Source organism: Pseudorca crassidens, chromosome 13 (genome assembly GCF_039906515.1).
Source record: "Pseudorca crassidens isolate mPseCra1 chromosome 13, mPseCra1.hap1, whole genome shotgun sequence".
Lineage (NCBI taxonomy): Eukaryota > Metazoa > Chordata > Mammalia > Artiodactyla > Delphinidae > Pseudorca > Pseudorca crassidens.
The window spans coordinates 67,309,859-67,381,947 of NC_090308.1; positions in this window are offsets into that span (position 1 = coordinate 67,309,859).

Consider the following 72,089-nt stretch of genomic DNA (forward strand, 5'->3'; position numbering starts at 1 on the left):
ACATTAGTCCAAATAAACTAAAGAGGGAGGTTGACCAGAAAGATAATTGTTGGGGAAGGGCTGGCGGCGGGTAGGGGGAAGTTGGGGGAGAGGACATAAAATGACAGAGACACTGTCCTCAATGGAATTTGCCATCTGGTGGAGAAAACGGGCATAGAAAGTGATTAAAGAAGACAGTGAAATAGGGAAGGCGCTGGGAGGGTTCGGTTAGCAAGCAGCCACCCGGTTCCTTATTGGAACTCGTATCATACGTATAGCATCTGCTTCTTCCAATAACATCTCTCAGGGGCAGCCGCTGGGAGGGGCACTTCTGGGTCTGGCAGCAGGAGGATCCTCTTACAGTCCTTCCCTATTTCTACTTTATCGTTTGATCCCTTGAGAAGCAGTCTTAGCCTTTCTCTTATCAGTACTTCTTCAAAGGAAAGCCTATTAGAATCGGTGTGGGTGGAGGGCCCTCTGGGCACACACAGTTGAGAAGCAGCTCCAGGCGTCACCCCCCATTCACTGAGAACAAATGTGAGTAGATGGGGGCAAGGACTTTCTGAGTTGTTGTCTTTGCTACCTCGGGGCATATACACAAGGCATTGGAATGAACCAATGGATAAATAGTATCATGTGATGCCAACTATACAGCAATTGCTGGATGATTCTCCCTTAGCTGCTGTGGCTGGCCAGCTCTGAAACGTGCCACGGGTTCCTGTCTCTCACCTGACATGCCCTTGTGTAACGCCCTCCCCTTGAATGTGAGCTGGGCTCACTGCTGGTCTCTAATGAACAGAAGCTGGCAGAAGCAATGGGGTGTCACTTCTGAGAGCTGGTTACAAAAAGACTGTGGCTGCTATTTCCGGCACATTCTCTCTCTCTTTTTCTGCCTATGCACCCTCATCTCTCTCTCAGAGCTCTCACTCTGGAAAAAGCCAGTGGCCTTGTTGAGTGGCGCTATGGAGAAACCCATGGGGCAAGGGATGGGTGTCTCTGGCCAGCAGACCTGGGGCTGTCAGTCCAGCAATGCTGGAGGAACCGATTTCTGCCGACAGTCACAGGAGTGAGCTTGGAAGTGGATCCTCCCCACGTTGAGCCCTGGGGTGACGGCAGCTCTGGCCAAGAGCTTGACTGAAGCCTGTGAGAGACCCTGAGTCAGAGGCCCCCAGCTGAGCCTGGATTCCTGACCCACAGAAACTGAGAGATAATAGATGTTCTGAAGCTGCTAAGTTTTAGGGTAACTTGTTATGCAGTAACAGGTGATTAACACAGTTGCTCACAATCCATATGCCTCCCATGAGACGCAGAATTCCTGAGCAGGTAGAGAACCCTGGAGGCCATCCAGCTCCTTCCTTGCATAGATGTACAATGTACAGATACAGGCTCAGAGAAGGGGGATTGACCTGACCAGGCTGTACGGCAAAATCGAGGTGTCTGGTCCTGGATCCTAAGGACACCCAGTGCTCTGTGCACTACTTGGTAGCTGCCTCAGCTGAGAAATTGGTCTTGCACCAAATGCACCATGAGAGAACTGTCATCTCAGCGATTCCAGTTCTATACCAGTCGCAGTTCGTCTACATTTTGAGAACACTGCGTCACAGTAATTCTGAAAAAAGGAAAGATATTTAATATATATTCAATATGTATTGTTATAAAATGTAACATAATTATATATCACATAGCATACCAATTATATATTACATAATGTATGATGAAGATATGCATTGTAATGATAATAAGTTATACTTTTATAACCCCTTACATTTAAAAATCTTTCACATATGCCATCTTTGACATAATCACATGGGACGAATAATTATTTATATTTTACAGATGAGAAAACTAAGGCACAGCACGTTAAGTCATTTGCCAGTGTTCACAACCAGGTTCTGAACCCAGGTCTCAGATCCCAGGCTCCGGGGGCCACTGCTCAACTGTCACGACCTTTTAGGACCCTCCTCAAAGGTCTGGTGCGGCCCCCAGGCCAAAGCCCTTGACACATCAGCTGTGCTTTTTGGCCAGGCAGCTCTCCCACCTCCATCCTAGTGTCATCTCCAACATCCCCATAAGATTATGCTTTGTGAAATAAAGAATAGTTTTAAAATTTGTGTGTGTGTGTCCCAGATCTCAATGACAATAACAACAATCAGTAATAATAGCCAAGGGAGTTAAAAAAAAAGGCAAACATTTTTGCAGAATAGCATTCCCACTGTGGCTTCCACCCAGGCTTTTAAAAGTCAGAGTCTGTTTTCTCAGAATCAGCAGGAAGCCTCCCTGTCTCTTGTACTCTTTGCTGAAATCCTTTTAAACAGCGGAAGCACCACGTGGAGGCTTGAAAAGCTGGCATTTGAGACGCATTTGACTTGGTGTCCTTTGCACAACTCAGTCCTAGGGTGTGACAACAGATTTCCGCATGAGGGCTATCCATCCTCCGAACCCCCCCAGGAAACCCTTTCATAGCCACAGACTTCACGAGGCCCTCAGGCTCCTCCAGTCCTCGGTCAGGGCTGCGCTGTGTGTGTGTGGCGTGCTCGGGAAATTGCAGCTCCCAGAAGATACAGCACACCACAGGCCACTTGGCAGAATTAGCAATGACCTCTAACCTTACAACAAACTGAAAAACAAACAAATCACCTCAAGACATCTCCATAAAGGAGCCTGAGATTTATGTCAGCAATAAACCTCTGAATACAGTATCATCTCTTTCTTCTTGCTCTCTCCTCACTTCCCTCTCCTGTGACACACACACACACACACATACACTCATCTGCACATGTGTGCGTGCACATTTACACACCTACATCTCCTGTTATTCCCACTCCCTGTTCACTGCTTTATTTAAAACCTCCTTCACCTGGTTATTTCACTTTTATTTCTAACTTGCACTTGCTGTGCCCCCAACCTGAATTTATTAACTGCTTCCTTTTTTTCCTCATAAAATTTTCTATAAGACATTTCAACATTTCGGCTAGTCCATCAATTCCTTTTTTTTTTTTTTCTTTGAGAACCCCTCCCAGAACCATTGGCGCTCCTGACCCACTCTGGACTTGCTGGTCTTTAGACTTCTTGCACAGCTGGAACACCATCTTGGGAATTTCATTCACCACTCTCCTGTTGAATTCTCATATTTTCTGAATTCTATGTCCTCCACTATCTTGATAGTTTTCCTTATTTCTACGGGGAACATCTTGCGGTTACTTTTTAAGAAAGGGTGCACAGGAAATCAGTTTTTGAGACCCCACCGCTCTGACAATATCCTCCTTTTTTTTTTTAATTTTTAATTTTTTTGCAGTACGCGGGCCTCTCACTGTTGTGGCCTCTCCCGTTGCGGAGCACAGGCTCCGGACGCGCAGGCTCAGCGGCCATGGCTCACGGGCCCAGCCGCTCCGCGGCATGTGGGATCTTCCCGGACCGGGGCACGAACCCGTGTCCCCCGCATCAGCAGACGGACTCTCAACCATTGTGCTACCAGGGAAGCCCCAATATCCTCCTTTTATTCTGACCCTTGATTGACAGTCTGACTGGGTATATACATTTCAAGGTTCTAAATAATTTTCCTTCAGAACTTTTAGGCTATTGCTCTGTTGTTTTCTGGTGTCCAGTGTAGCTATTGGAAAATCCGATGCCATTCTGATCCATGTTCCTTTGTATGTGGCGTTGTTTTTCTCTCTGAAAGCTTTTTAAAAAATTATTATTAATTTTCTTTTTATCTCTGGTATTCTGGAATTTTCCAATAATATGTTATATGAGTTATCTTAATATGCTAACACGAGTTAATATGAGTCTGTTTGCAATTTACTGAGCAGCCCATTCCAAATAGGTATTCATACAATTTTCTTACATTATTGTTTTTATAATTTTTTCTCTCATTTTGTCTGTTTTCTCTTTTCAGAACTCAATGTATTTCCTAGGTTGAAACAATTAGTATATTTTTCTCTTATTTTTTCCACCTCTTTGTTTTTATGTTTAGTTTTCTGGGAGATTGCATTGATTCTATCTAATTTTTAATTTTCAAGAACACTCTCTGATTCTTAACTATTCCTTTTTGAAATCTTTCTATTTTTACTTTATTAATGCAACATATTCACTTATCTCTCTAAGGGTATTTACTTTTTAAGGGGAAAATTTCCTCTGTTTTCTGCACTCTCTTCTCCTTCCTCTGGGTTCCTCTTTACTCTTTGTTTTCATCTGTCCCTAAAATGGCAATAACTCTTGGCTGTCCATTTCTAAGGGGGAAATAAAAAGAAGCAACACAGAGTTTCTTGGAATCTCTGTACGCACAGGTGAGATGTGTCAGTGGGGAGCAGTGAAGTGGTCATTTGAATTTGAAATAACACCTAGAAGTCATTCTCTGGAGTTTTGTTCTCTGAGGGCTTCAGTTTCTGTAAGAAGAGCCCTCCAGTTTCCTGCCTGTGTGCCCTGTGCCCAGCTGTCAAGGTCATGGGAGCGAGCAGAGTAAGGACCACCCACCATTCAGTATTCTCTCCTTCATCTAATTCCTTCATTTCTGTCCTCCACTAAGTCTGGGATCTGGTTCAGTACTTCTTCCTTGAGTTCTCAATAAATTAAAATTCCCTTCTCCTGCTTGGGGCGGAAGTTGGGGTGGAGAGATGTTTCCTAATTTCCCGACAAAATCACGTGGGATAGAGAGCCTTGGAGCGTGGCCGCTCCATACACAATCCAGTTTTTTAACCCTATGCCTCACCTTCGCTGCGCCATATCTCACTGAGAGCCTGAGAATCTCAGAGATTCTCTGGATAAAGTGGATTCTCATCCCTAAGGCTCGTTTAGTTAGGGCTTCCTCTCATAAATCAGTTACTGCAGCTCTATCTGCCTCTGTCCCCCCAGGATGTGTTGAAATTGCTTGTCTCCTGATATTTAATCCTCTAGTCTCTTTATCCTTGTGGATAAATATATATTTTTTTATTCTTTTATCTTCACTTTATCAGGGTCGTGAGTGTGAGAGGAGGCATATGTGTCTGTTCAACCTGCTGAGTTTAACCTGAAGTCTTCAATGGGCTTATTGAATGCTGATAATAAAACCAATAAAGAAACCTAGCATGTTCCCCGGGAAGCTAGGAGTCCGAGCAAGCTAGACATATGGCATCAGATGCCACATCACACTTACAATCTAGTGGGTGAATGGAGTATCGTAGGGTTTAACCCAGTAATACCACTTGGGAGGCCCAGGCTTAAGAAGACAACTCACAAAACTTAAAGAAAAACCCCTTCTGTTTAAAAGTGTTTATAGCTGTATGACCTATATTAGAGCAGCTTAAAAATACTATAGCTTAGAACTGGAGCTATTCAAAATGCCCAGCGATGGGTAAGTAGTGGACTATGGTGTGTTAATGAAAAAGAAGAGGTTTGGGAGGGATTGACTGGAAGGGGTTGCAAGACAGCTTTCTGGAGTGATGGAGCTGTTCTGTATCTTGTTTGCAGAGGTGGTTCCCTGACAATGTCCATAAGCTAAAACTCATCTAACAGTGCATTCAAAATGTGCACAATTGATTGGATATAAAGTGCGCCTCAGTAAAGTTGATTTCATAATTACGCCTGTCATGGATATCCATTACCTTTAAGATGAAGTACAGACTGCTCGTCAAGATGCTGTACAGACTGTCCTCTAATAGCTCACCCGCTTGTTCTCCTGAACTCCTGTTAAATATCCCTCCTGTCGGAGGAACGGTCCATTTTCTCCCAATATTCTATGCTTCCCTCTCCTCTGTGCGTTGACCCATGCCCCTGTTTTAAAATGCTTCTTTTAAAATGATTCAAATCTTCTCTGCTCCAGAAGGAAGCCTTTTCCAACCACTGAGCACAGAAAGGCTATTGTTTCTTTTACTCTCCTCTTCTATTTTTTGTCTTTACCAGTTATTTGGCACTTCAGAATGTACTGCTTTGAAAGGACATATACACACCACCAAATGTAAAATAGATAGCTAGTGGGAAGCAGCCGCGTAGCACAGGGAGATCAGCTCGGTGCTTTGTGACCACCGAGAGGGGTGGGATAGGGAGGGTGGGAGGGAGACGCAAGAGGGAGGGGATATGGGGTTATATGTTTATGTATAGCTGATTCACTTTGTTATAAAGCAGAAACTAACACACCACTGTAAAGCAATTATACTCCAATAAAGATGTTTAAAAAAATGTACTGCTTTGAGATATCTCTTTTATTGTCTTGCACTATTTTAACTTCTGTGTTGATATTTCCCTTTTCATGTGTGCATGTCCTATTGTCCTGAAAAAGATGAATTTTCTAGAGAGCTCCAAGTATGTGGTTTACAACTTTACATCTTTCCTAGTGTCTAGCATAATGCTATACACAGAGTTGACAGTTAATAAATATTTGCTGAATGAAGGATAAGATAATAAATCATGTAGACATTTTAAAGAGAAGAAACTGGGGATTTTGAAGCAGGAGAGAGAAGGATTTGCTTTACCAGTAAGAATTGGTAGGACGGAATCATCCAAAGAATATATTGAATTAACTGGAGGTGCAAGTCATTTATGACCTATGTTTTGTAAAGGCTATATGTTATAATGAGATCAGCACAATTTGTAAAACGAATCCACAGAACCTATGGGACTGCTAAAAACAGTCTATAATTAGGATTGACAATTTCAAACGCCAGTGTTTTCTGAATTTATTCCCGTGGATTTATTGCTAGAAATCCTGACGTGGTCCCAGGAGGCAATATCTTGAGCTATAGATGGCATTCTTCTTGTCATCTTCTCTCCTTGCCTCAGTGTCATCGGGATAACAAGCACTTCTGCAACTCCAGGGAGAATGTATACGCGGCAAACAGTGGGGATGAATTCAGCCGCAACATATGCCACTCATTTATTATGCACAGCTTGTTAGATCCTGATTTCTGATCTGCCATTTCCCCCCAAGGAATATAGACTTCCAGTGTGGCAAAAATAATATGGCTGTTTTAAAGGGCAGCCTATTTATATAAAATGGGTCCCCCTGAACTCATCCATAAGTCACCTATGACTTTTCTTTCACTTACTCACTGGATGAGTGTATTTATGATAAGTAAGTCTTTATGGCATAGGATTTATTTTATCACAGAGAGAGAGAGTACCTGTGCAGAAATTGCATGGCCTCACCACACCCCTGCCACCATTTGCGGTAATGAGGGCTGTCCTCACCGATTTACTTTGCTGCCTGACAGACAAGATGACTGTTTGTTTTATCACTCTTGCCCACGCCTATCAACCTACCCTCCAATTTGATGACTACCACAGCAAGATATATATATATATATGTAAATATACATATAATATATATTTACATATATATGTAGCAGATCTCCTCAGAGACTATAATTATTCATCTTTCAGAAGCCACAAGTTCTATAATGGATGAGTGCTGCAGACAAGAAACCAGTTTATAGGTTTATCTCGTAAACGAGAGAGTAATTTGTCTTTATGGGAGGAATAGGCCACTACCATTTAATGGATGAGTTGTAAGTATCAAGAAAGATTGGGTAAATGTATTTGTGACTCAGGCACATAAACGCTGTTCTGATATTGCTGCGTAGAAAACAAACGCTAATGTATTCAGTCCATCAGACCATACCATGATTTGGAAAATCCAGAGGCCTGTCATGAAGCCTCAGCCTGTTGTCTTGAGTTACGAATGACCCTTAAATTCATATCACTGTGGCTGCTATTGGAAACACCTGATTTCATAATATTTTTAAGCCCAGGAGTCGATCAAGACACTCAAGCTGTTACTGCCATCAGAGATGTGGGCTTAAAATATCCACTGGGGCATGTCTCTTGGTTTCCCACTGAATCTCAGGTTGAACATGCAATCCATTTCGCCCTCTCATGTTTAGGGATCATGGAAGCTAGCAGTGCATTTCTCACCATTTGCTTTGCAGTCTCCTGTTGATTTTCACTAATAGAGCTTGTTTACCCAATGAAGCATTTGAATGTTATTTTTGCCAAGTAATAAAATGGTTCTGCTCAACTGTGTTCTGATTTGTCTTAGTCAAGGCTCTTTAGAATCGAGAGAAAACAAACCGACCCAAGCGAGCTCTTATGGAGAAACGTCAGGTCATTTCATGGCTATGTATGGATTCAGGGGCTGACATGAAGAGCCAATACTCCCCAGTATCTCAGGAACATATAATCTCTCTTATATCTGGCTCTCTCTGCTTTCCTCTCATCTGTCTCCTCTTCTCTTTTGGTGAGCTTCTTCTCTTATTCATCTTGCCCATGACCCAATAAGACCACAGCTCCAAATCTATATCATGACCTCTGCCTCACTACGGTCTCTACTGCGAAGTTCAAACTCTTTTCCTGAGAATCTGGTTGGTCTACCTTCTTCATGGGGCTGCTATCTTTGGGATGCAGTTTCCAAGGCCCATGGATAGAGTGGGTTCTCTAGAAGGGGCCCTAAGAAGCATAGACCACGAAACCCAACAAATCCTACTAAGATTCCCATCGTGCTCTGACTTCACTCTATTGTCTTGTAATTACTTCTTCAAGCTGCTTTGGAAATAGGAGCAATTATATCACATATCTGTAATTTTTTTTTTTTTGCGGTACGCGGGCCTCTCACTGTTGTGGCCTCTCCTGTTGCGGAGCACAGGCTCCGGACGCGCAGGCTCAGCGGCCATGGCTCACGGGCCCAGCCGCTCCACAGCACGTGGGATCTTCCCGGACCGGAGCACGAACCCGTGTCCCCTGCATCGGCAGGCGGACTCTCAACCACTGTGCCACCAGGGAAGCCCCATGTCTGTACTTGAATAAACACGGAACTGCCATTGAGTTATGGCTTTCCAGTTCTGCAGAAACTATACAATTGAAGCAGTTTCTGGAAGTTTCTAGGTCAGGGGCTGTCAATCTGTATGTTCTCTACCTGAGTTCTCTTTCTTGGCCGCATTTGGGGGCCAAATATTTTAACCATTAATGACAGACAGTGCAGTATAGCTAGGAGGGCAGGGCTTGGACCTGGCAAATCTACCACAAACTGGGACCCTAGCTCCCCTAATGCAAATTTTGTTAAGGTCTCTTGTTCAGGAGATAGGTGACTGGGATTGCTTCTACTGCTTTCAGCAAATATATACAAAGTAAAATGAAGTCTGTGGGTCTGGATGGGAGGATATAAGTCAAATGCCAAGACCAGACACCAGTCCCTTGATAGCCTGGTAAGAGATAGGTAAAGAAGGGTCACTGTGCTGTGGCAAACTCAGAAAGGGATTCAGTCCCCAATGAACTTGCTTCTGTCATGCTACACTGTAGCTCATGTAAAAATCTGTCTTCCTGAAAGAGCTTCAGATGTTGAGGGCATAAATGGTAGACCAGTTGTCTGTGGATTCCAGGAGCCATCATAGTACCTGGTACATAGTAGGTACTCAGTGACGTTTGCTCATCAAATGAACGGGTGGACTGTGTAAGCTACCTTCTTTGCTGACATCAGCATGGGCATCCTTAAAAGGCTGCTTTTCTTTTTGTACCTTCCTGTGTGTGTAAGAATATTGAGCTGATTAATCATCCTAATTAAAATTTAAATGTATTTTCTAATCTTAGGCAATTTCAGGAAGTGTTTTTTTCAGTGTCAGCCTTCAAAGGAACTGCTTTCATTTTACATTTTCTAGTGATAGCACTTTATTGTGAGTTAAAGAAATATGTCTTGCTAAGTGTTTAGACCCATAGCATTTAGAAACTGTTCCCTGCCATGTTCACCTACTTAAACCTGTCCTCACCATTTACTCCCATAAGTCATTTTATCATTTTTTTTGCTCCTTATGATCAAAGGCACCTGTCTTCACAGCGGGGTCTATAGTCAAGCACTGACCTTCTGCAGCCCCTGTGTAGGCCCTGCTTCCTAGTCCCCAAATATCTTTGCCTTTAAAAAACTTATTGCCTTTTTTTTTTTTTTTTTTTTTTTTTTCGGTACGCGGGCCTCTCACTGTTGTGGCCTCTCCCGTTGCGGAGCACAGGCTCTGGACGCGCAGGCTCAGCGGCCATGGCTCACGGGCCCAGCCGCTCCGCAGCATGTGGGATCTTCCCAGACCGTGGCACAAACCCGTGTCCCCTGCATCGGCAGGCGGACTCTCCACCACTGCACCACCAGGGAAGCCCTATTGCCATTTTTAAAACAAAATAAAACATGTTTATTATAGATATTTTAGGGGGAAAAAGATAAGCAGAAATAAAATAACTATTGAGCCATAGTTCCCATCAACCCTAAATCACTTTTTTTTCCAGCCTGTTTTCTATGCCCATAGGATTCTTATTTTAAATAAACACAAGATAACGTTTCTTTACATGTATCCCCAAATACCAATAGCTCTATTCCACATCCCCATAGCAGTAAACCTGCTGAGTTTGGTGAGTGGTATTCCCTCTAAGTATGCAAGCCGTCTGTGACCGCTGGATACGTGATTCACCTTAATTTTATGATTTAAGTCACATTTTGTCACATTAAAATATTATGGCACTTTTTGACCTGTTTGGTTTATTTTCTGCATTCAGTTAGCATGAGCTGAGAAGTTAATTGACAGCCTTCTGACTCCCTGAGTATGGGCAATAATAAAAATATTAGAAAAGGAGGAGCATCTTCTGTTTCCAGCAGTGCAGGCAGATTAGATGCACTGAACAGCCCTCTTGATGGAAACAAGTTAAATATTAAATAGTTTTAAAAATCTTATAAATTCATTGTTAAGCTGGCATGAAAGTAAGCGCTTCTCAGAGGTGAGAACTGAAGTAGATGTAAAACCTTGGGTGGATGGAAGCACCCAGGCTGGCTTCTGTACTTGTGTTTTGGCAGAGACATGGATGCAGGGAACAGACTGAAGCTGGGGAAGCCTTCAGAGGTGATGTCAAATAAGCCAGGACTTTGAAAGGCTACTCTCTCAAGACAGTGGAAAATGAGAAATGAAGTCCGCCATGTAGAAGGGGTATGAGGGTGGATTTGCCTGCCTCGAATTTGGTGCTGGGAATAAGAAAAACAATGTTTATTATCTCCCCTGACAATTCATAACCACAAACCAGCCCATGTTTGTTGTTGTTTTTTTTTTTGCTACACCACGTGGCTTGCAGAATCTAAGTTACTTGACCAGGGATCAAACTCGTGCCCCCTGCAGTGGAAGCATGGAGCCCTAACCACTAGACCACCAGGGAATTCCCCCACATTTAGGTTTTGAAGGCAAGAAAGAATTAGGGAGGGAGGAGAACAGAAGATTGAGATACAAATGGAAAAAGAATAAGATTGTGAAAGTGAATTAAAATACAGGTAGACATTGTAGAATTTTCCTCAGCTAACATCTTTCCAATAGAATACCTCTTGGTTTTTAATAACCAAATACCATAGAATTTACATACCTTTGAATATTCTTTATCAGCCGGTGGTTATACAGGAGCAATGTCTAATTACATTCCAAATTAATCTATTTTTAACAAAATGATGTGCTGGGATGGTATCAGGTTACATTCCAAATACAATGGATAAATCATCAGGATCACATGAAGAGTTTTGGAAAAGCATGCAGAGTTCCAACAATGGGGATGCTGGTTCTGAGCGAAACATCACAACCTACACTCAGTGGAAACCACCCTTTGCCCTGGTGTGCTGGTACGGAACACATCTTCAAAGTGCCTGTCAAGTTTAGCTCGCATTTTGGAGTAGTGATGAATGAGTTACTCTCTCTCTCTCTCTCTCTCTCTCTCTCTCTCTCTCTTAGAAAGCATTGAAGAAAAGTGTGGAGGATAGAGAAAACAAATGTAAATAATAGGAGTTTGAACCAAGCTCCGTTTTACAAATTTTTTCATTGTTATACGTTAGTCATCTCCTTTGAAAATTTCTGACAGCTTTCTTGTTCAGGAGGTTCTTCAGCAGTTCCAAATGATAGAGGATTTCTATCAGCTTCTGAGCTGGAAAGTTTGCTTGAAATGACCAGTTTTCAACCCACTCATGCATATCAGCCCTTTCTACAAAGAGGGACCATTCCTCCTGTGGTCCTGCACCCTTCTCAGTTTTCTTCAAAGTATCAAGTTTTCTCCTCACTCAGTGAATTACAGTTTATTGCAGGTAATTACCTTGTTTTTATAGGAAAATTTTCACTGCATTTTTTTCTAATAAATTTATTTATTGCAGTTATTTGCTTTGCCATATTGGAAACATAATGTTCGTGGTATGCATGTAGAGTTTCATGTTTGGTAATCATAAAACAATGCTTTAAGCATTTCACAACCAGATATGATAGTTTGTTTTTTGTATTTAAGCATTTTACTTAAGAAAATTAGTTGGGAGCTAGGGTTAACATGTAATGCATTATACATTTTTCTCATTTAAACTACCAGGAAATAGACTCTCAGTGTTTTCATGCAAAATATCTGATGTTTTACGAATGTATTTTTGACATTAGAAGGTGTGATGGTTAATTTTATGGGTCCACTTGATGGGGTCACAGTTCAGATGTTTGGCTAAACATTATTTCCAGGTGTGTCAGTGAAAGTGTTTCTGGATGACCTTAGCATCTGAACTTGGAGACGGAGTAGAGCCCTCTCCTATGAAGGTGGCCACCATCAAACCTGTTGAAGGTCTGAATAGAACAGCATGGCTGAGAGAGGTAGAATTTGCCTTTCCTGCCTGACTGCTTGAGCTGGACATTGGTCTTCTGCCATTGGACTGAGACTTACTCCAGTTCTTAGGCCTTTGGCTTTGGACTGAATTACACCATCCACTTTCCTGCGTCTCCAGCTTGTGGGGGGTAGATCATGGAACTTAGCTTCCATGATTGTGTGAGCCAATTCCTCACAATAAATATCTTAACATAGATAGATGATAGATAGACAGATCTTTTATATCTTTAATTGCAATAAATGTAAATGTATTAAACACTATAGGTAAAATATAAAGATGGCTAGGTTGGGTTTAAAAAAAAATACAGCCATATACTATTTACAATAGACCACACACTTCACAAAGACACATAAATATTTAGAACCAAAAGATAGCAAAAAGATGTATTGGCTAAATAATCAAAGGAAACCTGGGGCAGCTATCTTAATATTAGATAAAAGCAACTCAAGGAAATAAGAAATAAAGAGAGCCACAACATAACATTAAAAATTTTAATTCACCCTATAATTATAATGAATCTAAGATATGCACAAAATAACACAGTTTCAATATATGTAAATCAAAAGTTGACAGAACTACAGAGAACAATTGACAAATCTACTACAACAGTACTCTCTAAAATACTAATAGATCAGGTAGACAAAAAGTAGTAAGAATATAGGAGATATTAACTGAACAATTAAGTTTGATCTAACGGTCATTTAAAAAAACAGAACACTTAGTGGTTTGAAAATACACATGCTACATACTAATGTGTAGCCCACATGAAGCATTTATAAAAACTGAATTCTTACTAGGACAAGAGGCAGCCCAACAATTTGTAATCATTCTCTGATCATCACGAAATTAATTTTTAAATAGGAAAGTCTAAAACTATAGGGGGAGAGTTGGTAAATGTTGGCTACATTAATATTAAGGATGACTGTTCACTGAAATATATCAGAGAGTGAAAACGCAGGTCAAAAACTAGGAGGAGACGTATAACTCAAAGGATTATATAAAGAACTCCCAGAAATCAACAGGGAAAAAAGTAAGCAGCCCATACAAAAGTGAGAAAAAATTACTAACAGAAGAGCATTTCAACCGTCCCTTAAACATATGAAAAGTTGCTCAAACTAAGTAATCAGGAAATGTGAATTAAAACCACAATGAGGTAGAATTTTACAGCCACTGGAAGGGAAAGGTGAAAATCTAAAAGTTGGTCAATACCAATGCAGGGTGTAGCTCAAACAGGATCCCTCATCCACTGCTGGAGTGCAAGAATATGCTATTTGGGAACACCTCTGTAGATGGGAACATTCTACAGAAGGGCAAGGGAATGAGCAATGCAAAATTCAGGATGGCAGTTATCCTTGAGGGGAAAGAGAAGGAAGGATGAGGGTTTTCATTTATTAAACTACACAGGTATGGTTTGTACATCCTTTTGTAGGGATGCTATGTTTTCCAATTAAGAAAAATATGAATGAAGTTAAAGGCTGGTATCAGCTAATACCAAAAGTCATTCTGATACTTGGTAGGTATTGTGTTATGGTTGACAGAAAGTCATTATGCTGTTAATTTGTCTCTCATCTTCTCTGTGCTTTTTCTACCGGCCTGAGCTTTAGTCAACTAAACCAACCCTGCACATTAAATTTCAAGACGTGTATTGCCTATTGATCACAAATATGAAACACCTTGTTTGCTGCAAAACTTTTCAAGACAGAAGAGCCATGAACCTTAGACTGTTTAAACTAACATTCCTAATGCTGAATAGTATGGTCTAATATTACTTAAATCTCTTAAACGTTTTCTTTAGTCACACTGTGGTTTTTCAGAGTTTTTAGTTTTATCTGGCATGATTTTTCCCATAAAATCATGCTGTTCATGTATTCTGGTGTGTCTGTGAACTTTCTAAATTATTATAAAGTATTAGTTTTAAATTTCTTTAAGATGATTTCAATCATTTTAGAAGCCTTAAGGAAAAGAAGATCAAACCATTTCTCTTCTTCTTTTGATAGTTACCACACTTATTAAACCACACTTATTAAGTGGTTTAATAGTTACCACACTTATTAAACAGTCAAGCCTAAGGTTTTATAAAGATTCTGTGGTAATTTATTAAGTCAACCACCCAAAGCTTCCTTTACTTGGTCCTATTGAATCACCTCAAATATCTGTCTATGCCTACAGACTTCTAGGACCATCTGTCTCTTATTTGAATTAAATCTATACTGTCTGACTTTATATATAGATTTTTGGGGTTGGCTGTATAGAAGCAGATGCTGAGAGCAGGTATCAGTGGCTACAGTTTTATTCTTGGACTTAACCCAGGGTCTCCGGAGGAAGGAAGGCATTTCTACCTTTTCCCTAATATCTTGAACTCTGTTTTCAATTTCCTTTTTTTCCTTCCTTTCTAAAATAATTCCCTCCCACTTCATAGCTCCCTCTATCTCTTCCCGGAGAGGAAAAAAAAATGACTACTCCCCAAATATTGACATATCACGTTTCTTAAAAACCGAACAATAAAAACTTCCTGTGACACCAATGAGCCATTCAACTCCAGTTCATTCCATCTCTCTTTGGTTCACTAGCAAACCCTCTGAATTACTGTAAACTTCATAGCACTCCCTTCTTCATCTCGGGGCACAGCCCACCTGGCCACCTGTCAGACCTCATCTCTTTCTTTCTCAAACTGGGCTTCCACCACACTGGTCTCCTTACTGCTACTCACTGTCAAGGGCGCCCCTGTTTCTGGCTTTAGCATTTGGTCCTCCTTCTGCCTCGATGCTCTTCCCCATATATTCATAGAGTTTCCTCCACGTCTCTGCTTAGGTGACCCTCTGGTCACTGTGTTAAGAAAAACCCAAATAACAAAATAGCGCCCCCTCCCACCCCAGCCTCTTTAGATTGGGTATTTTTCTTTCTAGTATTTCTCACTACGTGCCATATATTTATTGATTGTCTGCAAACACAATAAAAAAGAAAGACCTTGTGCCTTTTGTTCCCTCTTAGAATAGTGCATAGTTGGAGCTGAAGAAGTATCTGTGGATTGAATCAATTAATGAATGTCGAAAGTGCCCCGTCTAAGTTCAGTAATGATTCCCCTGTTTCTCTGAAGTCCTGCTCATCCCACTGTTGCACTTGCTTCCTTATGTTTTTGGCCACTCGGCTTGTGGGACCTCAGGTCCCAGACCAGGGATCTAACCCGGGCCATGGCAGTGAAAGCCCAGAATCCTAACCACTAAGCCACCAGAGATGTGTTGCTCCTTTTAACACATCCTTTCTTCCAACTTCTGTGACATTTGACTCTTTATTCAATCTCCCAAGGCTCTTCACCTATCTTTTCCAAGAATTTCTTTAAAATTACCGCTTCCTCCAAGGCTCAGTTCTGGGCCATAGGAACTTCTTTTTCAGTGTTCACATCCTCAGAGACTTCTTCTATTCTTCTTTTTGTCATTGTAATTTAAAAAGACATAAAATTTACCATTTTAACCATTTTTAAGTGCACAGTTTAGTAGTATTCACAGCATGCCCCTTCTTGTGCAACAGAACTTTAGAACTCTTTCATCTTGCAAAACTGAAAGTCTATATTCACTGAATGACAACTGCCCTTTCCCCCTTCCCCCAGTCCCTGGCAACCACCACTGTACTTTCTATAAGCTTGACTACTTTAGATACTTCATATAAGGAGAATCATGCAGTATTTGTCATCTGAGACTGGCTTATTTCACTCAGCATAATATCTTCAAGTTTTGTCCATGTTGTGGTATATGACAGGATTTCCTTCTTTTTTTTTTTATAGCACTGAATAGTATTCCATCATATGTGTGTGTGTGTGTGTGTGTGTGTATATATATATATATATATATATATCTCACATTTCCTCTATCCATTCATCTGCCAATGGACAATTAAGTCACTTTCATCTCTTGGCTTGTGGATAATGCTGCAATGAACATGGGTGTGCAAATGTCTCTTCAAGATCTTGTTTTCAATTCTTTTGCATATATACCCAGCAGTGGGATTGCTAGATCACAGTAATTATTTTGTGGAATCTCCATACTGTTTTCCATGCAGCTGCACCATCGTCTATTCTTACCAGTAGTGCCCAAAAGATCTAGTTTCTACACATCCTTATCAAACACTTATTATCTGTCTTGTTTTGTTTTAGATAGTGGCCATCTTAATGAGTGCGAGGTGATATCTCATTGTGGTTTTATTTGTTTTTCTTTTTTTGCATTTTTTTATACATCTTTATTGGAGTATAATTGCTTTACAACGGTGTGTTAGTTTCTGCTTTATAACAAAGTGAATCAGTTATACATATGTTCCCATATCTCTTCCCTCTTGCATCACCCTCCCTCCAACCCTCCCTATGCCCTATGCCACCCCTCCAGGCGGTCACAAAGCACCGAGCTGATATCCCTGTGCTATGCGGCTGCTTCCCACTAGCTATCTACCTAACGTTTGTTAGTGTATATATGTTAGTGTATATAGTGTATATATGTCCATGCCTCTCTCTCGCTTTGTCACAGCTTACCCTTCCCCCTCCCCATATCCTCAAGTCCATTCTCTAGTAGGTCTATAGGTGTTAGGTCTATAGGTCTATAGGTCTTTATTCCCATCTTGCCCCTAGGTTCTTCATGACATTTTTTTCCCTTAAATTCCATATATGTGTTAGCATACGGTATTTGTCTTTTTCTTTCTGACTTACTTCACTCTGTATGACAGACTCTAGGTCTAGCCACCTCATTACAAACAGCTCAATTTCGTTTCTTTTTATGGCTGAGTACTATTCCATTGTATATATGTGCCACACCTTCTTTATCCATTCATCCAATGATGGACACTTAGGTTGCTTCCATCTCCTGGCTATTGTAAATAGAGCTGCAATGAACATTTTGGTACATGACTCTTTTTGAATTATGGTTTTCTCAGGGTATATGCCCAGTAGTAGGATTGCTGGGTCATATGGTAGTTCTATTTGTAGTTTTTTAAGGAACCTCCATACTGTTCTCCATAGTGGCTGTACCAATTCACATTCCCACCAGCAGTGCAAGAGCGTTCCCTTTTCTCCACACCCTCTCCAGCATTTATTGTTTCTAGATTTTTTGATGATGGCCATTCTGACTGGTGTGAGATGATATCTCATTGTAGTTTTGATTTGCATTTCTCTAATGATTAATGATGTTGAGCATTCTTTCATGTGTTTGTTGGCAGTCTGTATATCTTCTTTGGAGAAATGTCTATTTAGGTCTTCTGCCCATTTTTGGACTGGATTGTTTGTTTTTTTGTTATTGAGCTGCATGAGCTGCTTATAAATTTTTGAGATTAAGCCTTGGTCAGTTGCTTCATTTGCATATATTTTCTCCCATTCTGAGGGTTGTCTTTTGGTGTTGTTTATGGTTTCCTTTGCTGTGCAAAAGCTTTGAAGTTTCATTAGGTCCCATTTGTTTATTTTTGTTTTTATTTCCATTTCTCTAGGAGGTGGGTCAAAAAGGATCTTGCTGTGATTTATGTCATAGAGTGTTCTGCCTATGTTTTCCTCTAAGAGTTTGATATTTTCTGGCCTTACATTTAGGTGTTTAATCCATTTTAGCTTTTTTTTTTTTTCGGTAGGGAGTCTCTCACTGTTGTGGCCTCTCCCGTTGCGGAGCACAGGCTCCGGACGTGCAAGCTCAGCGGCCATGGCTCATGGGCCCAGCTGCTCCATGGCATCTGGGATCCTCCTGGACTGGGGCACGAACCCGTGCTCCCTGCATCGGCAGGCGGAATCTCAACCACTGCTCCACCAGGGAAGCCCCGGTCTTTAATTCATTTTGAGCTTATTTTTTTGCATTGTGTTAGGGAGTGATCTAATCTCATACTTTTACATGTACCTGTCCAGTTTTCCCAGCACCACTTACTGAAGAGGCTGTCCTTTCCCCACTGTACATTCCTGCCTCCTTTATCAAAGATAAGGTGACCATATGTGCGTGGGTTTATCTCTGGGCTTTCTATCCTGTTCCATTGATCTACCTTTCTGTTTTCATGCCAGTACCATACTCTCTTGATTACTGTAGCTTTGTAGTATACTCTGAAGTCAGGGATCCTGATTCCTCCAGCTCTGTTTTTCATTCTCAAGATTGCTTTGGCTATTCAGGGTCTTGTGTGCTTCCATACAAATTGTGAAATTTTTTGTTCTAGTTCTGTGAAAAATACAGTGGTAGTTTGATAGGGATTGCATTGAATCTATAGATTGCTTTTGGTAGTAGAGTCATTTTCACAATGTTGATTCTTCCAGTCCAAGAACATGGTATATCTCTCCATCTATTTGTATCATCTTTAATTTCTTTCATCAGTGTCTTATAATTTTCTGCATACAGTTCTTTTCTCTCCTTAGGTAGGTTTATTCCTAGATACTTTATTCTTTTTGTTGCAATGGTAAATGGGAGTGTTTTCTTGATTTCACTTTCAGATTTTTCATCATTAGTGTATAGGAATGCCAGAGATTTCTGTGCATTAATTTTGTATCCTGCTACTTTACCAAATTCATTGATTAGCTCTAGTAGTTTTCTGGTAGCATCTTTAGAATTCTCTGTGTATAGTATCATGTCATCTGCAAACAGTGACAGCTTTACTTCTTCTTTTCCAATTTGGATTCCTTTTATTTCCTTTTCTTCTCTGATTGCTCTGGCTAAAACTTCCAAAACTATGTTGAATAAGAGTGGTGAGAGTGGGTAACTTTGTCTTGTTCCTGATCTTAGTGGAAATGCTTTCAATTTTTCACTATTGAGGACAATGTTGGCTGTGGGTTTGTCATATATGGCCTTTATTATGTTGAGGAAATTTCCCTCTATGCCTACTTTCTGCAGGGTTTTTATCATAAATGGGTGTTGAATTTTGTCAAAAGTTTTTTCTGCATCTATTGAGATGATCATATGGTTTTTCTCCTTCAATTTGTTAATATGGTGTATCACGTTGATTGATTTGCGTATATTGAAGAATCCTTGCATTCCTGGAATAAACCCCACTTGATCATGGTGTATTATCCTTTTAATGTGCTGTTGGATTCTGTTTGCTAGTATTTTGTTGAGGATTTTTACATCTATGTTCATCAGTGACATTGGCCTGTAGTTTTCTTTCTTTGTGACATCCTTGTCTGGTTTTGGTATCAAAGTGATGGTGGCCTCGTAGAATGAGTTTGGGAGTGTTCCTCCCTCTGCTATATTTTGGAAGAGTTTGAGGGATAGGTGTTAGCTCTTCTCTAAATGTATCATTTAGAGCTTGTGTTTCCTTATTTATTTTCATTTTGGATGATCTGTCCATTGGTGAAAGTGGGGTGTTAAAGTCCCCTTCTATGAATGTGTTACTGTTGATTTCCCCTTTTATGGCTGTTAGTATTTGCCTTATGTATTGAGGTGCTCCTATGTTGGGTGCATAAATATTTACAATTGTTATATCTTCTTCTTGGATCGATCCCTTGATCATCATGTAGTGTCCTTCTTTGCCTCTTGTAATAGTCTTTATTTTAAAGTCTATTTTGTCTGATATGAGAATTGCTACTCCAGCTTTCTTTTGGTTTCCATTTGCATGGAATATCTTTCTCCATTCCCTTACTTTCAGTCTGTATGTGTCTCTAGGTCTGAAGTGGGTCTCTTGTAGACAGCAAATATATGGGTCTTGTTTTTGTATCCATTCAGCCAATCTGTGTCTTTTGGTGGGAGCATTTAGTCCATTTACATTTAAGGTAATTATTGATATGTATGTTCCTATTCCCATTTTATTAATTGTTTTGGGTTTGTTATTGTAGGTCTTTTCCTTCTCTTGTGCTTCTTTCCTAGAGAAGTTCCTTTAGCAGTTGTTGTAAAGCTGGTTTGGTGGTGTTGAACTCTCTCAGCTTTTGCTTGTCTGTAAAGGTTTTAATTTCTCCATCAAATCTGAATGAGATCCTTGCTGGGTAGAGTAATCTTGGTTGCAGGTTTTTCTCCTTCATCACTTTAAATATGTCCCCCCAGTCCCTTCTGGCTTGCAGAGTTTCTGCTGAAACATCAGCTGTTAACCTTATGGGGATTCCCTTGTGTGTTATTTGTTGTTTTTCCCTTGCTGCTTTTAATATGTTTTCTTTGTATTTAATTTTTGACAGTTTGATTAATATGTGTCTTGGCATATTTCTCCTTGGATTTATCCTGTATGGGACTCTCTGTGCTTCCTGGACTTGATTAACTATTTCCTTTCCCATATTAGGGAATTTTCAACTATAATCTCTTCAAATATCTTCTCAGTCCCTTTCTTTTTCTCTTCTTCTTTGGAACCTGTATAATTGGAATGTTGGTGCGTTTAATGTTGTCCCAGAGGTCTCTGAGACTGTCCTCAGTTCTTTTCATTCTTTTTTCTTTATTCTGCTCTGCAGTAGTTATTTCCACTATTTTATCTTCCAGGTGACTTATCCGTTCTGCCTCAGTTATTGTGCTATTGAGCCCATCTAGAGTATTTTTAATTTCATTGATTGTGTTGTTCATCGTTGTTTGTTTCATCTTTAGTTCTTCTAGGTCCTTGTTAAATGTTTCTTGCATTTTGTCTATTCTATTTCCAAGATTTTGGATCATCTTTACTATCATTATTCTGAATTCTTTTTCAGGTAGACTGCCTATTTCCTCTTCATTTGTTAGGTCTGGTGGGTTTTTATCTTGCTCTTTCATCTGCTGTGTGTTTCTCTGTATTCTCATTTTGCTTATCTTACTGTGTTTGGGATCTCCTTTTTGCAGGTTGCAGGCTCGTAGTTCCCGTTGTTTTTGGTGTCTGTCTCCAGTGGCTAAGGTTGGTTCAGTGGGTTGTGTAGGCTTCCTGGTGGAGGCGACTAGTGCCTGTATTCTGGTGGATGAGGCTGGATCTTGTCTTTCTGGTGGGCAGGTCCACGTCTGGTGGTGGGTTTTGGGGTGTCTGTGGCCTTATTATGATTTTAGGCAGCCTCTCTGCTAATGGGTGGGGTTGTGTTCCTGTCTTGCTAGTTGTTTGGCATAGGATGTCCAGCACTGTAGCTTGCTGGTCGTTGAGGGAAGCTGGGTGCTGGTGTTAAGATGGAGATCTCTGGGAGATTTTCACTGTTTGATATTATGTGGAGCTGGGAGGTCTCTTCTGGACCAGTGTCCTGAAGTTGGCTCTCCCACCTCAGAGGCACAGCACTGACTCCTGGCTGCAGCACCAAGAGCCTTTCATCCACACGGCTCAGAATAAAAGGGAGAAAAAGTAGAAAGAAAGATTTAGCAGAAGTAGAAAGAAAGAAAGAAAGAAAGGAGGGAGGGAGGGAGGAAGGAAGGAAGCAAGGAGGGAAGGAAGGAAAAGAAAGAAAGAAAGAAAGAAGATAAAGTAAAATAAAATAAAGTAAGATAAAATATAATAAAGTTATTAAAATAAAAAAATAATTATTAAGGAAAAAAAAAAAAAAGGACGGCTAGAACCCTAGGACAAATGGTGGAAGCAAAGCTATACAGCATAAATCTTGCTCTCAAAGTCCACCTCCTCAATTTGGGATGATTAGTTGTCTATTCATGTATTTCACAGACATCAAGTTGATTGTGGAGCTTTAATCCGCTGCTTCTGACGCTGCTGGGAGAGATTTCCCTTTCTCTTCTTTGTTCTCACAGGTCCCAGGGGCTCAGCTTTGGATTTGGCCCCGCCTCTGTGTGTAGGTCGCTGGAGGGCATCTGTTCTTCGCTCAGACAGGACAGGGTTAAAGGAGCCGCTGCTTCCGGGACTCTGGCTCACTCAGGCCAGGGGTGGGAGGGGCACGGAGAGCGGGGCGTGCCTGCGGCGGCAGAGGCCGGCGTGACGTTGCACCAGCCTGAGGCGCGCCGTGCGTTCTCCTGGAGAAGTTGTCCCTGGATCCCGGGACCCTGGCAGTGGCGGGCTGCAAGGCTCCCGGTAGGGGTGTGGATAGTGACCTGAGCTCGCACACAGGCTTCTTGGTGGCGGCAGCAGCAGCCTTAGCGTCTCATGCCCGTCTCTGGGGTCCGGGCTTTTAGCCGCCGCTCGTGCCCGTCTCTGGAGCTCCTTTAAGCAGCGTTCTTAATCTCCTCGCGCACCAGGAAACAAAGAGGTAAGAAAAAATCTTGCCTCTTCGGCAGGTCCCTCCCGGTTAGCTGTGGCGCACTAACCCCCTGCAGGCTGTGTTCACGCCGCCAACCCCAGTCCTCTCCTGGCGCTCCAACCGAAGCCCAAGCCTCAGCTCCCAGCCCCTCCCGCCCCGGCGGGGGAGCAGACAAGCCTCTCGGGCTCGTGAGTGCCGGTCGGCCCTGATCCTCTGCGCGGGAATCTCTCCGCTTTGCCCTCCGCACCCCTCTGGCTGCGCTCTCCTCCGCGGCTCCGAAGCTTTCCCCCTCCACCGCCCGCAGTCTCCGCCCGCGAAGGGGCTTCCTAGTGTGTGGAAAACTTTCCTCCTTCACAGCTCCCTCCCACTGGAGCAGGTCCCGTCCCTATCCTTTTGTCTCTGTTTATTCTTTTTTCTTTTTCCCTACCCAGATATGTGGGGGGTGTCTTGCTTTTTGGGAGGTCTGAGGTCTTCTGCCAGCGTTCAGTATGTGTTCTGTAGGAGTTGTTCCACGTGTAGATGTGTTTCTGGTGTATCTGTGGGGAGGAAGGTGATCTCCGCATCTTACTCTTCCGCCATCTTCTCTTGTATGTCTCTGGGACAGAAGCTACTGAACACCGGTAAGAGAAATTCAGCTGTGATAGTTGACAGACAGGTAGATTCCGGCAGGCAAGAACATGTGAAGCTCCTGGGGGCCGCAGGTCATACTCCTGAAGCGTTATTGTCTCTGGATCCTAATGGGTACTCATAAGGAAGGCTGAGGAGAGTCCAGAAAGAGCTTCCTTTGTGGAGGGAGCCTAGGAGCCTCACTGTGGTTCTGATTTGCATTTCCCCAATGGTTACTGATGTTGAGCATCTTTTCATATGCTAATTGGCCATTTGTATACCTTCTTTGGAGAAATTTATATTAAAAGTCTTTTGCCCATTTTCAAATTGAGTTATTTGTTTTGCTTTGTTTTTTGGTTGTCGTTGAGCTGTAGGAGTTTTAAAATATATTCTGGGTATTAACCCCTTGTCAAATATATGGTTTGCAAATATTTTCTCCCATTCTGTAGGCTGCCTTTTCACTCTGTTAGCTATTTTCTTTGCTGCCCAGAGGTTTCTTCTATTTATGACTTTTTTCATACTTCAGTTGGGCTCCTAATTTAGATCCATGTTACTCACTCTCCTTTGCACACCTCCTTAAGCTTGCCATTACCATGTCTTCCCTTTCTTCCGTATCTTCTATAGTGTCTAACATAGGATTATATACTAAGTGGAAACTCAGTAGCTGAGTTACCAAACTGAATGACTTAAAACTGTCACATCATCACTTCCAGTTTAGACTTCATAACAAGGGCCCAGGCCCCTGTCTCCAAATGCTTTCTGAACATCTCAAAACTGTATCACTGCCAACATATGAGGTCTTACAATGATCTTTCTTCCACTTTCTTCTTATCTGATCAATCATTAAGTCCTCTCTAGTTCTACTGGAAAATGAGTTTGAAATTGAACATTTCTTTTCCATTCACAGGGTCACTGTGAGGCAACTCTAACTGACGTAGCCCGTCCCAACACTATGTCCACATTCTGCTCTCAGCTGTGTTTCCAAACAACGAAAAGGTCAGCCCATTACTGTCTTATTCAGGAACCTATGGTGATTCCAGGTGCCTCTGAGAAAATGAAAAGTCTCCCTTGGGCTTTCATTTTGCCCTATGAAGGTGAGAAGTACAATTTAAACCCACGATCCCCAAAAGGGTCCCTCCACTTTGGCCAAATGATGTCCTTCGTTGGTCTCCAGAATGATGCCTCGTTCCTGCTTCTGTACCCTCACTGTCTCCTGGAAGCCTTTCCCCCCTGACTTAAACATTTCAATTCCTTCCCTTCTCTCAAATCTGAACTCAAATATGCTTTTTGCTCTCCCCTGACAACTAACCAAAATCATCTTCGGCCTAACCTTTGAATTTCCTAAGCATCTCTGTATGTTTTAACACTCCAGGTTATACTTTCATTAATATAATAGTATTTTCCTTTGGAATATCAGTACTTTGTATTTTTCTGTGAGCAGTGAGGACCAACAAAATCAAAGTAATTTTTTAAATCCTGAGTTATAGATTTTGGAAAAGTCAAGATACAATGATTTTTTGCCTCCACCATAGCTGTTCCAAAAAAAAATAAAATTCAAAATGATTAACTTTGTAATAACCTTAGTCTGTATCTCCATAGACCTAAAACCCATAGATGTAAAAGCCATGGACTGGTATTCTTTGAATTAATTTTCAAAGTAATTAACTACCCCCAATAGTCATGACCTGAGTGCGTGTGGACTGTTGGACTCATAAACAATATGCTGGGTGAGGAAGCAAAGGCCATTATGAATTCTTGTTACTGACTCAGTCTGTGATCTTGGGCAGTTCACTTAACTTCTTGATATCCGCCTCTTTATTTGCAAATGGGGATAAGATTGGGGTACAAGAGGTACTGCGTTTAGGAGCTTTTAGCCTATGATAGATGAGACATGAATTGTGGCATTAGGCTATGGCAAAATTTCCCTTTTTTCTCTCTTAGAAAATAGGACATGCTTATTTATAGATAATCCATCTAATTCCGAAAAAAATAGTTTTAAGTCAGTGTTCAAAACATATAAGACTTCAATTTTTTGAGTTAAAAAAAGCGTAAATAAGTAGTTGAAAAAATAAGAGAAAAGTAGAAAAAATAAGAAGATGAAAAATAAGAGTGGAATTAACAGACAGAAAGTATGTCTTGAGAATTGCAATTCACTTGCTACAGATGGATTGCAAATCTGACTCTGAGATTTCTAGCAGCCAGCTCAGGAGAGCATGATCAGTTAAATGATTCACGAAGCCAATACGTTAAAACAAACCAGCTGCTCCAAAGCATAACTATTCTTGGTACTAAGATCAGAGGGAAATTTCCTTTTCTCAACAATGACACTCAAGTGATTAAGAGAAGCAGGCACGACAGTTGAATAAGTGACATAAAATTCTCCCCTTTAATGTTTTTGAGGGTTTTTTTTAGTATTTCTTTTTCCATTCTGTTTTTCAATAACAAAAAGTTGGCAGTAAGGCTATATTGGTCAAAACCTTGACTGGGTAAAAAATAATTTTTAGGAGAAATTTGAAAGGGACAAGTAGGGAGTAGCAAAGAAACACACCTAGAAGGAATAGGCCAAGAGTACGAAAAAGACAAGTTTTCAGAGCAAAGCAAGGATGAAGTAGGAAGTCAGAAGCCATCTGGACAGACTGAGTGTGGTGCCAAAGCCCTGAGGTAGCATAGTTTCACTCAAAAGTTAAGGAAAATGAGTTTGTACTTGGGACAAGGTTGTCATATAATTATAATGAATAAATTGTTTTAATAGCTACATTTAATAAAATCTCTCCTCTGATTTCATTTCATTTATACTATTTCTAGAAAAAATGATATATTTATTTATCCTGTTATTGGCCTGAAAGGACTTCTACACTAAGGCTACAATTAGCTTTGATCAGAAGTCCATTATGAAGGAAGTAAAAGCAATATGAAAATGACCAAATGACATGAACAGGCAATTCAAAAAAGAAGAAATATGTATTTGCATGGCCTTTTGCATGGCCAATATGCATAAAATATTCTTTCAGTTTTACTAGAAATACGAATTACAAATGCACATTAAAGCATCAGTGATATACTAGTGTTGTCTATCAATTAAAATTACACAGTAATTTTTATTTTAAATGATAATACACGGCATTGCTCTCTCATACTCTACTGGTGGCAGCTGTAAACTGACACAGCTTTTATAGAGTAGTTTGGCAATACATATGAAAATCTTTAAAAATCAACACGCACTTTAATTTAGCAATTCCACTTCTAGGAGTTTATTCTTAGGAAATAATTTAGAACAATGCCAAGGATGTTCATTGCAGTATTTTAAGTGATTCATAAAAATATAAAGGCTAAGAAATTACAACCATGAGGAATTTCTTTACTAAATTGTAATTCATCCATAGAACAGAATCTGTGTATTCATAAAAGCTGAAGGTATCACAGTAGAACTGTTGTCCTGGGAAGATGTTCATGATGTATTATTTTGTGTTAAAATCAAGTTATATTAAGATAGACTGTAAAGCTATAGTAAACAAGACAGTGTGGTAGTGGTATAAGGTTAGACAAATAGATTGGCAGAATGAACTAGAGAGACCAGATATAGGTTCACATATAGACAATTGATTTTCAATAAAGGTACAAAGCATTTGAAAGGGAAAAGAAAACACTTTCAAAAACTGTTGCTAGAAGAACTACATGTCCTTAGGAAAAAAAATGTACCTCAGTCCCTACCTCACACCACACACCAAAAAGTAATTCAAGATGGATGACAGACTTAAACAGAAAAGCCAAAACTATAGAGATTCTAGAAGAAAACATGAGAGAATATCTTTGCAATTTTGGGAGAGATTAACTTAATCTTAGTTAAGTCACAGAAAGCACTAACCAGAAGCATAACATTGATAAATTGGACTTTATCAAAATGGCTTATCATAAAGATACACCATTAAGAAAATGAAAAAGTGTACCATGGACTGGTATTAAATATTTGCAATCTATGTATATGACAAAATACTTCTATCCAGAATATATAAATAATGCCAAAAGCCAATATTGAAAAAGCAAACCAATTTTTAAAAAATGAGCAAAAGACTTGAGCAAATACTTCACAGAAGATATACAAATGGCCAATTAACACATGAAAATGTGCTCAATAACATTAGACATTGGAGAAATGCAAATTAAAACCACAATGAGATACCACCGCCTATCCATCAGATTGCTAAAATTTAAAAATGGAAAGTTAAATGTTGGTGAGTGTATGTAGCAACTAAAATTCTAATAAAAAATTGCTGATGTAAGTGTAAAATGGTACAGTCACTTTGGAAAGGAGTTTGGCAATTTAAAAAATAAAATTGAACATGTATCTACCCAGTGATTCTGCAAATAAACTCCTTAGTTTTTAACCAAGAGAAATGAAAGCACATGTCCTCAAAAAAACGTGCATGAGTATGTTCATAACAGCTTTATTCATATTAGCTACAAACTAGAGTCACCCAATGTTTGTCAACAGGTAAATGAATGAACAATTTGTGGTATATTCATACAATAGAAAACTAGCCAGGAATAAGAAGCCATGAACTATGGATACATTTAACAACATGGAAGAATCCAGGAGATACTACCAAGCAGAAGAAGTTTCATGGAAAAGAGTATATACTTTTTGATTCCATTTATTTGAAGTATATAAACAAAACAATTCTATGGTGAAAAAATAAAAACAGTGGTTACCTTTCATGGGGTGGATAAGGCTTGACTTGAAAGGGGCATGAGAAAACTTTTTGGACTGACAGAAATATTTCTTGATTGGTAATAGTTACGTAAGTGTGTACACTTGTCAAAACTCATCAAATGTACACTTAAAATCTGTTCCTTGGCTTGTAGCTACATAACTCCAATCTCTGCTTGTCTCTTCAAATGGCTTTCTTCTCTGCATGTGTGTCTCAAATATCCCTTTCCTTTTTCTTTTTTTAAATTAATTATTTAAAAAAATGTTACTTATTAATTTTTTTGGCTGCATTGTGTCTTCGTTGCTGCACATGGGCTTTCTCTAGTTGTGGCGAGCGGGGGCTACTCTTCATTGCAGTGCATGGGCTTCTCATTGCAGTGGCTTCTCTTGTTGCAGAGCATGGGCTCTAGGCACAAGGGCTTCGGTAGTTGCGTCACGGGGGCCCTAGAGAGCTCGGGCTTCAGTAGTTGTGGCACACAGGCTTAGTTGCTTCAAGGCATGTGGAATCTTCCCGGACCAGGGATCAAACCTGTGTCCCCTGCATTGGCAGGCAGATTCTTAACCACTGCACCACCAGGGAAGTCCTCAAATATCCCTCTCCTTTTTCTTATAAGGATGCCAGTTATTTGATTTAGAGCTCACGCTAAATCCAGGATGATCTTACCTGGAGATCATTAACTTAGTTACATCTGCAAAGAATCTATTTCCAAATAAGGTCACATTCACAGGCACAGAGGATTAGGACTTGGACATATCTATTTAGGGGACACAATTCAACCCAGGTGGCTTTGGTCATATATTAATGTTAATACGTAGACATTCTGCATTGGATGGTTATCTGTATTCAGAGCTTCTCTAGCCATAAGAAGGAGGGTAAGATGGCCAACTTTTGAGGACATCTTGAGACAGTAGAACATGCATTGGCCACTTGGGCTGCTCCTGTTGTACTGCTGAAGCTGGGTGCCAAAGTACAAGGATGAGGTGGGAATATATCCTTTCAGTCCACATAAGGGAGGACCCAGATGGTCAGAACCATGTCTGTGCCCTTCTATGCCATCAGCATGAGCTGCATATTGCTTTGGGTGGTAGTGAGGCCCTAACCTCCCAGCGCCCTCTGGCTAGAGATCTTACTTTTCTCCCTGATTGGGTCTTTGGAAATAACCAGACAGCATTAAAATGTGCTTGAGTTTTTATGTATTCTCCATGAGTCTGTGCCTTAATGTAAAGGTACACTCTCATAGAGGTAATCTGTTTTACTCCTAAAATCGAGTTAAAGAGTTTGTAAGAGTGAGGTAGCCAATGAGAAAACAGTAAGTTCTTTGACCCCGGAGTGATGAGGAAAAAGTGGCATTTGAGGAAGTTTTGTTGATTGGTGCAGGAAAACCAGAGGTAGCAGATGGAACACAGAGGGACCAAGGTGGCAAGGATGAGCCCCAAGAGAGGGGCAGAAGGTGGGCTTGAGGAGGTAAGTTCAGGGCACAGAAAGACTGCACGGTGTGAAGGTGAGGAAAGAATGAAAAAAACGAGCTCACATCTGTATACTGGGGAGTCATGTAGCTGTTGATAAGAAAAGGAAGCCTGCAATGATTGAGTTGTCTTCATTTTCATCCTTTGTTGGAGGTTCATTTGTTTTCCACTTATTTTGGCTTAATGTGGGCCTTGTAGTGCAGGTTAGCGCCTGATTTCACACTAATCATAATCACACTAATCTGCTATTGCCAAAATGTGACATATCCAATTTAGGATTCTGCCTGTTAGTTCTCACAAGCTCTGCTGGATCTTTGCTGTAACTCCCTCTTCTTTTTTTTTTTTTTTTTTTTGCTTATTAGTGTGTCATTTTACAGAGTGTTGCTCAGACCTTAGAGTTTCATGCCATCTGCAGGCTCTGCAAAGATCTATGCTTATGTACAGCTCGTCTGGTTAAAGTTGATTTGTGTGTGTGTGTGTTTAATTGGTCGCTAAACTGTAGTATTATAATGATCCAGAAACACATTTCAGGATTGGTGGCATGTTTTGTAGTATGAATAAAAATGACCCGCTCCATCTAAATTCAAGATGTTGCCCTATTTCTTTATTAGGTATGAGAAATAAATCAGACAATTTGCAATTAACACTAATTCAACCAAGCCATTGAGTTTTGTTTTTAAAATCGAATGCTAAAAAAAAAAAAAAAAAAAATCGAATGCTGCAGTGATCTCAGAGGCAATTTCGATGTTTGCTGAGGTACTAGTGGTATTTCATGTTCATGTTGTTATGAGTTTTCCATGAGTGTTCTAGAAAAATCTTACCAGGGTGGTAAGAACTGATGACCAATTCACTTCTGAGAAAGCTCAAGTGGCCTGGGGCCACACAGTGGATACTGCCTTTGGGCAGTAACTTCACCCACTTTTCTCAGTAGATCAAAGGTATAGGAGTCCCAGTTACCAGAGGTGGAAATCACAGAGAATGTTGGCATAAGGTTGCTCTAAAAGGGATTCTTCCCAAGGAGGGAGACACCAGGGTCAGCATTCAGAAGTTGTGGGTGTAGCATGGGAGCAGAGGCCAGTGAAGATGCCCTACCTTTACTTAGGAAGCCAAAAGCTCTGATGAGAGAGTATCCATTTTCAAACTCCCTCCAGCCTTGAAGAACATGAGGCCATCCCAATACAATACCAATCACATAGGAACTGTCCTATCCTCTCTTCTTGCCTTCCTCCTTACTCTGTATCCCCAAGCCCCAACTTTGATTCTGATGGAGGAAGAGACCAGTTACCATCAGATGAAAACTGAAATGTAAATTAATACATTGGACTAGACACGTTCTGTATGCATATGTTCGAGTGTGTTTTCTTTTTAACTCTTTATTTTGAATTGTTTTAGACTCAGAGGAAGGTACAAAAAGTAGTACATAGAGCCTTATACCCTTCACTCAACTTCCCCCAATAGTCATATCTTATTTAACAATATGAGAAACCAAGAAATTGACAATGGCACAATGGTAACTACAGACTACATTTGGTTTTCACTGAGTTTCGTATGTACTCATGTGTGTATGTGTTTGTGTGTAGTTCTGTACAATTCAAGTATAAATGTGTAACCACCATCATAATCAGAGTACATCAGAATACAGAACTACTCTAACCCCGTGAAGGAAATCTTGTGTGCTATACACTTATAGTCAGACTCTCCCCATCACATCCTTGTTCCCTGGAAATCACTAATTTGTTCTCCATTTCTACAGTTTTGTCATTTCGAGGATATCATATAAACAAAATCATATTGTATGTTACGTTATGAAATTGCCTTTTTTCACTAAGCATAATGTCCTTAAAATCTATCCAAATTGATGGCTATATCAATAGTTTGTCTCTTTTTATTACTGAGTAGTTTTCCATTGTATGATTGTTCCAGAGTTTGTTTAACCATTCACCTGTTGAAAGATATTTGGGTTGTTTCAGTATTGAGCCATTACAAGTAAACTTTCATGTATGCTATATACATTATGTACAAGTTATTGTATGAACATAAGTTTTCATTTGTCTGGAATAAATGCCCAAGAGTTGCTGGGTTGTATGATAAGTGCATATTTAGTTTTATAAGAGAATGGCAAACTTTCCCAGAGTGGTCATATCATTTTACATTCCCACCAGCAATGTATAAGAGATACAGTTTCTCTGCATCTTTGTCAGCATTTGGTATTATTATTTTTTAGCTTAGCTATCCTAATAGGCATGTAGTAATATCTTGTGGTTTTACTTTGCATTTCTGTAATGGCTAATGATGTTGAAGATCTTTTTGTGTGCTTTTTGTCATCCATAACTCCTTTATGGTGAAATGTCTGTTCATGACTTTCATTCATTTTCTAATTAAATTTTTTTTTACTGTTGAATTTTGAGATATCTTTATACATTCGAGATACAAGTTATTTGTAAAACATAGTTTGCAAATATTTTCTCCCAGTCTGTAACCTATCTTCCCATTCTCTTACAAAGGTATTTCACAGAACAAAAGATTTTAATTTTAAAGAAGTCCAATTTATTACTTTTTTCTCTTAGAAACTGTGTTTTTGGATTCATGTCTAGTACTCTTAACCTAGCTCTATGCTCAGAATATTCTTCCTCTTGGGTTAGAACACTTAAATATTTATGTAATACACAAGGAGTTGGCGAAGGAAAAGCAGAAGAATAAAAACAACCTGAGACAAATAGAAACCAATCAGCAAAGTTGTCTACTTAATCCAGTGATATCAATAATTACCTAAATATGGATAAACTAAATACCCTACTCAAAAGGCAGAGATTGTCAGGCTGGACACAAAGGCAAGATCTAACTATATGTTGTTTGCAAGAAACACACCTTAGATTCAGAGACATGAATAGTTTGGAGGTAAAAGGATGGAAAAGATATATCATGAAACTAACTATAAGAGACCTGGAGTGTCTATAATGGCTGAAATATGATTGAAGGAAAAAGGATATTTCATTATAATAAAAGGATCAATATATCAAACAATTAAAAATGTACAGGAATTATAGCCATTATCTTATAATAACCTTTGATGGAGTATAATCTGTAAAAATACTGAATCAGACGCTGTACACCTGAAACTAATATAATATTGTAAATCAACTATACTTCAATTAAAAAAATAAAAAATAAAGTTTGTGATAGAAAATAAATGTACATACACACCTCAAAACAGAACCTCAAAATACATGAAGTAAAAATTGACAGAATTGAAAGGAGAAATTGACAATTTAACAATAATAGTTGGAATTTCAGCAGCCCACTCTCAATAAGTGATAGAACAACCAGGCAGAAAATCAACAGGGTTATATAAATCTTCAGCACTTATCAACACTATCAACCAACTTGCTGTAACTGTTATTTATAGAACATCCAAAGACTTCAGAATACAGATTATTTTCAAGTGCACATGCAACATTCTCTAGGTTAGACCATACACTGATACGAAACAGAATTAAATTAGAGATTCACAACATAAAGTTATCTGGTAAATTTCCAATCTCTTTGGAAATTAAATAACACACTTCTGAATAACCTCTGGGTCAAAGAAGAAATCAAAAGGAAAAGTAAAAATACTTGGAACTGAATGAAACAAAAACACAACACATAAAAAACATGGAAAGAATCTAAAGTAGTGCTGAGCAGAAAACTGACAAATATAGACACCAACCTTAAAAACTAGAAAAACAAGAGCAATCTAAACTAAAAGCAAACAGAAGGAAGCGAATAACAAAGAGTATAGTAGAAATTATTGAAATAGAAAACAAAACAAAACAAAAAATAGTAGAGAAAACTAGTAAGACCTAAAGCCAGTGCTTTAAAAAGATGAACAAAATTGGCAAACCTGCAGCTAGAGTGAGAAAAAATAAGAGAGAAGACACAGATTACCAAAATCAGGAATGAAAGAGGGGACACCACTACTGGTGCTACATAAATTAAAATGACTACAGGATAATATTATGAAATATCTGATACCAATAAACTAGACAACTTACATGAAATGGACAAATTACTAGAAAGACACATTACTAAAACTGATGCAGGAAGAATTGGAAATCTGAATAGTTCTAGGATAAGTAAAGAAATTAAATTAGTGATTAAAAATCTTTCCACATGGTTAAAGGATTATACACTATGATCAAATGTGATATCTTTGAGGGATGCAAGAATGTCTCAACGTCATCAAATCAGTCAACGTGATACCCCACATTAACAAAATAAAAAATAGAAATCATATAATCATCTCAATAAATGCAGAAAAAGCAGTTGACAAAATTCAACCCCCACTTATAATAAAAACTCTCAATAAAATGGGTATAGAAGAAATGTACCTTAACATAATACAGGCCATATATGACAAATTCACAGCTAACATCATACTCAATCGTGAAAATCCGAAAGCTACCCCTTTAAGATCAGTAACAAGACAAGTATGTCCACTCTTGCCACTCTTACTCAACTTAGTATTGGAAGCCCTAGACAGAGCAATTAGGCAAGAATAAAACAACAATTTAAAAACCCCCAAATAAATGAACAAACCAACCCAAACCCCAAAACCTGCATAGATGCAGAGAACACAATAGTGGTTACCAGAGGGTGAGAGGAGTGAAGAGAGGGTGAGATGAGTAAAGAGGGTCAAATGTATGGTGATGATGGAAACTCAGCTTTTGGTGGTGAGCACGCTGTAATATATACAGAAGTCGAAATATAATACTGTACACATTAAACTTATATAATGTTAAAACCAATAAAAATTAAAACAAAAATAAAACAAAAAATCTTTCCATATGGAAAACTACAAAACATTGCTAAGATAAATTTACAAAGACAGAAATAAATGGAGAGACATTTTGCGTTTTGGTTTGGAAGACACATTGTACTTTCCTAGTTGACCTATAGAAGCCACACAATCCCTTTCAAAATCCCAGCAGACTTTTATTGTAGAAATTGCCAACCAGATTGTAGGTTTTTTCTTTTGTTTTTTCTTGCTGTGTTAACTTTGCTAATCTATAGTCTCCAGCTGTTCAAATAGAACATTCATTTAGGTGTTGCTGTGAAGAAAATGTGCAGATGTGATTAATGTCTTAACCCTTTGACTTTAAGTAAGAGAGATTAAGGTGGATAATGTCAATGGGCTTGATTCAGTTGGTTGGAAGGCCTTAAAATCAGGGCTGATGCTTTCTTGAGGAAAAAAAAAAAAAAAATCTATCTGCTGACAGTAGCTTCAGCCCATATCCATGAGTTCCAGGCTGACTTTCCTGCCTGCCTACCTATGGTTTCAGGTTTGCTGAGTCAGCCCCTCCAATCCCATAAGCCAATTTCTCATAATAAATCTCTTCATATATATCTGTCCTACTGGCTCTACTTCTCTTGTTTAACTCTGACTGACACACTGATATAACAATTTATATGGAAATGCAAAGAATCCAGATTACGTAAAACAATTTTAGAACAGAACAAAGTTGGAGGACTTACATAACCCAATTTCAAAACTTAATATAAAGCCACAGTACTTATGACCGTTTGGTATTATTGGTGGAAAGACAGGTATATAAATCAATGAGACAGAATTGGGAGTCCAAAAACTAACCTTCTATTTTTGGTCAATTGATGATGCAAATCTATGTACACATAAAGACTTGTGTATTCATAGCATCATTATCTATAATAGCACCAAATGAAAACAACCTAAAAGTCCAATGATTGTTGAATGGATAAATAAAACTGTGGCATACCCATAGAATAAAATAGTATTTAGTAATAAAAAGCAGATACAGATACATGCTACACCATGGATGAATTTCACAGGCATTGTGGCAAGTGAAACAAGCCATACAAAAGACAGTAAATTGTAAAATTCCATTTACATAAAGTGTCCAGAAAAAGCAAATTTATAGAGACAAAGTAGATCAGTGGTTCCTGGGGCTGGGGAGGGAACAGAAATTCATTGCAACGGGCTTGAAGGAATTTGGGGAGAGTCATGGAAATGTTCTAAAATTGGATTGTTATGATATATGTATAGCTCACTAAAACTTACTAACAATATCACTGAATTGTACATTCACAGTGGGTCTTTTTATGGTGTGTAAATAATACTTTAATGAAACTATTTTAAAAAAGGAACAGAAAAATCATGGGGGTCTGTCCCAATGGTAATTAAGGGAAAAGAAAGGGAAAACTCTCTACAGAGTAAATTTAAAGTGACAGTTGAAGACAAAAATAAAGCTGCTTTTGCAAATACATTACAGGAGTCCAGCACTTTTCACACACAAGTTATAGAGGTCCATATGGCTATTGCTAGATAATGTGGCTGTCTCTAAGAATTCATAACATAAATATATTTTCTCTCAATGCCATGAGAATATATAAAACTTTGATTCAGCCACGGTTACCTTACTTTGCAATATAATTTTACAATTTTCAGCTTTATGAGCCATAAACCACTTTCTACAGGATTCCAAGTGTAATAGAAAAAGCAATGAAAAAAACATTACAAGTCAGAAGGCAACAGCAGAAATCTACGGGTCAGAGTCTTCATTCAGGACCACACCAGCCCATTGACTTCTCTTGGAAGAAAAACTGCCCTAAGGTTAAATTCAACCCCCCCACCCCCAACTCCAGCTAATCACCTCAAAACTGTGGGCCCTTACTCCCAGTGGGCTCAGCAAAATAATGGGCATGGCTCAGAACACTTGTTTTCAAGGGAGATAAGGGAACAGCACAATTCATAATTCATATCAACTGTAAAAATCAAGGATAAAAAGGATAGGAAAATCCAAGGTATGATGTAACGCTGTTTATCAATGACAAATTATATATTTAACGAGTAAATGGGAAAGAGTTTGCTAAGAGGTAAGAGTATTAGACAGGAAACTAAGATTTGTTTGGTTTTGTATTTAAGCAGCACCAGGTAATAAGCGAGGTTTGAAAGGATAGAATCTTGGTTAAATGTTTGGACAGCAAACTAGGGGTTTCTGCAAAAACACCCTTGCCTCTCCTCTCCCCAATGAAGGGGCACTGATTTCCATTCACATTTTAATATTTGGAGGCACTTTGCAAACATAATCACTGTACTTACCATCTGCTCTGTTAAATAACTAAAGGTATTTGGCCACTACCCTAATTTGGTTTCTGACTTCCGGTCCAGGGTTTCCAAGGCAGGTCACATTTTAGGGAACATGACCAGACTTTTCTACTCTGCAAATCTCTCAGTCACACCAGGAGATAATGCTGCGCTGTCGCTTGAAGAGAACCAGAGGTAGCTGCTGGGAGCATTCTGGAGTCAGGCACCTATTTGCTGTGATCACCATAAAAATGGTACCCAGTGACCTGTATTTTACAGACTTTAAGCAGCATAGGGATATTAGATATTCCAGAAGCAGAAGCGTTTTCTCATTCCAAATTGTATGGAGAAAATTTGGCCCTGTCTGATACTGAGATTATTGCCTTCAGTGGGGTGTAAAAGAGTCCCTCAGATTCACATTTCTTAACTCCTCTTTTGAAATGGAACAGATGAAACTTGCTTATCATTGTACTTAGTGAATTTCATTATAGGACTGTTATGTCTGTCAACGGGTGGCCGCATGCGACAGCTGACTTCCCCAGTTATCAGATCCGTCCAGCTGGATGTGCCATCTTTCCTCTCTGCTCCAAGTGCATTATCACTGCCTGGCCAGAGTGGGACCCCATGGGCCACTGCAGCCCCGCTGCTCAGGTTAATCTGGTACCAGAGACGCTAAACTTGCCTCAGCTAGACAATACTCCCCTTCTCCTGTCCTCTCTGCTATCTCCCTGACGATGTCTTCCAAGAGCATCATTTCTAGAAAGGCAGGTGTCACTCTCTCAAGTTTTGTAGGCAGCTTAAGAAGCCTGTGCAAGGAGCACAGGGTGGTGTTATTAGGGATGACTATTCTGGTCATTGGACACAAATTCTGTACAGGGTCATTTCCAGCACCTGCAAAATTCCAACTGCAAAAGTCCAGTTGGTTCTTCAGATCAGTTGCAGATCCAGAAACCCTGAGAGAAGGTAGTCTCATTTTTCAACTTTTATAAGGGACAATTAGATGATTGAGTTTAAATCTCATCAACTAAGAGAACATGATCAGAAAGATGCAGATTAAAAAAATGTTTACCCCATTTATTGGAAATAGAGAAAAAATTCTTTAAGTTAAAATACTGAGTACAGCTCTTGCCCCATTTCCAAAATTCTGAAAGGTAATGTTTTCAGTTTTAGTATTTTAAAAAGCGCCTGTGATTTTAATTTTGATGTCCTCGTTGACCCGATATTTATTTAGGACAGAGTTTTAAAAAAATGTTCAGGTTGTTGGAGATTTTTGGCTTTACCATTTGTTACTTGCTGGCCATGGACATATTGCCCTTTCTGACTTCCTGAATATGTGGGTCATAGAATGTCTACTGTTTGAATTCAAGAGTTGTGTTTGTAGTCAATTTTTGTAAATGATCCATAGACAGTTAAAAAGATGGTATATTACCTGTAGGGAATACATATTATAAGTCTATTAATTCTGGGCTAATATTTAAATTATTTAAAGCTTCATGTCCTTATTTATTATCTACTTTAACCTGTCAGAGACTGAGACTGCTGTAGTAAACATTTCACTATAATTGCTTTTCTGACAATCTTTTCAAAAAGGTTTTATTTTATATACTTCTTGTTTCATTTGATATATTTTTAAATTGCTGTACTGTATATTCATTATGAAGATACTTCATTATAAAATAATTCTCTTTTATTTTATTTACCATATTCAGTGTCTTTGGCTTGGGCTCTACTTAGCCTGATATTAATATTCTGCTCTTGACTTTTCTTTCTTTTTGCCTGACATAAACCCACTGAAAATTTTTTAAAGTTTCAGCCTCATTTTTGAGTGTTTTCTGTAAGAATCATCTGGTAGAATTTATTTTCTAATCCTATCTTAGAATTTTTGTCTTTAGATTAAAGTTTACATCATCTGTATTGATCCAAGTAGTTCTTATTCCTGTCACCTTGTTTTACGTTAACTTGTTTTGCCTTTTGCATTTGCTTTTCTTTTATATACTTTATAAAAAATATAATAAGGAGGACTTTTTTTGGAGGACGTCTTGTTTCAAATTCTCTTGGTGATTTAAACATTTTTTTAAAATACCTTAAGCATATCTTTAATTTTCAAAGTTTAAAAATAAAGGAATAAATTTTGGTTTCCTGATATGTCAAACACATGCCAATATTAGCTATATTAATGACTTTGGACCCAGACTATTATATACTTAGAAATATAAGACGTTAAGATTTAAAAAAATTTTCTAGATTCAATTTGGTAATATTTATTATCATTATTTGTATTTAATTCCATAAGTTTATTTGGTTATAGTGCTGATGTGTATCTTTTCACATGCTTTCTTTTTTTAAAATTAATTAATTTATTTATTTTTGGCTGCGTTGGGCCTTTGTTGCTGCACGCGGGAGGTGAGCAGGGGCTACTCTTTGTTGCGGTGCGCGGGTTTCTCATTGTGGTGGCTTCTCTTGTTGCAGAGCATGGGCTCTAGGTGCATGGGCTTCGGTAGTTGTGGCACACGGCTTCAGTAGTTGTGGCTTGCGGGCTCAGTAGTTGTGGTGCACAGGCTTAGCTGCTCCGCAGCATGTGGGATCTTCCCGGACCAGGGATGGAACCTGTGTCCCCTGCATTGGCAGGCAGATTCTTAATCACTGTGCCACCAGGGAAGCCCACATGCTTTCTTTTTAATTCCTGAATTCTTGTTACTATTTATTGCTTTTAAATGATTACTTACTGCTTTTTTGTGTAGAAGGGCGTTTGAGTGATTTTTTTGAAATGGTTACTTGAGGGATATATTTTGGGTGTCTTTGAATATTTAAAAGTTTTGATCACCATTGCTCATAAAAGACCACCTAACTGGGACAAAAATTGCTAGGTCACTATTATTTTCCCTCAGTCACTTACCCAGTTCTAGGTTTTGGCATGCTACTTTGTCTCTCTAGGGCTCACTTCTTATTCATGAAATGATGATAATAGACCTTGCCCCAGTTATTTCACAGAATTTTGCAAGGCTAAAATCAGAAAATGGACATGAAAGTACATTGAAACCATAAAGAGCCACTGAAATATGAGATGTTATCATTTCTCACTGACTTTAACCTGAAGTACGATGTTTTATACTTGTCTGGTTGGACTCATTTTTTATTTGCTCATCAGTCACTCCTGCTCAGCTCAGTAACTTTTTTAAAGGAGCAACTTCTCTTCTAGATCCATCTGTTAACTACAGCCTTCCTGGTCAAGCCATCTGATGGGTCGAGCCCGAAGAGGGCCTTCTTCCTGTATTTAAACTATTTTTATTTTTCTTTTATAATAGAAAAGTGATTCTTGGGCACTGTGGAAAAATTGGAAATAGAAAACAACACAGAAAATAAAATGAAAAAATTAGTAATATTCAAATAAAGTCTAAAGCAATGAATTCTGAAGTAATTAATTCTTAAGTATTTCTAATACACAGGAACAACCACATTTTGACTTTTTCTTATATACACATAACCATTTTGTCCTTAAAATTGATATTATACTGCAATGTTTTATAAGTCGATTTTAAGTAATTTTTTATTGATGTATATAACAAAGTACACCAATCATCAGTGTGAAATTTGATTAATTTTTCATGAAGTGAACCCATCTGGGTAACCACCAATGCAGAGCAGAAAGGAGAATATCACCAGCCCTTTGGACGCCTCCCATAAACCTTTCCCTGAACTACCAGTTCCCTCCCCTGGATGACCACTCTCCTGATTTCTGTACTACCCGTTAATTTTGACCATTTGCAAACGTGATGTGAGCGAGCCACGCACTCTATATTCTTTTTTGTTGGCTTCTCTCGTGCAGCACTGTGTTTGTGAGGGTCATCCATGTCGTTGTTATGAGTGGTGTTCATTTTTATTGTATTACATTGTCTACACCATTTATTTCTCCTTTTTGCTATGAATGGGCTTTTGGTTTATTTCCAGTGGGGGCTATTACAGTGTTGCCATGAACATTTTCATACATGTCTTTTGGAGTACATATGTATGCATTTTGGTTGGCTGTATACTAAGGAGTGGAATTGCTGGGTCACAGGGTATGCATATGTTCAGCTTTAGGAGATAATGCCAGGAAAGTTTTCCCAAGTGTTGGTACCAGTTTACACCCCTAGAAGTGGTGTATGAGATTTTCAGTCATTGCACATACTTGTCAACTCTTGGTAATTTTAATCATTATGCTGGGTATATATTAGCATCTCATGGCTATTTGTATTTTCATGAGATTGAAAAGGCAGAGCACTTTGAAAAAAAAAATATATATATATATTTATATATTTATGACTCTTTAGATACTTTGTTTTGTGAAGTTCTTGTTGAAGCATTTTGCTCATTTTTCTATTGGGAAATACTTTTAAAATTTATTGTTAGGAATTTTAATATATTTTGGGTGGGAGTTATTTGTCAGATAGATGTATATTAATGTTTTCTTGTATACCTTGGCTTGTTTTTGACTCTTTTATAGGTGTCTCTGGATGAGCAGAAGTCCTGAATTTTAATATACACAATTTTCAATTATTTCCTTTATTGTTATGGCTTTTCATGTCATGAAAAAAAGGTTTGCCTATTCCAAGTCATAACATTATATTCCAATACAATAATCTGGAGGCTTTAAAAATTTTTTTTACATTTAGATCTAACTTTCATCTGGGAATAATATTTATTGACTTTTAAGTATGGTGTGAGGTCATGATTTATTTGTTTTTCTCTATATTGAAAACAACATGCTCTTATGCAGTGTCACTTTTGTCATAAATTTAATGACCATAAAACTGTGGGTTTGTTTCTGTGGTCCCTATTCTGTTTCTTTGGTCTATTTGCATACCTTTGTGTCATGAATGTAGCTTTATAATAAATCTTGATAGCTAATGTTATAAGTCTTCCACACTAGTTCTTTGAGAATGACTTTACTACTCTTAGATCTTTAAATGTCCATCTACAGCTTAGAATTATGTTGTCAATTAGAAACAACAACTGCAACAATGAAAACCTAGTTGGATTTTTATTAGGATTGAATTGAATGTACAGTTTAATTCAGAGAAAATGATAGCTTTACCATATATAATCTTCCAGTTCACAAATATGATATATCTGTCCATTTGTTTAGGTTTTCTCACTTTGTCTCAATAAAAGTTTTTAGTTTTTGGGTAGAAATCTTGCATGTTTTTTGTTATATGTATTACTGGTATTTGATGTTTTTATTTGATACTATCATAAATGTTATTGTTTTTCAAATATCATTTTCTTATTGTTTTATGTTGATAATAGAAGTAAAACTGATTTTTGTATATTGACTTTGTATCCAGCAATTTTGCTGAATTTACGTTTTTTTTTTGCGGTACGTCGCGGGCCTCTCACTGTTGTGGCCTCTCCCTTTGCGGAGCACAGGCTCCAGACGTGCAGGCTCAGCGGCCATGACTCACGGGCCCAGCCACTCTGCGGCATGTGGGATCTTGCCGGACCGGGTCACGAACCCGTGTCCCCTGCATCGGCAGGCGGACTCTCAACCACTGCGCCACCGGGGAAGCCCTGAATTTACTTTTGAGTCACACAGTTTATCTGTACACAACTTTGAATATGTTTTCCTTTTCAGTCCTTAAATCTTTTACTTATTTTTCTTGCCTTATTGAGCTGGCTTGATCCTTCAGTACAATGTTGAATAGCAGTGCTGGTTGTGGGCATCATTGTCTCATTCCTGATCTCAGAGTGATATCAATTTTCACTATTTAATATGATTTTGATTGCTGGATATTTTGAAATACTTTAAATCAGATTATTGAAGCTTATTTTTTCCCAGTTCATTGAAAGTTTTATTGTGAATTAGCATTGAATTTTGTCAAATGCTTCATGGGAAAGTTTCGAATTACAGATTCAATTTTTTTAGTAGATATATGACAAATTTTACTATCTATTTCTAAATACTTTCATCAAATTTGCAAAGTTGTGTTTTTCCAAAAAAGTGTCTGTTACATCTAAATAGCTGAACTTATCTGCATAAAGTTGTCCATAATATTCTCCATATATATGTGTAATTATATGTATGTATATGTTCTTGCATATGTATTTAGTTCTATTTATTGACATATAATTTACATGTAATACAATTCACCGATTTTAGTATATTATTTAATGAGTTTGTCTTCATCCCACTTTTCCATTGTCACATCTTGATTTGGGTTGGCATACCTTAAGATTTTTGCCTGCATTGTTATTGGTATTAAATTGACATTGTTAAATTAGCATTTTTAGATAAGTGTCTTTATTTTTAAAAATTATTTGTGATATTTGAATTTTACCAAATGTTACCATATTTTCCAAATAACAACAGTTATTTGGAACTTATTTTGTTCATTTCAGAGCTCTTAATTCTATTGCTTCCCCTTTTCTTGGATTTTTTTCCATTGCCAATTATAACTTCTTTAACCCTTGAACATTTGAAAATGTTTCTCTGTTTTCTTTATAAGTACATTTCGTTTTCCTATTTAGATGTAGATTTGGGTATAGAATTCGTGGCTACAACTTTTTCCTTTCAGTCTGACAAAATTTCCTTCATTTTATGTGGCAGGAAAGAAATCTGAAAAAAAAAAAAAAGACATTTTTTCCCTTTGTTGGTCACTTTTGTCTTGGACAGTTGGAGATATTTTTTTCTCTCTTTTGTTCAACAATCTACCAGGATATGTCTAAATATGATTCCCCTTTCATTGAATTTTGCTTGGTACTGATGGAATTCTTTCAGCTTTAAGTTCAACTTTCTCCACCTTAGTTAAGTTTGTTTTTATTATATCTTTAATAATTGTTTTGTTCTTTTTTTCTGGTGGATTCTCATGAGCACTTGTACCTGTCTCCTGATTTCAGTTCATTGCCCACAGTATCTATTAAGCTCTTTTTTTGTATTTTTCATCTCTAATTCCACTTTCTCTGCGTTTTCAAAGGGTAAACTTAACACTGCATAGCTTCTCTGTTAGTGATGCTACTGCACTGGGGACAGGCTCATTGCATCTAATTTTCAATTTTGTCTCAGTCTCCACTCCAGATAGTCAGGATAAGAATGTCTGCCTGGGGCTTTCCTGGTGGCGCAGTGGTTGAGAGTCCGCCTGCCGATGCAGGGGACACGGGTTCGTGCCCCGGTCCGGGAGGATCCCACATGCCACGGAGCGGCTAGGCCCGTGAGCCATGGCCACTGAGCCTGCACATCCGGAGCCTGTGCTCCGCAACGGGAGAGGCCACAACAGTGAGAGGCCCGCGTACCGCAAAAAAAAAAAAAAAAAAAAAAGTCTGCCTGTATCCTAGTTCCACTAGCTCCCTCCCAGGAAAACCTTGTTGCATTAAGAAGTCCTCTTATTAGCTTTCATCAGTTTTATTCAGTAGCCTGTGAAGGTAATACTACTGAATATTCTTGATCCAAATTGTTGACATAAGTTTCAAAGAATTGGCTTCTTTCTCTTGTTTTCTACTTGCCTTTAGCCAAAATCCCATTATAACATATTTGTGGGGGCTTTTCTGATATTTTTCTTTTTTTTCTTATAATTAGGCTTTGCTTTCTCGGGAAGGTATCTTAATACCTTTCAGAATTCTCTTTCTATCCACAATATGTCTAGCTAAAATTCCTTGGAGTTTGTGCCTCATAGATGGTCCACTTTTTAATTTTTCCATTTCCAAGAAATTTCTCCTGTATTCCTATCCCCTCCATTCCACTGGTTATTCCAGGCTGAACACGGTGATGATTTGGAGAGAGATTTAATACCTGGGCTTAGTTACCTTCTTACCTTGTGATTGCAAGAGGAATTCCTGTCTTTCTAACTCCTTCTTCCTTTCATAGTGGTAACTTTATCTTAGTTGTTTTTATTTGGCCCCTATTGCCTCCATAGATTCTTTGAGTGAGTAATTTATCAACTTATTTTTCAGAAGTCACGTACATTTGACACTTGCAGTATCCTAAATTAGCAGTCTAAATAGTTAACTCAGGCTTATTATAAAGTTCAACCTAAGCTTTTTTAATATAGCCCGTAAAAATTATGTCAGCAATGCTTAGATTCAGAGAAGGTAGAGAGTAATATAAGATGCTCAAGAAAGTCTAAAGGGACTTAGAAATGAAGGGTTATAAACTTTTAAATCTTAAAGCATCCTGAAGACAATTCAGCTCAACTTCCTAATTTTATAGGCCAAGAAAGTACAAGTGACTTTCCCAAGTATGTGAGGCTACTACTTTGAGAAGAGGCAGAACCAAACTAGATATAGGAGGACACTCATTTTTTGGTCCACTCATCACAGTTTTCTTCTGGAAATAAAAAGCTCCATCTTTTCAGGAAATTCTTTTAGAGAATTCTCCCTCTGATCTTCTCCAACCATGTAGCCCTAATAAGGGTTGAAAACTCTACTGACCTGTTCCCACGCATATAAATATGAGTATGTGATCTAACTTAGGCCACCTGGTAAACTTCTAAAGAATTTAAAAAATTGACGTAAGGAAAGGGAGCAGTTATTCTCTGTTGGCAAAGCTGGGAAGAGTTGGGCTGCAGAAGACCATGTTTCCCACATTATGTAAAAGCTTCTTTAAGAGAAGGCAGCTGAATTCTTGAAGGTATCCACGAAAGAAAATGGAGGTAGTAGGTCTTGACAGCATTTGAGAGCCTGGTTCCAGATATCCTGTGGCCACCTAGATTCTATACTGCCCGTGGCTTGGGTACCTTTGGGCTTAAGCTGAGTATGATTTTAGCTACTTAGGATCAAAAGAGTCCAAGCCAATATGTGTGCCTTTAAGAAAAGGCAGAAATTAAACAGATGGAGAAGGGCAGGGAGGGAATTCTAAGCAGAGAAGGAGTCATGCCAAGGTTTGGAGGCCAAAATGCCATGCTGTGTTCTGACACCTCGGTAGAATTAACACCTCAGTAGGTCAAGGATGATAGGGAGTGAAGAGTAAGAAGAGTACATAGAATTGGTTCCCTGGGGTGGAAACATCTGGATATTTCGCCAGAAGGGACTCCAAAAGGGGTGGTAAAGGGTGCTACAAAGGGTTACCTCACAGTTTGGTCAGGAATAGTTCCTCACATACACATGCTCTCCAGTAAGGGCAAACACTAGTGGTAAACTAGAGCAGACAAATACTGCACATTTTCCTTATCTAGCTCAACCATAAATTTCCTACTGAATTTAAAAGGAAGAAGAAACATTGACTCATCCACAGAGAGATGTAAGGTCAAAAAGAAAGGATTCACTGTAATGAAGATTGCAAAATTGCTTCAGTATCATCTCATCTTTAGAGGCTGGAATATTTCTTTCTTTTTTTTTTTTTTTTTTTGCGGCACACGGGCCTCTCACTGTTGTGGCCTCTCCCGTTGCGGAGCACAGGCTCAGCGGCCACGGCTCATGGGCCCAGCCACTTTGCGGCACGTGGGATCCTCCCGGACCGGGGCACGAACCCGCGTCCCCTGCATCGGCAGGCGGACTCTCAACCACTGCGCCACCACGGAAGCCCGAGGCTGGAATATTTCTGATTTATTGTCCTTTTAGGTCTGGGAAAATGAATCAGTGAGCTTTAAACTGTGCTTGTCTTCTAAACACTTAGCCCTTCTATAATAATTTCTTTGTGGTATTTCAATTCCTTATCTTGTCATCCTTCAGCTTATCAGTTATGTATTTTCAGTCTTCTCATTGGAGTTTATTATACTTGTATTTTATTGCACACTTCACCACATACAATTTAGTAGACTTCAGTGTGGGGTTCCTGTTAAGAAGGAAGAAAGTTACTGATCCATGTAAGCCAATCAAAATTGGAACTCTGATGTCAGACACTGTGAAGGAATGAAAACTCATCTGACTCTAGTTGTCAGGGCCCAGCTTTTTCTTTAAAATTATTCAGCAGTGCAGAGTTGGCCATGAGACCATGGAAGGGAATGGCAAACCTCGATATGTACAACGTGTTAGAATAATATCACTCTCTTTTCAATTCTGTCACTGCTCCATTTGTGCTCATGACTGCCTTTGAGCAGGCATTTGTTGAGACCTATTTTTCCTCTCTGCCATGTAATGATGATGAAATTGTTCAGCTTGATTTCCACGGATTTTAGGAGAATGACGGAGAAAAGTGTTTTCTGAAATGAGAGTCATTTTAGCGTGGGTAATGGAAGGGAACAAGGAAGTCATTATGAGTTTCACACAGGCCATCAGGAGTCTGCTCCCTGGCCATACTTCCAGGGAAAACGCCGGTCCCTGGGAGATGATTGGCTTTGTGGTGTTTGCCTGATGTCTTATTCCCTTTAAGTCCTGCTTCCTGGCAAGGCTTTTTCTCAGATTTTCTGTTAGTGCAGTTGTCTTATAATTTATTTCCTAGCCACATCCCCCTACTGCCCTGACTGTGTAATTCATATCAGAATCAGAAACTCAAAGGAACACAGAACTGGCTGGATGTTGTTGATAGTAGAAAGAAGTGATACTCAAACTTCCACAGCCACTCACGTAGCTTAACCAAAATTGCACTAGGTGTTTGTTCTGAAACATGGCTGCAGTTGGGCCATAGGTAGTAAGCAGACAGCCTATTCACAGACTAAAACAGACTAAAACCTCAGGATGACAAATCTGCGATGTGTATAGAGGAGCCTGTGTCCGATGGGTAAGAGAGACATCAAAAAGGGGTTGAACTTGACCTACTGGATGGTAAGTTTTGTCTTGTACTATTGGGTTCCCAGAGAAGTGAGATAAATCTTGCCATATTACGTGAAACAAAAACTAGTGGGGGGGGCTTCCCTGGTGGCGCAGTGGTTGAGAGTCCGCCTGCCGATGCAGGGGACACGGGTTCGTGCCCCGGTCCGGGAAGATCCCACATGCCGTGGAGCGGCTGGGCCTGTGAGCCATGGCCGCTGGGCCTGTGCGTCCGGAGCCTGTGCTCCGCAACTGGAGAGGCCACAACAGTGAGAGGCCCGCGTACTGCAAAAAAAAAAACAACAACAAAAAACTAGTGGGGAAGCACAACCAAGAAGGTTTCTGCTTTTTTAGCCATCATGAATAATTTAAGGAGACATATCTAAAAGAATGGGATTTATGTGAGTGTGTGTCAGTTCAAGTTCCCGGGGGAGCAGACACCACGATGGAGTCAGAAGTATTGATACAAAAGCTTTTTGGGGGATCTCCTATGAAGGATAAAGGGAGAGGGACCAGAAGCAGACAAGAAAAGTCTTTAGACGGCAATGCAGGTTTGACACAGGTGAAAGGAGAGAAGAAAGGAAGGATGTTTGTGTAGGAAGTGCCTAAGACATGGGTATTATTCTAAGAGAGTCTAGGCCTATATAAGATTCCCTGTAGAAGAGTCCCATGTTGGGTAGAAATGGCCAGGATGTAGTACCCTCTGCCATGCTCTGTCATTGACCAGGATTGCCTGTGTCCTTAATTCAGATACTACAGTAGATCCTGAAGACACATGGTTGCCTCATGTGAAACTCAGCTTTCTTATGCAAGTTCCAGTCTTAAAGTTTGCTATATTTATTTTGTTAGAGTCATTTCATAATAAGTTTGGGGTAACCATGTTGTTAGAGGAGATATGGAGAGCATTATCCTGTCCCACAGGTATATATAAGAGTGTTGGAGTTAGCATGGGAAAGGGGGCAGGTGTTACACAACAAAAGTATTCCATGAAACTGAGGACTTTGCTTCTGGAAATGATGGCGTGGTTTATAAAAGACTAATGGCTCCACTGACAACAACTAGAAAAGTCAGAGAGGGGTAAAAAGCAAAAGTAGGTGTTTGAAAGAATTAGGAACAGCCAAGACAGCTTCTTTCTACTATCAAACAACAACATCTAGCCAGTTCTGCGTTCCTTTGCATTTATGATTCTGATATGAATTACACAGTCAGGGCAGTCGGGGGATGTGGCAAAGAAAGAAATTATAAGACAACTGCACGAACAGAAAATCTGAGGGACCAGTATCTAAGAGAGAAGACAAGTTTACTATGGTGAGCCAGATATTCTGCATGATGATTTTCTCCTGGAGCACTTTTCCATTTCTTGGGCTAGAGAAAGAGGCTGAGTTGCTAAACAGAGTTATGGGCAATCTCAAAGAGCTGGGATGGCCAATTGGATTTTGGGCCTGCTAAAGCAGCTAGGTCTTGAAGGTCCAAGGTCCCAGAGAAAAAGGAGGTACGGGGAAGTAAGTTCACACTTGGCACCAATCTTCCCCTTGAGACATTTTCTGATTCTTAAACTAGGCAGCGTCAGAGGCTATGAAGTTGAGCAGAAAGCAGATAAAAAGCAGACTAAAGTTTTTGTTTGTTTTTGTTTTAGCTGTTTCATGATGCTAAGAAGCTAAAAATTGGAGTCCACGACCTGCCAAAGATGTGGGAACTAGTCAATACCCTAGGCTCTGAGTTGACTACACCATAAGGGCTAAGTAGACTAAGCTCTCAAAGAGTGCAAAAGTCATCTGCTCACTTCCTAGCAAAGGATAGAATAAATTCACTATGGAGGAAGATAACGTTGCAAGTCTACAATATTTCAATCACAATTTTTGGCATTCATATAAAGGAACAGAACAAAGAGAGAAATAGACAATAGATACAGACTTATGGATGTCCAAGCTATTAAATTTATCAGTCATACATTTTTCTTTTAATAATTATGATTGATAGGTCTAAGAAAACTGGCTACAAGACAAAAAATTTCACCAGATAATTGGAAGCTCTTAAAACAGATAAAGTAGAACTTTGAGAACTAAAAAGTACAATAATAATAAAGCACCCAGTATAAATAATAAGTACAATAATAATAAAACACCCAGTATCAGATGTATACAGTTGACAGGATTAGCAAACTGGAAGAGAGGACAATAAGAAACATATAAACTAAAGCACAGAGAGAAAAAAGGATGGAAAATGCTGAAAAGAGCACAGTAACACAATTCTTTTATAACTGATATAAAAAAGGAGAAAAGTGAAAATATAAAAAATTTGAAGTACACAATTACTTGATGTAAATGAAATATATGGAAAACAGCCATACAATAGAATCCACATTCTTTTAAAATACATTTAACCAAAATTGACTACATTCTGGGACATAAAGCAAGATGTAAGGGTTTTAGAAGATAGGGGCAGTTAAAAATATGCTTACTGACCACACTGAAATTAAGCTAGAAATAAATAACAATAAAAACAACAATAAAACAAGTAGAATATTCCCTAAAGTTTTGAAATTAAGCAGCATACTTCTATACAATCCATGGACCAAAGAAGAAATTAAATGAAAATGAGAGAATATTTTTGAGCTAAGTGGTAATCAAATATGACATGTGAAAATTTGTAGTATGAGCCTAAAGCTTGTTTGAAGAGAAATTTATTGGCTCATATACAAATAAAACAAGGAATGTCTTAAAATCAGGAAAAGAATGATAAATTGGACTACATTAAAATTTAAAACTTCTGATTTTTAAAAATCACCATTAAGAGAGTGAAAAGGCAAGCAGGGGAGAGAGATTTTCAAAACATATATCTGACATAGGACTCATATCCAAAATATACTTAGAAATTCTGAAAAGTAAATAAGAAAAAGGCATACAAGCCAGTAGAGAAATGGGCAAAAGACTTTAAAGAGATCCTTCACAACAGAGAATAACCAAGAATATCAATAAACATATGAAAGGGTAATTAGTCCTTCGTTAATGGGGCAGTGCAAATGAAAACTACAAGATACCACCATGCACCTAGAAAGAATCAACTTAAAAATGTAGACAATGTTATGTGCTGACAAGGATGTGCAGTGGTGTCTTTTTTGTTTGTTTTGTTTATTTCTGGCTGTGTTGGGTCTTTGTTGCTGTGTGCAGGCTTCCTCTAGCTGCAGCAAGCAGGGGCCACTCTTCGTTGTGGTGCGCAGGCTTCTCATTGTCATGGCCTCTCCTGTTGTGGAGCACAGGCTCTAGAACGCAGGCTCAGCAGCCGTGGTGCACAGGCTCAGCCGCTCCGCGGCATGTGGGATCTTCCCGGACCAGGGCTCAAACCCGTGTCCCCTGCATCGGCAGGTGGACTCCCATCCACTGCGCCACCAGGGAAGCCCTGAAAGTGGTGTCTTGCACACCAGTGGTCCCCAAGCCCTGGGCCATGGACTGGTACTGGTCCGAGGCCTGTTAGGAACTGGGCTGCACAGCAGGAAGTGAGTGGCGGGCAAGCAACCAAAGCTTCATCTGCCGCTCCCCATTGCTCCCCATCACTCGCATTACTGCCTGAACCATCCCCCCGCCCCCCGACCACCGCCATCTGTAGAAAAATTGTCTTCCACGAAACCAGTCCCTGGTGCCAAAAAGGTTGGAGACCGCTGTTGCACATTGCTGAAAGGAGGGTAAATTGATACAACTCTTTCAAAAACTGTTTGATAGTATTTACTCAAGCTGAACATATGCAGACCCAACAGCCTCATTCTTGGGTGGGATATGTATGTGAAATATTCATAGACGTGCTGTTTGTAATAGCCCCAAACTGGAAACAACTCAAATACCCTTTAACAGCAGAGGATAAATAAATCATGGTATATTCATACAATGGAATACTATATTGCAAAGAGAGTGAACCACTATTGCTACATCAACAGTTTGGATGAATTTCTTTTTTTTTTTAATTTATTTTTATTTTTTGTAACATCTTTATTGGAGTATAATTGCTTTACAATTGTGTGTTAGTTTCTGCTTTATAACAAAATGAATCAGCTATACATATACATATATTCCCATATCTCCTCCCTCTTGTGTCTCCCTCCCACCCTCCCTATCCCACCCCTCTAGGTGGTCACAAAGCACCGAGCTGATCTCCCTGTGCTATGTGGCTACTTCCCACTAGCTAGCTATTTTACATTTCGTAGTGTATATATGTCCATGTCACTCTCTCACTTCGTCCCAGCTTACCCTTCCCCCTCCCCGTGTCCTTAAGACCGTTCTCTACATCTGCATCTCTACTCCTGTTCTGTCCCTAGGATCTTCAGAACCATTTTTTTCTTAGATTCCATATGTATGTGTTAGCATACGGTGTTGTTTTTCTCTTTCTGACTTAATTCACTCTGTATGACAGACTCTAGGTCCATCCACCTCACTACAAATAACTCAATTTTGTTTCTTTTTATGGCTGAGTAATATTCCATTGTATATATATGCCACATTTCTTTATCCATTCATCTGTCGATGGACACTTAGGTTGCTTCCATGTCCTGGCTATTGTATAGAGCTGCAGTGAACATTGTGGAACATGACTCTTTTTGAACTATGGTTTTCTCAGGGTATATGCCCAGTAGTGGGATTCCTGGGTCATATGGTAGTTCTATTTTTAGCTTTTTAAGGAATGTCCATACTGTTTTCCATAGTGGCTGTATCAATTTACATTCCCACCAACAGTGCAAGAGGGTTCCCTTTTCTTCGCACCCTCTCCAGCATTTACTGTTTGTAAATTTTTTGATGATGGCCATTCTGACTGGTGTGAGGTGATACCTCACTGTAGTTTTGACTTGCATTCCTCTGATGATTAGTGATGTTGAGCATCCTTTCATGTGTTTGTTGGCAATCTGTATATAGTCTTTGGAGAAATTTCTATGTAGGTCTTCTGCCCATTTTTGGATTGGGTTGTTTCTTTTTTTGATATTGAGCTGCATGAGCTGCTTATAAATTTTGGAGATTAATCCTTTGTCAGTTGCTTCATTTGCAAATATTTTCTCCCATTCTGAGGGCTGTCTTTTCATCTTGTTTATGGTTTCCTTTGCTGTGCAAAAGCTTTTAAGTTTCATTAGGTCCCATTTGTTGATTTTTGTTTTCATTTCCATTTCTCTAGGAGGTGGGTCAAAAAGGATCTTGCTGTGATTTATGTCATAGGGTGTTCTGCCTATGTTTTCCTCTAAGAGTTTTATAGTGTCTGACCTTACATTTAGGTCTTTAATCCATTTTGAGTTTATTTTTGTGTATGGTGTTAGGGAGTGTTCTAATTTCATTCTTTTACATGTAGCTGTCCAGTTTTCCCAGCACCACTTATTGAAGAGGCTGTCTTTTCTCCATTGTATATTCTTGCCTCCTTTATCAAAAATAAGGTGACCGTATGTGCATGGGTTTATCTCTGGGTTTTCTATCCTGTTCCATTGATCTATATTTCTGTTTTTGTGCCAGTACCATACTGTCTTCATTACTGTAGCTTTGTAGAATAGTCTGAAGCCAGAGAACCTGATTCCTCCAGCTCCATTTTTCTTTCTCAAGAGAGCTTTGGGTATTCGGGGTCTTTTGTGTTTCCATACAAATTGTGAAATTTTTTGTTCTAGTTCTGTGAAAAATGCCATTGCTAGTTTGATAGGGATTGCATGGAATCTGTAGATTGCTTTGGGTAGTATAGTCATTTTCACAGTGTTGATTCTTCCAGTCCAAAAACATGGTATATCTCTCCATCTGTTTGTATCATCTTCAATTTCTTTCATCAGTGTCTTATAGTTTTCTGCATACAGGTGGATGAATTTCTTAAGCATAATATTGAGTGGTATGAACCAGACACAAAAGTGTACTGAAAGTTCAAAAATAAGCAAAATTAGTCAAATGTGATAAACTTTAGGAGAGAGTTTACCTTAAGAGGAGTTGTGACAGGCAGTGAACAAAAAGGTGGAGACTTCTGGGATGCTTGTAATGTTCTTTTTCTTGACCTGCTGTTGAGTACATGGATGTGTTCATTCTGAAAATGCATTGACCTGCACACTTATAATTCATTTACATTCCGTATGTATGTTATGCTTCAATACCTGCTTACTTAAAAATGTTCCATAAAACTGATGTCCTTTGGAATTTGTTGATCTTACAATTATCAATAGAAAAGTAATAAAAATCAAGAATTTTGATCTAGACTGCTGTTGAATTGTATAGGATTTCAGCATTTGAAGGAAACTTACTGTTTCCATACAGTTCAAAATCCTTCCACATATACAAAGCAGTTTCATTGGAAATCTGCTACAACTCCATGAGTGTTTGAACCTCTTCCTTCACAATTTTATTCATGATTAGTCTAAGGGGCATGTAAAGGAAATATGCCTTTTTAAAAATCCAAAAGAATATATTCTATTCTGATTGTTTGCTTGCTACATTAGGCTTCAAGTGGCTTTTGGTTTTTTTCCTCAAAGGATAAAGATTTAGTATCAAAAATTTAGTAGCATAAATTATCTTTGGAGTTAGCATGTATTTCCCAAGGGAAATCTTTGAAAGAACAACTTCATTGAGACTCACGTATCCAATTGCTTTTCTTTTTTTAAACTTATTTTATTGAAGTATAGTTGATTTACAATATTGTGTTAATTTCTACTGTACAGCAAAGTGATTCAGTTACCCATACATTCTTATTTGTATTCTTTTCCATTATGGTTTATCATGGGATATTGAATCTAGTTCCCTGTGCTATACAGTAGGACCTTGTTGTTTATCCATTCTATTGATACATATAATAGTTTGCATCTGCTAATCCCAAATTCCCAATCCATCCCTCTCCTCATCCTCCCTCCCCCTTGGCAACCAGAAGTCTGTGAGTCTGTTGCTGTTTTGTAGATAAGTTCATCTGTGTCATATTTTAGCGTCCACATTTAAGTGACATCATATGGTATTTATCCAATTGCCTTTCATAGTCTGGGTACTTGTTAAACATCAGGGGCAAACATTTTTGGTAATGCCTTATTACCAAATACTTTTCCATCTTTAGTATGAACCCATATTTTACCTATGTTTCCAAACTACATTGGAGAAAGAAATGCCAGGTAGTAATTAGTACTTTTGTTTTCTGGATACAAGGGCAGCCAGCTTACAAAGAACCAAAGGCTGACAAAAAATATACACAAGTAATAGGTCAGAATTTCTCAAAGTGCAGTGCAATCTCTGGACCAGAAGCATCAGCATCACTGGGGCACTTGCTAAAAATGCAAATTCTTGGACCCCAATCCAGACCTACTGAGAAAAGAAACTCTGTGGTGGCCTCAGCAGTTTGTGTTTTACCCAGTCTTCTAGGTAATTCCAAAACATGCTGAAGTTTGATAACCACCGGCACAAGGAAGCTTTGTAGCAGAAAAAATGTTGTCTTTGGAGTTAGCCTTAATCCTTGCTTTGCTACTTCCTAATTGGGTAATCTTGGGCAAGTCCCTTGATTTTGAATGTTGAGTTTTCTCAACAATAAATAGGAAGAACAATCCCTATAGTTAATCATCTTATAAATAAAATGAGATTTAGAAATCTAATTTTCCCTGAAATAATGAGAAGTAAAGAATTTTCCTTGGTCCATGTGATATCACAAAAATGGTCTTGATTCCATTTGTTTAGTTATGAAGCACACTTAAAAATATTGCTGGCTTTGTCCATTCATAGGAGGCTTTCCTGTTGATGAGAGCATAGCCATGTGGCAGCTTCTCCTGAGTAAAATTCTGCTCAGGACAAATACCATATCCTGGGACTTTGAAGATGAAACCACTGAATAAAGAGAAAGGGCGATTCTTTGAAGAAAATGGCTGAGCGTGCATCAAAAACATTTTTCATCCCTACTTTTTGGCCTTCTTTCATGCTTCAGGAGATGTAAGACTCAAAGAGTTGTCAGATCTCTCCACTACTCACTTACAAGCCGTTCTCTTTCCTAGTAAAGGGCTTTGCCCTTGGAGAGCTCCCCAGCTGGAAACAAAAAACCAGAGGAAATGCCTTGCTCTTCCTCTCTTCCTTTAAATACCCAGAAGTAAGTGTATTCGGCTCCAGTCTCTCCACCGCGTTATAGAACCCACTACCAAATACGGTGGAGAGAAGACATTTTCTAGTTCATTCTGTTTCCTTCCATTGTCTTCTGTTTCAGTAGTAATGATTTGGAAAGGAAAGTCTAAACTAGCCACTTACACAGGTGACTCGATTTGGTAGTTAAGTGAAGACACCATGAAATGTTAGACAGATGTTAGGCTGTTCACAAGCATATTGGGTTAGGGTTTTTTTTTCCCCTTCGTGTTCTTTGTTTTGCACAGGATTTGGGCCTGAAAACTGTCCTTTAGCCTGTGTAGACATGGCAGAGACAGACAATGACACTTCCCCCACTGTCAACCCAGAGTTGTGGTCTACACTGGCAGGAGTTTATCACCCCCGTACTTTTTTCTCAGGCTCTCTTTTATCCCAGTAGAAAAGGAGAAGAAATTAACCTCCCACCATTTCTGCTTTAAAAGATAAAGACCTCTTAATTTCCTTGAGACTCTTACTCCAAGAGCAAGTGTATAAAATAGGATGCATGTGGTGCATTTTACTGAATTCATCTAATTGCAATGTTTACATACAAGTTAATTCATGGTACTGTGCAAATTGAAGGGCTTGTCAAAAAACTGAAGGCTTTCAAATTAGTCTGAGAGACACCTATTATTCATTGAATCAAGAAGCCAATCAGAGCATACTTCAGTAATAGCTTTCATATATTCATCATCATTGGAGGTTTTCATAATGCCCATATCACGTCATTCCCAACACATAAGTACGTTACTATCACACATGGAAACCTGCTCATTTGCAGGTAAGTAACTTTTACGTTACTAGAATCTCACTTTCAAAGCATACTGCCATATTGTCTGGCTTTGAAAGATATTAACCAGTTCCCAAAACTTAGCAATGGTACAAGTAGGTCATAAATGTTGCCCATCTGAAAGTACAAAGTCAGATGCAGTTTGTAACACAGTGCTTGTGCACTTTTACACGAATGGTCATTTTTGCATTTGAAAATGATGCACTTCAGGTGGTGCAGGGGATGAGAATGGCTGGAGATAGAACTTTGGAGTGGTCTGAGAAGACTAAAGTCCTGAGAAGAGCAGAACAGACAAGCAGGATGATACAGTGGGGAAGTACGCTACCTTCTCAGAATTAGGTTCATTGTGTAGCTTTTCCATTGTATTTGCAGATAAGCCATTTCACCTGTATCTGTGTGAATGATACAGTAGTGGAAGACTACTACCCACATGCTAGCATACAGGTCCACACACAAATACAGTGATTCACAGGGGCTACAGAGGATGACACTGCATCTCCAGGGGGATGCTTGGAACGCTATGGGGTCATTTCCAGTTGCCACATTGACTGAAGGATGGAAGGTGCTCTAGCATTTAGTGCCTAGCTTAGGGAGATGTTAAAAATTCCGGAACATCCTGAATAGTTCTGCACAAACAAGAATTGTCATGCCAAAAACGTAAATTGCTCTCACTTTGAGAAGCAGCTATTTTTTGGTTCATATCCATTGATTGTCCCCATCTTGGGATCTTTGGGTGTCTAATAATTGTTGTGAGTTGTGGGAATCTGTGAACCGCATTTGATATTTCATATCTCAAGATCATCCAGACTTCTTTTCTGCCTTCCAGCATCATTATCCACCTGTTTACTGTACATCTCCTTTCCATCTGGATATCCCAGAGGCCATAATTCAGCTCACCTAAAAATCAAACTCATCCTCTTCTCCCTCAATCCTTTTCATCTCAGATACCCCCTGTGTTGGCGAATGGTACTGCCTTGGCAAGTCAAGTTAGGTGCCTTCCTCTCCTCACCCTCACATTTAATCTGTCACTAAATTCTGGGAGAGAATTCTACCTCTTTAGTTTAATTCACTCTTTACACTATATTCTTCACATCTGCTTCTACTGCCTTAGTTCGATTTCTTCTCATCTCTCACCAGGACTATTGCATTAATCGTCTAACTGGTCTCCTTGCCTCACTGAATTAGTTAGGAATCTTTTGGTTGCAAGTGACAGAAAACTCAAACTAATGGGCTTATATAACATAGAAGTCAGAAGATTCAGGGACAGCTCAATTCAGGGTCTAAAAAAATTATTTATGGCTCTGTGTCATTCCGTTCTTATACTTTCCTTTCCTCTCTGTGGCCCCGTTTCAGGCTGGCTCTCAGGCGTGATCCCAATGTGGGTCATGCTGGCAGTTCAGTTTGAGGCCCATTCCTTTACCAGTCTCACTTCGGAGACAGCCTCTTCCTTAGGTGCTTTAGCAAACGTCCTGGGATCAGCTCTTCTTGACTCTCACCATGTTAATGCCCAACTGAGCCAGGAGAGGAGCCCACACAAACCCCATTAATTGGGCATGGGGAACAGTTGTTTCCTCAAGAAAAATACAGGGTTTGTTAGCAGAAGAGAGAATGCATACTTGGGTGTAAAACTCTCTCTAACCCAAGCTCTACCCAGGGACCAGATCGATCTTTTTCTGCACATCGAATCACACCCTTCCCTTACTAAAATCCTTCCATAATTTCTCATCGCCTACATGATAAAGTCTGGGAAAGCATGAGTGACACTCCAAGGTCTGACCTCTGCCTACGTCTCATACTCTGCCTTGGCTTCAACCACTGAGATTCTCCAAACACCTCATACTATGCTCTGCTTTGAATTTTCTCAGGAAGCCAAACCCTTGAAAATACCTATTTCTCCACCTAGAAAACATCTTTTCATTAACTTCTCTCTCTGAGCCTCTTTCCCATCCTCTCCCGCCTTTGCACCCCTCCAAGCCTGCACAGATTTTTATCAGAGCACCTGTGACCCAGTCTATTCGGATCGGTCTGTTTTCCCACCTCGACTGTCAGCTCTTATGGACAGGGACAGACATGATCTTTGTATCCCGAATACCTAACAAGGTGCATGACCCCATAGTTGGCACTGATAAATATTTATTGAATGATCGAATCAATTAATTATAACAAAAATAAACTGTTTATCATTGATAAAGTCAAACAGGATACAAACACAGATTTTTTGACAGTGGAGAAAAATTAAAATGCGTGGGGAAAAAGGAATCGAAAGGTGTTCTAAGTGTCAGAGGGGGAAAGACTACTTTGAGTGGAACATTGTATATATTACAGTATTATTTATTGGGGCATTGTGTTACTTGGTGGAAAGATCATTATTTTGAGGGGAAAATTAGGTGATGTAATTTGGTTATGACTGTACTTGAGATCTATTTTTATGACATCATGGAGGCCTGAGAAAGTAAACTTTAGCCAATGAGCAGATAGCAGTGGATGTAAGGTCAGTGGAACTATGGGTATAGATTGTTTTGTCTTCTAAATCTAAAATCTTCCCAGAGTGTGCTATTCAGAGGGAAACAACCACCAAGCACTCAAACTAATGGCCAAGGTCATTTTTCTAGCAAGTCAGCGATGCAGCTGTGTTCAGTGCCTTAGGCAGGACTTGAAAGCATCCTGTTTGTCTCCCCACTGCCAGGGTTGGGGAAGTGCCCCTCCCCTGCCCCACAGGCCTGCTTTGAACAACGTTCCAAAGAAATCTCCCCCTCGCTGGGTGAATGCTAAACAACTCCTTTTTCCCCTGGAGGTTCAACTCAAAGAACATTTTTCATTAGGACTTTTCTGAGAATTTAGGGAGAGCAAAACTTGGGTTTTATCAGAACAATGAAAGCTCTAGATAATGGATTTATATATAATTTTGTCCTGAGTTGACTGTCTCTAGAGTCAAATTCTTCTGGAAAGTGCCAACCCTCCGTGTCACCAAGCTTGAGCCATCATCGGAGCCAAGAATAGAACTCAGGCTTCTTACCTCCTCAGCCAGAACTCCATCTATTAGAACACTGTGCCTCTCAATTGTGTCTTAAATTAGGCACATAAATGAATTCACTCACACTCTTTCTGCCTACCAAGTTTCTGCAGAGGAACTTCTCAGCGCTACATGATACAGTTGGGAGAATTTCCTCAGCTCTACAGTTGAACTCCTACGGACTCCGGGAGTGGGAGAAACTCAGATGAAACAGCTTCAGTCTCCTTGAATCTTCTCAGAGCTGCATGTCCCATCCCACCCCATCATCAGTCAGACAAAAAGCAAAGGAAATCCCCCTAGTCTTCAGCCCAGCTTCATCAGGGAAGTTACATGTTTAATGTGAGACACTGTCAGTCCAGCAAGTTGGAAAGATTTCTACAAGTGTGGAAAGGAATATGCTTGGACAGAGCTGTGAGCTGCTCTTTGCCATCAATGGAATTCTAAACGGGGCCTCATTCACCAGCCCTGTCTCCCAACTGCATCCATCTGGAGGAGAGAAGAGAAGGCTTTAGTGAATCAGAGCAAATTGCTTGGCACTGCTCTGACCTGAAAGCTGAAGAGAGCTCAGGGCAAAGTGCTTTTTATTTTTAATGGGTTCTTGCCTATCTCTTAAATGTGTGTTTTTCTTTTCTTTTTTTTTTTTTTTGGTTTTTGGTCACTTGAAGCTCTAGTGCCTGTGGAGAAGGGGAGAGAAACACACACACACACACACACACACACACACACACACACACACACACACACACACACACACACACACACACACACACACACACCCCAAACCCAAAAGGAGAATATAAATAAATATCATTTGGAATCTTGCATAATATCAACCAATGGCAACAGCAGGTTTTTGACAGGCCTGCGAACTTCCCCCAAAACAACATCCTGCCAGCCTGGCTGTGATTCAGGCATGAGTCAACCCTGCAAGATGGGCCGTTGCCAGCTCCATTCCTGGCCTGGCCGGCCGAAAACTGCTTCCCCCAGGCCAGTCGGTCTATTAATATTTAGAATCTGGGCTGGACTGGCCTGTCATTAACAGCACTGGTCTCCCTCAAGGTAACAACGGGGAAGTCTTTTCTTCCAGCGCTGGGAAGAAATCGACAACGAAGAAAGAAAGATGCCTCTTCATTACAATATGATCTTTGATAAAAAAGGGGGGTCGAGCACAGCTTTTACAGCTGACACAATTATTATAGACTGGAGAAAACCTCTCTCCTCCCCCCGCCCTGGGGTCTTGTTATAATGAGGCCCCCAGACCTGCTCTCACCTTTTTGTAATCTAAACAGGGATGGAGCCTGCTGAACTGGGAGATGTCGTATGAATCATCAGAGCCCCAAATGCTGCGGAAATAATTCCTTGCTGTTATTAGGAGCCCACCTTCCAGACACTTTTCTCAAAGACTGCCTTTCACTTGAAAAAGAAGGCTGTGCTTCAAAGGGCAATTCTCACCCTGTGCACACGAAGCCGCAGTCACAAGCCTCCCCCCACGGCTGCACCCCCCCAAACCGCCACCTTGCTGAGTTAGGGCTGATGCCCCACCCCTTCTCAATGCCCAGGGCATCTTCTGAGCTGGGAAAGCACAGCACAAGTCGTGATTCTGCTGATGTTGACTCAGCGTGGAGCTATAAAACATGAGATGTGCTCCAAGAGCCAGGAGTGAGACATAATGGGGAGAAAACAATGCCCTCTGTCTGTTCTTCCGCCATCATTCTTTTGTGCTGGAGCTAAGGAGTGGTTTTTAAAACCAGAATCAGGAAGACTTCTTTTTATTTTTTCTTCAGGGCAAGTTCTTTACTCCTTTCCCTTAACCTTTTGACCAGCGAATGAACTGTGCTACTGACAGTGCTTTTGTTAAATTATTCCTTTACTGCTGAAAATATAAAGTAACTTGAAATAGGCTGACATCCATTTGAGAATCCAGAGGGGATGGTTTATGTTGTACCAATCTCGGTTTGGCACGACAGCCTTGATTCCTAAGGTTTAGACCTGCTTTTTCGTTCATCCACAATAGTGGGGAAAAAAACCAAACGATTAGTTGGCAAGTTTCTTTTTTTATTAATATATTTATTTTTTTAAATTGAAGTATAGTTGATTTACAATGTGTGTTAGTTCCAGGTGTACAGCAAAATGATTCAGTTATATATCTATATCTATATCTACACACACACACATATACACATATACCTACATATATACATATATACGTATATATGTAGGTGTATGTATATACATATATATGTATTCTTTTTCAGATTTGTTTCCCTTGTAGGTTATTACAAGATATTGAGTAGAGTTCTCTGTGCTCTACAGTAGGTCCTTGTTGCTTTTCTACTTTATATATAGTAGTGTGCATCTGTTAATCCCAAACTCCTAATTTATCCCCCTACCTCACAGCAGCAAGTTTCTTTAAATGGAGCATTCAAGCCACCCTTAGAAAATTGCAGGCATGCAAATGGAGAGTTTTAATACAGAGGGGAGGTTTTGGAAATAGGATCCTTGCACATTCCTAATGTTTTTAAAAATATCTTCTCTTGGCTTATACCTCGAGTGACACTTGTCTTGTGGGAACGTTTGTCCCTTGTGTAAAGAGAGGACTCGCGTGTTAAAAAGAAAGTTCTTGAAAACGTGGTGATGTTGCACTCAGAGAAGACGCAGCTGAAACGGCAAGGTTGTGCCGGGAGAGTCATGACGGTTGTCAGTGGGCTCTCACTTTGGAAGCAACTTCCCTGCAAGTTATGCCCACATCTCTGGTGCCAGCCAGAGCGTGGGTGTGGACGGGCTTTCTCACAAATGCTGGCCCTAGTTTTTTTGTTTTTGAAAATTTAGTCTTTGCTGTTTACTCTAGTTTCAGACATGATATCTTTTAGGACCACGCTTGGAATCTGCAATAGCTTTTCTCACCTGATCAAAACTCTAACACAGCTTTGGCCATAGAAGGTGACCTTGTTTGTCAGAAGTGTGTATGCTGCGGAGATGGCAAGAAGCCAGCTAATGGTAGTGACACCCAGCTAGCAAATCCTGGCCTTCGTAGGGTTGTTCCTATGGGTGCCTTTATTGACAACCTGACTCTACCGTTTGCAGCCTCCTCTCTTTGCAGCTGCCTCCTCTTCTCCCCCTCTTGATGGCTGCAGAGCTCTGCTTATCATCCATTTCCATGCTGGCTTTGTGTGTCTCTTTGTAAGCCCTGTTCTGAGTAGTTTCCGCAGTGTGTGTGGCATTGTCAACGACTTGTGGATAAGCCGCCTTGCCTGGTTCAGTCATTCTGGGCCTCCTTTGTCTTGTTTCCTTTTTGATAGCCTAATTTCACACACGTTCTAAGGACTCTTTTCAAAATAAGCAGCCGATATGGGTGTTCTATTGTTCCGTGTGGCTGCCAGATTATTTTTTTTTAAATGTATTCACCGCCTGGATTTATCACGTAAATTCCTATTGAAAACCATTGCCCCCTGGGAAGGATTTGAGCATTTGGGTAATTTCCTGAAATTCTCAAGTGTGTGTGTTTGTAGTTTCTTTTTTCTCCCTTTCAAATGGATGCAGCCATGTCAGAGAAATCCATAAACAATATTGATTGCATAAAAGCACACAACTGCCAATCTCAGGCTCGCTCATGGTCCCTTGCTGCAGACCCTAATCTCTGAGGAGAAGCCCTTCTTTTTGCACAGGATGCAAAAGGAACACACCGTTTAGATTCATATTTACAGAATTTAAGCTTCAGTGATATTCTACCAGTGTTCTTCGTGTCAGCATTGTGTCAGTTTTGGACTAAAAGCTGGAAAATTATTCGACCTGCGAAACATAATGCTTCCCTTCCTAAACCAGCAGAGACACGCATGAATGCAGTAATGGACATACATTCTGGGTGCCAAATGTGGAATGTGCCGTCTTCCCCTTGACTTGATAATCTAACACAGTTGAGCCCATTAATAAGTGAAATTGTTTGGGAAATTGGTTCAGTGCCTAAAATCTGCAAGGCAGTGCCATTTAAAGATCTTTTTCCTTTCCTTTCAGAATTTTATCCTTTGAATAAACAATTCAGCTTAATAACCTTTATGATCTGTGAGGTTAGTTGTCACCAAAATAAACTTTCTACTGGTTTGATGGAGCCCACCTTTGAATATTTTTTCACTGAGTTATCCAGTACTTCATGATTTTCTTTCTCGAACCTTGTAATTCCCAGTAGATTGATTATGTTCCAAAAGCCACAACCACACATCAGTGTGGTTCGCATCTTGCTAATGTCTTTGGAACACAGGGGCCAAGGTTATTATCGAAAGTTCATTTTTAAACAAACTACACTTGCTGTGGTCCTTTGAGTAGCACTGCCTTATAACCCAACCATGCATTTACATTAATACACATGCTCAGGTAGCAACTAACCTCTAACAAAACCCAGCATTTTAACTGACTAAACATTAATGTGGACATCACCGAAAATTCTGTAGTTTAACCCCAAGACTGGTTGGATTCCAGGAGTGGTGTTTTAATGAAGGACCCACTGAATTTAGGACAGATGCCGAGTGTTATGCTAGGCTGGTAGCTGAATCTTGGATCAAACACAACTTTGCAATGACTCATACATTTTACTAATTTATAAGTGCAGCCTTCCTTGAAATTCCAATGTAAAGACCAGTGTCTTGGTCTATGAAAGTCAATATAACCTTGAAGTCAATGAAAATGAGGGTACTGTTCACTGAATAGAGACTCCCTTAGCTTATCACGTTTTCCCTCCCACATCTTCTAGCTTATTTTGAGTTCCACACGAGGTACTATGTGAAGCCAAAAGCATAAATCTGACTTCTGGAGGTCTGTATAGCAATAAACAATAAAACCTTATCTGGACAGCCAACAGGAAAAAGTTGGACAGCAGACTCATTTAGAAACAGTGTCAGACTACCAAGTGGGTATGTGGGATTTTGCTCTGAGCCTGGCTAGAATTGAGCCATGTGTGATGGACAACTGGGGGAGTATTCCCATCCCTTCTGTCTATTTCAGAAGCCTCTATGTCTTTGGTTATTCCCTGTGGCCCATCTTTATTCACCCCCTGCTGCCACCCCTATTCTATGGCCATGTCTTACAGCACCCATCTGCGTCCAGCCAGAGGTGCTGAGTTCAGCAGACCACGTTCCCCTTTTATTCACGTTTCTACCACTAACTTCTGATATTTAACACTTACATATAAAAATGATCTCACCATAAAGTTGTTTAGTAAAACAGAATATACAAAGACCTACTCTATAGCACAGGGAACTATACTCCATATTTTGTAATAACCTATAAAGGAAATAAATCTGGAAAAGAATATATATATAACCAAATTACTGTGCTGTACACCTGAAACTAACATGACATAGTAAATCAACTGTACTTCAATTTAAAAAAACAGAATACAAAATTGTACTTTTGAAAAATATCCCAAAGATACAAAAAATGACTATGTTGGAAGAAAATACATCAACATATTAGTAGTCATTGAGAGTATTTTGATCTTTACACTTTTCTCTAGTTTCCCTTCTTTTCTTAAACGACAAACATACTTTTATAACTTGAATGTGTTTTTTCTCCTCACATACAGTATATAAGATATAGCTTGAAATATATCAAAATCAAATTAAGGAAATAGACTTACAAAAGCAAGTAAAAAAAAAAAAATAGACTTACAAAAGCAAGTAAAAAAAAAAAAAAAAGACTTACAAAAGCAAGTAAAAGTCCTGAGGAGCAGCAGAGGTCGGTGGGGGCACCCGTTTTTCCCACTCCATTGTCTTTCCTCCTCCCCAGCATCTCCCCTTTCTGACACTGATTAGTGAATGTGCCCATCACAGAATCTGAGTGTGGCCACTAAGATGTTCCTTTACAACAAGATGCAGGGTAGCTCTGCCAAAGATCTACACACCTATACTTATTTTGTCCAAGAAAACTAGTGATGGTGTCCAGCCCCCTCTAGGGTATGACATTTTCACTCCTGAGATCCACATTAAGTGAAATCTATAATCCATACCAACTGAGAATGTCAAATTGTTAATAGTCCCTTAGAAGTTTCACTTCTTCCCTTTTTGGGGGGGGCGTTCGCGGGCCTCTCACTGCTGTGGCCTCTCCCGTTGCGGAGCACAGGCTCCGGACGCGCAGGCCCAGCGGCCATGGCTCATGGGCCCAGCCGCTCTGCGGCACGTGGGATCCTCCCGGACCAGGGCACGAACCCGCGTCCCCTGCATAGGCAGGCGGACTCTCAATCACTGCGCCACCAGGGAAGCCCCCTAGAAACAAAATCTCTTGACCAAGTCTGGGGCGCTGGTCACAAAATCACAGCTACATTTATTAAGGAATCACCATTTTATTTCCTGATTCTGGGCTTGGAAAATATTTCTACACTCAACTTTGCAAACTCCAGTGTGCTCCGTGCTATGCATGCACAGGTGCCTGTGGCATATTTCACATCTTCTCTAACCATCTGTTCATGCAGTTGGGGCTGCAGTGACTAGCCACACTCCTGCCACATCACCTGGGTGCCAGCAGGAGCTCGTTCGTCACGTGCTCAAGGGAGCTAACACACAAGGGCAACCCATGGGCCACTGGGGCAGAGCACATGGATAAATATTCCCCTTTCCCATCTCTTGGGTGGACCATCCTGAGGCGTACTCTACATGGCTCCTGAGCGGTCCCCAGTGGGTTCGTATATAAGGAAAATTCCAGTTATGAAATTAATATACATTAAGAAAAGGTAAACTAAAGAAAAGGGAAAAAAAAGGAAACTAAAGTATAGAAAATACTCACAGATAAATTGTAGCTCAGTAACGTACCTTGGATTGGGTTTCCCTCCTTCTCTGTTTTACTCTTTCAAGTTATCCTGTTGAATTCTAGTTCATTCTAGTTAATTCTAGTTAAGGTGCCAAAGACCTTTATATTGATGATGCCACTTCTTGGGATGATTACATTGAGAAGTTTCCTTCAAAGTGCAATGTAAAAATAATTCTTGTTCTTCTTATGGGAGTTCATAGGCTTCAAATTTCTTTTCCTATGCATCATTTCATTTTAATCTTTTCATCAGCTCTTCGCCACCACATCTCCCCATTTCCATTCCTGACACCTTGGATGGAGTCAGCAATTCATCTTGGCCCAGATTATTGCAATCGTCTCATAACTGGCCTCCTTGCTTTTGACTGTCCTCCTGTTCTAACCTTTAATCCCACATCATTTCATTCTCAACACAGCAGCCAGAGTGATTTTGTTTAAATAAAAATTAGATAATGTCACCCTTCTATTCAAAATCCACCATGGCTCTCCATCCGACTCAGAATATCACCACCCTTATGATGGCTTAGAAGCCCTTACTTATCCAGGCTCCCTGTTACCTCTGAGTTTTATCTTCTCCACCTTTCACTCTTGTTTACTCCATTCCAGCTGCACTGACCTCCTTGATGTTTTTCAAACAAGCTAAGAATTCTTCGGCCTCGGGGCCTTTGCACTGATGGTTTCATCTGCATGGAATGCTCTTCCCCACGTATTCACATGGCTCCCTCTTTCCCTTCTTCAGATTTTTCTTGAGTTGTACCTTCTCAATAAGGCTTTTCCTGATCACTCTGTTTAAAATCGCAATCCTTCAGCCCTCTCTGGGCACTCACTATCCCTCTCTCTGATTTATTTTTTTCCCTAGTAACAGCATCTTACATAATCTATATTTATTTAGTTATATCATTTACTGCATACTTCTCCTGCTTAATATAAACTCCATGAGGGCAGGGATTTTTTTTTTAAAACAAATTTGTTTATTTTATTTATTTATTTTTGGCTGCTTTGGGTCTTTGTTGCGGTGTGCAGGCTTCTCACCGAGGTGGCTTCTCTTGTTGCGGAGCACGGGCTCTAGGCGCACGGGCCCCAGTAGTTGTGGCACGCGGGCTCAGTAGTTGTGGCTTGTGGGCTCTAGAGCGCAGGCTCAGCAGTTGTGGTACATGGGCTTACTTGCTCTGCGGCACGTGGGATCTTCCTGGACCAGGGCTGGAACCCGTGTCCCCTGCATTGGCAGGCGGATTCTTAACCACTGCACCACCAGGGAAGCCCAGGATGTTTGTTTTGTTTATTCCTATCTCTAATTTTCAGAACAGAGCTGCACATCATACTGTCAGTAAATGTTTGAATTTGTGTATGAATGAATGAATGGGCTTTGTGAGTTTGGCCCTATCCCTATTTTATAGCTAACAGACTAGAGATTCAGAAACGCTAAGCGACTTTACCAAGTTCATACAAATAGTAGGTAGTAAAGTCTTGAACTAGTTTTCCTATCTCCAATGATACTTATAGGAGAAAAACAGAAACAGTCTTTGGATATAAGCAGTTCACGCTTAAACTAGACTTATGAGGATACAAAAGTTCTGTAGGGAAGAGCTGATAATTAACTTAAGCACATGAAAAACAAGTACGTTTGAATCTTACATAGTTCTGTCTTTGCAATGATGGCAAGAAAACTCAGCACCAAACCTGTGACCTATCTCTAGGATGTGACCGCGTGCATACCTGGCTTCGTAATGATTTCTCCTATCCTTATTTTCTTTTAAACTGATTTCCTCATTTAACTTTTTTTATTTTGTTGCATTCTATGAAGTTTTGTAAGGCACTGCAAGCCCTTTTTTGGAGTGTGACGGTAAACATAATGAGAGAAATAAAAAGCATATTGTGTGGATAATTCACTGTTAAAGACTAATACGATCTGACTACAGGAAAAGATTGAGGTAAGATACAACCCAAACATAAGTGGAGCCTCCTGGGCACTATTGAGATAGTCTGGCCTCTTCACCATGTCAACTCAAAGAAATAACTTTTGACAGAAAAATAGGATTTGAGAAATTCAAATTTGTGCTTTAGTCTTTTAAGAAGCTGACAAATGGATGGATAGATGCTCTTGTCCAGAACTGTGGCGGACCTGAGATTTAGCCTACTTGCAAGTTAACAAGTCGGCTTGATACTGAGTCATTGGCACTAGTAGAAGACATGAGATTCCTGGGTCAGAGGTGAAGGACAGTTAATTACTCACAGCAACTGCAGGTCCCCAGGTTTCAATTTCCACATGGTGATGCAAAGAGGGTCAAATGATACACCTACACACACAGTGGGTTGCATTACAGAATAGGAATCTGAGTCTTTTATAGTCATCCCTCAGTATCAATGGGGGATTTGTTCCCGGACCCCTGCGGATACTGAAATCTGCCGATGCTCAAGTCCCTTGCAGTCAGCCCTTCTTATCTTCCCGTTCCACATCTGCGTATACGAAGGGCTGGCTGTACCGGGGAGTAAGCATGCCCCCTCATTGCTCTGGAGGGGGACACCATCTCCATCTTCAAAGGATCTTTGCCAGACAGACATCCTTGAAAAGATACCCTGGAACATCTGCAAGTGATGCAGAAACATGCAAGATCCAGAAACATGCAAGATCCATCCATCCATCCATCCAAAATAGACCCCCAGCAGGTGTACATTCTAAGTGCAGAATGAACCCTCTTAAAAGTCATCTCTCTCTACCTCTTTCATTCTTAACATCCTCCACTGGCAGCCAATGGTTCCCTTAATCTTCCTTCTTATTCTCAACTCCCCAAACCATGCTGTCCCTGCCAGCATGGATTTTGGTCTTCCTTCCTTTTCTTTCTGCTCTTATTCTTTATTCTTGACCAAAAATACATCTCAACACTATATTACTCAACTCCCCCTCATTTTCCCACTTCTACCTCTTTCTACTCAATCTTCATTCAATATCACAAAAGCTCAGGACTAACATGGCAAGACCAGGTTTTCTTTAATGAGCAGGGTAGAAAGGCTGAGAATATTCACATCTTAGGAATTTTTGTCCCTGACTAAGGATGTCTTCAGGACCTCCAAGTTACCTTTCCTGTCCTCTATTCATTCTCTTCTTCCTTTTCCAAGGCTTCAGAGCTCTAATATTGCTCCCAGATGGTTGTTAGTTATGGAAAAAAAGGAATCTGAAAGAGTTCTCTAGTTGAAAGAGTTCTGGTTGAAGAGGGCTTGGATTCATGACCCTTGTTGAGACCTTGAGATTTTGTCTGACTCTAGTTTCACATGAGCAACAGTGTGACTTGGCTTACAGGAATTACTCAACCAGGCTCTTACAATTTCTAGGCAATTTTGGATGTTTTTCGAGAAAGGTACTTTTCCATCATCCTCAATAACTTTAATGTCTTCTCCATTTTTGAAGAAAATGGATGGGAATCCCTCTGAACTTCTGAATATCAACCCCCTCTCCTATTCCATCAAACTTTTTCCATCTACCGCTTTTCTTTTTTTTTTCCCACAATAGACTTGGCCTCATATGTTACAGAGAAAATAGAAGTCTTCATATTCCTGCCAACAAATTGCCAATCCTACAGGCATTTACTCCATTTTCTTCATTCTCTTACCAAAAGTTATCTCTCTGCATATGCTCTCAATCCTTCTCTGCCTCCTCACCTCCCACTCACTCTTCAGCCATTTCTAGTCCTGTCTCGGTTCACATCATTCCCTAAAATGGGCTTCCTAAGCACTCAGCAGTCACTCTTTTTTTCTTTTCTTTTTTTTTTTTAAGTATAGTTGATTTACAATGTTGTGTTAGTTTCTGGTGTACAGCAAAGTGATTCAGTCATACACATGTATTTTTTTTATATTCTTTTCCATTATGGTTTATTACAGGATATTGAATATAGTTCTCTGTGCTATACAGTAGGACCTTGTTGTTTATCGATTTTATATATACCAGTTTGCATCTGCTAGTCCCAAACTTCCAATCCATCCCTCCCCCACCCACTCCACCTCTTGGCAATCACAAGTCTGTTCTGTATGTCTGTGAGTCTATTTCTGTTTTGTAGATAAGTTCATTTGTGTCATATTTTAGATTCCACGTACAAGTGATACATGGTATTTGTTTTTCTCTTTCTAACTTACTTCTCTTAGTATGATAATATCTAGTTGCATCCATGTTGCTGCAAATGGCATTATTTCATTCTTTTTTATGGCTGAGTAATATTCCATTGCGTGTGTGTGTGTGTGTGTGTGTGTGTATGTATATATATATATATATATATATATATATATATATATATATATACACCACATCTTCTTTACCCATTCATCTGTCGATGGACATTTAGGTTGTTTCCATGTCTTGGCTAGTATAAATAGTGTAAGCAGTCACTCTTCATTACTGAAGCCAGGAGAACCTTTCCAGTTCTCCCTTCTAGATATCTTTGCAGTAGCTGACCCACCCCACCATCTCCTTCTTATCGAGAAATTTTCTCTTTTGGCTTCTGGAAGATCATATACTCCAGGTGTCCTGCTCCCCTGCCCACTCCTTTTCAGTCTCTTTAGCTGCTCCCTCATCTTTTTTCCAACCTCTGAATGAGGTGGATGGCTTGGTCTTGACCTCAAGGGCAAAAGGATGCAGAAACTAGAACTCAGAATGGAACTTCACTCTCCATATCTGTCCCTTACTAGTGGTCTTAGTGTGTTGGCTTCATTCTTTTCTAGTGAGTGTAGACTTTCTCTACATTATAGGGGACCTGGATGCCCAAAACCTAGACAGATAGCCTAACAGTCCTAACAAGAGAATAAATAAGGATCTTATCTCTCAAGGTAAAGTTTTAAAATCTCAGAGAAGATCCCTAAGGCTGTGTGCCTTCTCCTCAGACTAGTCCTGTGACTGGAGAAGAAGTTCAGTCATATGGAACAGATTTTGGTACCAGGAAGTGGGTGCAGCTGTAATAAATACCAAAAGTTTGTAAGTGGCTTTGGAACTGAATAGCAGGCAGAGGCTGGAATAAATTTGAGGTTCATGATAGAAAAAAAGCTAGATTGTCCCAAACAAATATTGGTAGAAATACAAACATTATAGTCACGTCTGATGAGGACTCAACATTTTATTGGAAACTAGAGGAAAGTTGATCTTTGTTATGCAGTGGCAGAAACTTACCTGAGCTGTGTCTACAGTTGAATGGAAAGCAGATATTGTAAATGATGAATGTAAATGAGCAACATGTGAGCCCTAGATGCCATCATAAGTGTTCTTACAAGAGAGATATAGAGGGAGATTGGATGCCCACACAGAAGAGGAGGAGGTAATGTGACCACAGAAGCAGAGATTGGAGTGATGCAAGCACAAGTTAAAAATGCTGGTAGCCACCAGAAGTTGAAAGAGGCAAGGCGTAGATATTCCCCTAGGACCTCCAGAGGGAGCATGGGTCTGCTGACATCTTGATGTCAGACTTCTGGCCTCCAAAACAGTGAGACAGTATATTACTGTTGTTTTAAGCCACCCAGTTGTTGGTAATTTGTCCCGGTAGCCACAGGAAATGAATACAGTAGTGGAATGGCACAGCCTAGATTACATGCCATCCCAGAGGCCAGCAAACCTGAGATGTGATGACAACGCATCACCAAAACTATGTGTGCGGTTCAAGAAGAGGAAGATTCTGGAAAGATAATAACAAACAAAAAAACCCCCAACAAAATAAAGTGAAAACATTTTCTACTCTCCCTTACATACCAAGGTTCACAATAACTACCCTTGGCCATCTTTATCCTTACGTCACTTCCCCTCAGCAGCATTTGACGCTGTCATAAGCTCCCACCTCTTCAGTACTCTCTTCCTTTGGTTTCTGTGACCCTACACCCTCTGGCTTCCCCTCTACCCCTCTTACCACTCCTTCCTCCCCAGTCTCTTGTGTATTTCAACCTCTGCCAGTCATCCCATCAATGCTGGGGTCCTTCAAGTCCTGTCCCAGGTCTACTTTCATTCTTCCCTTCTTGTTTTATAGACTTTTCCTGGAATTTCCATTTCCTTCCATTGACTCAATAAGCATACAGGGTCTCCCAAATTTATCCTGTCAACTCAGACTTCTCTATTGAGCTCCATATCTGTATTTATAACTGCTTCCTTTATATTTTGGCTTGAATGTCTCGTATTCATCAAACTTAGCATGACCCTTCCCTACACTTATTCCCAGTGACCCCTCACGTAGTGTTCCTTATCTTGGTAAAAAGAATCTCTAT